The sequence below is a fragment of the Onychomys torridus genome, chromosome 14 (genome assembly GCF_903995425.1).
Source record: "Onychomys torridus chromosome 14, mOncTor1.1, whole genome shotgun sequence".
Taxonomy (NCBI): Eukaryota; Metazoa; Chordata; class Mammalia; order Rodentia; family Cricetidae; genus Onychomys; species Onychomys torridus.
This window is the reverse complement of record NC_050456.1, coordinates 24,437,870-24,509,958: the sequence shown is the minus strand read 5'-3', so window position 1 is coordinate 24,509,958 and position 72,089 is coordinate 24,437,870. Positions and strand designations below refer to the sequence as shown.

The 72,089-nt window shown below is 45.7% G+C and overlaps 1 non-coding gene across 1 annotated transcript; it reads left to right on the top strand.

Moving 5' to 3' along the window:
- Positions 1-36,680: 36,680 nt before the first annotated feature.
- Positions 36,681-36,755, top strand: Trnaa-ugc. The gene has a single exon. It is a non-coding gene; the product is annotated as a tRNA-Ala (tRNA).
- Positions 36,756-72,089: the final 35,334 nt, after the last annotated feature.

Here is a 72,089-nt window from a genome sequence, read left to right as displayed (position 1 = left end):
GCCCAGGCTGTCCCGGAAATTATCATGTATCCCAGAGCAGCCTTAGAAGTTCCTGCTTGGGTCTTTGCTGGGGCTGCAGGCATGAGCCACCACCACGCATGGCTCACCTGCGGTCTTTGCAGCTCCTAGACATCAAGTCTCAGCGGGCTCTGGGAGCCAAGGAAACATGGGGCCAGGAAAGGGATCCAGCCATGCCTATTCCCATGTCTTGGTGGATGGCGCTGTTTCCACGGCGACCTGCCACAGCTTAAAAGAGGCTTGCTCTGCCTTGATGTTCCCTCTTTAATGCTAGAGATCAAACTCAGGGTCTCCAGCATGCTAAGCAAGTGCCCTCTTACGCCCTACACCCCTCAGCCCTAAACTGGGGTTAAATTCAATTAGTTCATCTCTCCCTCTCTCTGCTCCCAGTCTTACCAGTCAGTGTCTTTAAGTTTTATTCTGGTTTTGTTTCCAAAACATTATATGGAGCTAAAAATAGTTCCACGTTAACTATGGCATTGGAGAGAGATTATCTTTAAAGCGCTCACATAAACAGTCAGCCTCACATTGAAATTAGAACAAGTCACAGTAAAACAGAAATGATGGTTATTGATTGGGTTTTATTCTTAGCACCGGTTAAGGAACTATGTGCAAAGTGTAAAATCTTCACTTGTTGATTTCTAAGATTAAAATCAATACAACTGTCCATAATCCATAGCACTCAGCCTCTGCCTCCCCAGAGCAGATCAGACAAGAGTAATTAGATTTCTGCCTGACTAGCAGGAAGAGAAAATGGTTTCATTTGGGATCAAAACCGTCCTCTTAGACTGAATTACACTTTCCTTTGCTGACAGCACTTAGCGATTGCTTCTGCGTTATATTTGGTCCTGACTATCAAAATGTTCTCCCATGATCCTCAGTAGAAAGGGTGCCCAAGTTTGAAATTTGATTCTGATTCTAAATTTTGAGGATGGCATTTCCTGCTTCACTTCCTTCCCAGAGTTCTCTTCCAAGCAGAATTTTAAAGATGGTTCTGCCCCTCCCTGCATCCCTACAAGCGAAAGCTCAGCCTGTATGCAAGAGTCTTAGTTCACTGCATTTACAATTCTTGACTTGGAACAGGGAATTAACTCCTAACAGTTTGACGTCATCTGCATGCAGATGAGAGGGACATCATTGGAAACACTCTTCTGTGACCACAGAGTGTCACCAAATATTTGGGGAGTTCGTGTGGCTGGGTGGTAATTTGTTCGTTTGAGGTTTTTTTTGTTTGGGGGGTTTTGGTGGTAGTTGTTTAGTTTTGGCTTTTTGGAGTTTGGGGTTTTTCGAGACAAGAGTGTCACACTGTAGCCTTAGCTGACCTGAAACTCACTAGGTAGCCCCAGCTGGCCTTGAGCTCCTGGCAATCCTCCTGCTTCAGCCTCCTAAATGCTGGGATTATAGCCACAATACCCTGCCTGCTTACTTTGGTTTAAGGTCTTTTTTTTTAAGAGTTTCACTGTGTAGTGTAGCTTGGTTGGTCTTAAACATGTAAGCTTCTGCTTTGACCTTCCTAGTGCTTGGATTAGAGGTGTGTATACTGAACTTGGTTTACCAAACTTATTTCTGAAACAAGATTACAAATTTTGGAGTCTGAATGAGAAATGTCCACCATAGGCTCAGGTATCTGAATGTTTGTTACCCAGGCTTAGGACGGGTGGCCTTGTTGGAGGAGGTGTACCACTGGGGGTGAGCTTTGGGGTTTCAAAAGCCCACACCAGAGCCAGTCTTACTCACTCTCTCTGCCTCCTACCTGTGGATCAGGATGTAAAGCTCTCAGCTATTGCTCCAGCACCATGCCTGCCTGCCTGTCCCCACACTCCTTTCCATGATGGTCATGAACTAACCCCCTAAGGCCCAATTAAATGCTTTCTTTTCTAAGCTGCCTTGGTCATGGCATCTCTTCACAGCAATAGAACACTGACTGAGACACTCTCTCTGCTCCAAGCTTGAGGTTGAAGATGTGAGCACCCTGTCTCTAGTGCCCGCTGCCATGCCTCCCTGCTGCCATCGTGGGTTCTTATCCCTCTGGAAACTCTTTCTTCTATAAGTTGCTTTTGGTCTTGGTATTATATCACCGCAACAGAAAACTAACTAATCCACAGTTCTTCCCAGCCTTACTTATTTTCATGTCAAACTGTAATCTCAACCTCCCTGCCATGAAGATAACTGTGACTCTTTGCGAATGGACTACTTGGATGTTTGGCACCAAGGCCCCCTGCTTACTCCACAATGGACACAGGGAAGACAGGCAGCTGCAGCCCAGTTACATTCAGGTCAGTTGACCTACTCAGGATCTGTGATTTCCCCCAAATGAACATACAAAGTTAGACCACTAAAAAGCTGCTGTGGGGTGCCTTTTTGTATGCTGGCTAATAAATAAAGCTGTTTTGGCCTATGGCAAGGCAGCTTAGAGGCAGGTGCGGAATCCAATCACAGATACAGAAAGAAGAAAGGAGAGATCCAGCCGCTGCCCAAGGAGCAGCAAGATGTCAGCAGACTGGTAATGCCACAGCCACGTGGCAACTTATAGATTAATAAAAATAGGTTAAGTTATAAGGGCTAGCTAGCAAGAAGCTTGGGCCATAGGCCATTCAGTTCATAATGAATATAAGCCTCTGTGTGTTTACTTGGGTCTGAGCGGCTGCAGAACCGGGCGGGACACAGGAAAACTCCAACTACAAAAAGTAAATCTCCTGTGGCCCTCCAGAAGCCAGGGTCGGTTGATGTCCGTGGCTTCAGTAACCACTGAAGGCCATGTGGATACTTGGGGTCTGATCAGCTACCCGAGGCCATGTCATCTGAGGGTGTACTGCAGCTGGAGCCAGATAGATCTCAGTGGTCTGTGCTGCCACCCAAGGCTGTGGTGACATCTAGACCCCTCAGGCTCTGTCAAGGGCCATGTCTGGGTCCATGGCCCCACTGCAGCCAGTCTGTGGCTCCTGTTACCAGCAAAGGTCATGCCAATGCCAAGGATCTGGGCCACCACCTGGGGCCATGTTGGTGTCCAAGGGCCACCATGCCACTGGGGCCATGGTATCATCTGGGCCTGGGCAGCTGCCAAGGGCCATGTCTGGGTTCATGGCCCTACAGCACCCAGGGTCTGAGTTTATGTCCATGGCTCCTATTACCACTGAGGGTCATGAGAATGCCCAGGATCTGGTCAGTCACATGAGATGGTGTTGGTGTCTGAGGGACATGCAGCCACTGGGGCCATAATGATCTGGCTAACTTGTGCCATCACCAGGGCCATGGTGACCTCCAGGCCTGAATAGATGTCGAGGACCATGTCTGGATCCATGGTCCTGCTGCAGCTGGGGTCTGTGTCGATGACCATAGCCCATAGGGGGCCATAAGAACCATGTGTGAGGAAATCCATGGGCCTTGCTGAGTGGCTCTGCTCTTCCCTGGCCCTGGGAGAGCTGGTCATGCCCCTCACTGGACGCTGCAGCAGGAGACTTGACTCCAGAGTGGTCACAGTGCCTGAACTGACCAGCTCAGCAATCACCCATACCCACATCCTGGGCCTTGGGTTGGCCCACCCTAACATCTACCCCATCTGTGACCTGCTGGAGTGCATGAAGGGGCCAGTCCTGCGGAACAATAGCTGCAGGATCTCTATGACTGCACAACAGCAGGATATCCAGTAGGAGTTTCGGTGAGGGTCCAGTGATGATGGTGTGCCAGAGGCCAGAGGCCTTGAACCTGACCAATGACTCACTGCAATGAACATTTGTGTGTGGGGCTGTGTGACATACTACAGCTCTCAACGCCACTAGGATGAATTAAGAAGTGTTGGAAAGACAGAGGAGCAAGGTGGGTTTTTTTGTTTGCTTTGTTTTTAATTAATTTGGGGGGTTCTTTTGGGAGGATGCTGCAGAGTAAAGGATGGATAGGAAGGGACTGGGAGGTGAGCAGGATTGGTGTGCATGATATGAAATTCCCAGAGAATCAATAAAAAATTATGTTATTTAAAAATTTTTTGAAAAAGCACTGCCAGGCATTGATGGCGTATGTCTTTAATGCCAGCACTCAGGAGGCAGAAGGAGGTGGATCTCTGTGAGTTCAAGGCTAGCCTTGTCTCCAGAGCAAGATCCAGGACAGGCTCCAAAGCTACAAAGAGAAACCCTGTCTTGCAAAGCCAAAATAATAATAGTAATAATAATAATAGCAAAAGCAGTCCCCTTCCCCACCCCGATTCTAAAGATAAAACATCCTCTTCTATTCTGGTAGTACAGAAAACTCAAGGGATGAAATGAATCTAGAAAGGCCAGCATGTGGAGTAACTGCTCTCTTCAGACTCTCTCAAAGCACAGGCACAAGCTCACATCATGAAGGCTCCCTTCCTCCTCTGTGGGATTTTCCTGCCCCTCGAACAAATCATGCTGAAATGTTAGACGTCAGCAGAGAGCCTCCAGCTCAATACAGGTACTTGTGTGATGCTGGGACCATCACTTCCTGTGCAAATTACAGTTACCAGGCTGTCCTGTGCTTCCTGCTGGCCAGTTACAAACCGGTTCCCACAATCCCTTCTTCAGATCCAACCAATTTTCCAGAACATCTCAAAGAGTCCAGGAAATGGGTGCTTATGTCTGCTGGTTAATGGTGAAGACTAGTACAAAAAGAATAAATAGGCCTGGAGAGATGGCTCACTGGTTAAGAACACCGACTGCTCTTCCAAAGGTCCTGAGTTCAATTCCCAGCACCCACATGGTGGCTCACAACCATCTATGAGATCAGGCGCCCTCTTCTGTATACATAGTAAGTAAATAAATCTTAAAAAAAAAAAAAAAAAAAAGGAACAAATGAACCCAGACGAGGAAATGGTTTGGAGAAGTCACAGGGGAGGGTGGCATGAAGCTTCCATGTCCTCTCTGGTGAGCTACCCTCCAGGAGCCATGAAGAACTCCAGCTATCCCATAGTTTTAAGAACACTGTTCCTTTTGGCATTTTGTGGGTAACTCATTATCTAAGCATAACTGGTTGATCAGTTGATTCAACCATGGCCGCTGGTGACTGACTTAATTTTCAACTGTTCTCCCATCCCCAGAGGTCGGGGAGAGGATACTAAAAATCCCAACCTGGAAGCCTGACTTGATCAGTCCAGTCAGACCCCATCCTGAAGCTACCTTGGGAATGCTAGCCCTTCATCACCTCATTAGCATACCTGAAGATATTTCTTTAGAGATTCCAAGGGTATTACAATGCCAGGAAGCAGGGTGTCCTTTGATGAATACCAAATATATAAACCAATAAACAAATATAAAATATTATAATATCCCTGATCCGTAAGCACAGCTTTTGGGCTCAGTATTTGCACTGAAGATTCTTGAAGTCACACTGAAGACACATTAAGGGAAAGCTCTTGCCTCCTGGCCAAAGAGTGCAATCTCGCTTAGGTGGAGACGCATTATTGTTTCTCTCTTAAGAGTTCATGTAAGGGGCTGGGGAGGTGGCTCAGTGGTTACGAGCAAGGACTGTTCTTCCGAAGGACTGGAGTTCAATTCCCAGAACCCACATCAGGTGGCTTCAACCACCTGTCACTCAAGCTTCGGGGCATCCAAACCTCTGGCCTCTGTGGGCACCCACACTCACCACACACACACACACACACACACACACACACACACACACACACACACTTAAAAATAAATCTTTTTTTAAAAGAAGAGTTAATGTAGGAGACTGGAAAGATGGCTCAGTCGGTGTCTGTTCCCACACCCACATCTGCTAGTTCACAACTGCCTGAACTCCAGTTCCAGGGGATCCCACACCCTCTTCTGACCTCCATGTGTGTATCTGTTCATGTGAAACACACACAGACAACTAGGTCATACAATATATATTAACGGAAATAAAAGTGGGGGGCGGGGAATGTCAATCCAGATGAGCTGGCCAATCACCTGGGCAAGGCCCCACTCCTCAGGAACATAGGTTTGCTTTAGGTCATGCCAAGTATGTAGGAAGGAATAATTAACCCTTTAGTAAGACCATATAATGGAAATGTGCATTTCCATCCCAGAATTCCCAGCCCTGAATTACTCAGGAAAACATAACTTCTCCTTCTCTTCCGTCCCTTTCCTAAGCATGCTGCCTCTAACACATCAGGCCTCTCTCCTTCCCTAAGCTCCCTCCTGCCGTACAGCTGCCCTCCTCCGTGCGGGCTTAACTCAAAGGGCAGGATGTTTTCTCTCTCTTTCTGCTCCATCCTCCTCCTGGCAGCTGCCAAGATTACAGCTTGCCTGCCATGGCTTTGCCTTTCCTATTTAAAAAAAAAAAAAATCTTGAGGACAATTTTATTAATCTGTCCTTAAGTTCTTTTATTAATGAGGTTAAGAACCCTAAGAGGGGACCCCAATTTCCCTGGTCAATCCCACCAGGATTCCCCAAATCTACTGCACTAGTGGGCAGGAATTATGGCAAGGAAAAGTACCTTTATCTCTTTATACAAGATTTCATTTCATTCCACATGGGGGGTACACAGGCCTTTTCTCTACTATTTTTCACAAGTTCCTGAGAACCCATAAAATTTCCAAGTAAAAAGGAGAAAAGGAAAAAAAAGGAAGCAATTCATTTGAGAATATTTTCTGTAGAATGATGAGGATAAAATCCAGACAGCAGGAAGGAAATAGACAGGCCTGTTCTTCAACTAATTCACACTATAGTCCCTACCAACCAAAGCGGAACAGGTGGGGTGAGGGGTGGGGCTGGGTGGTAGAGCACTTATCTCACGTGCACATGGCCTCCTTGGCTTTGGTTCTTCAGAATAGCAAAATACAGAGTGCATAAAGGAAAGATTCTTTTTTCAAGCTGGCCAACAAAAGCAAAGCTGAAGAAGTCTTTGGAAATGCTCTACCTTAGTATCTGATATGTTGAATCCTAACGTGAGAGCAGCATGAGATGCTTTTCCCTACCTCTCTGTCCTTTCCAGTTCATCTCTGTCTGAACCAAGAATCAACATCTCAAAGGGCCAAGACTGCAGGCTATCAAGGACCTACTACCATGCCAGTTATTATCACTGAGCAGAGCTGAATAACTTTCCTCTATTATTTTTAGCAGAATAACTTAAGTGATAAGTCACTAGGGGGGATATTTGCAGCTCAGCATGTGGGACCAAAGAAATTTGACTCATCACTCGGCCTGAAAATAATCATCCCCAGTGCAGACTCCTGTTCAGAAATTTAATATACAAGGCAAAATGCTTTACAGATTATACCAGACGTTCCTTTTAAGTAACCTGTTTTGGCAGACATTACCAAAAGTCTGATGGGGCCTCTCCCTAGCTCGCTCCTCACATGCTCCTTGAAGAAGGAATACGTACCTTCTGCAAATCTGTGTATGATCTGCTCAATGATGGTTTCCAGACACCATCTCATGAATGAATACATCAATGTTATGAGTAACCTGGGGACAAATCTCAGAAAATCTTGTTCATCTATTTTGGTTTCTTATAAATGGAGGTGTTTTCAGTGAACACACAAAACAGACTAAGGGCCAGGGATGCGGTATTTACCCAGTGTGCATGAAGTTGTGAGGTCAGTCCCCAGCACCACAGAAGCCAGGCCTGGTGGCACATGCCTGTCACCTCAGCAAGTGGGAGATGCAAACAGGAAGAACAAGACTTCAAGGCTATCCTCAGCTACACGGCAAACCAGGTTAGCCTGAATACAGGAGACTTCATCTGAAAAATAAAAATGTGAAAAACACTGACAATTTTAGTACTGCAAGGACATTTAAAAGTTTTCTCGACTGGAGAGGAGGCTTTAGCAGTTAATTGCTCTTGCAGAGGGTTGAGTTCCCAGCATCCACGTGGTGACTCACAATCATCCATAAGTCCAGCTCCCACACATTCGGTGCCCTCTTCTGAACTGAGGCACCAGGCACACACAGTGAACAGACATACATACAACCAAAACACTCCTATACAAAAATAAAAATTAAATTTAAAAATCATTTAAAAACACTTTTAATACTCTAACCTGAGGAGGCAGTGGCAGGAAAATTGTAAGTTCAAGTCCAGCCCGGGCTACTTACAAAGATGCTTTCTCAAAAAAAAAAAAAAAAAAGAAAAAAAAAAAGAGCCAAGTGTGATAAGCACATGCCTTTAATCCCAGCACTCAAGAGGCAGAGGCAGGTGGATCTCTGTGAGTTCAAGGCCAGCCTGGTCTGTAGAGTGAGTTCCAAGGCAGCCAGGGCTACAGAGAGCCCTGCTGCAAGAAAAAGGAAAAAAAAAAAAAGTAACTCCTCATTTCATCTTTATAACAGATAAAGAAACTGAGGCCCAAACCACTAAAATATCTTTAAATTACATAAGCAACAGAATAAGATGGACTTGAAGTCTAAGGATTTCAGGCTGTTCTTAGAACCTACTCTGTCTTTTTTTTTTTTTTAAGATGTATTTATTTATTATGTATATAGTGTTCTGCCTACATGTATGCCTGCAGGCCAGAAGAGGGCACCAGATCTCATTACAGATGGTTGTGAGCCATCATGTGGTTGCTGGGAATTGAACTCAGGACCTTTGGAAGAGCAGCCAGTGCTCTTAACCGCTGAGCCATCTCTCCAGTCCCTCTATTCAGTCTTTTTGCAAAAAAATAAAAATGAAATAAACAAAAACTAGCATGCTACTGTCACCTTCACATCTGCAATGGGGGGGGGGGGAGTGTCAGTTAGCCACAGGGGTGGAGGGATGGCTCAGGAGCAAAGGTGATTGACACCAGACTTTGAGCCCTGGAACCCACAGGGGGGAAGGAGAGACTAGATTCCTATAGGTTGTCCTCTGAACTTCACTTGCATGCTGTGGAGACATGTACACACGTATACACACACACACACACACACACACACACACACACACACACACACAAAAGCTTAAAAATCAAAGATAAAAAGATACGGAGCTAGAGAGATGGTTCAGCGGTTAAGAGCACTGGCTGCTCTTGCAGAGGGCCTGGGTCCGGGTCCCAGCACCCACATGGTGGCTCCCAACCATCTGTAACTCCAGTTCCGGGGGATCTGTAACTTCTGATCTCAGCAGACTCCTGCACACATGCAGGTTACATGCATGTACTCAGGCACACAAACATACATAGATAAATATAAAAAATGATGATGATGATGATGATAATAATAAGTATATACAAATCAGTTATAGTTTTTAACCCACTTGGTTAAAAAAGACTCTGGCCACACATCCAAAAGAATGAGTGTGCCAGTCCGTGCCTATCTGTGTCTACATAAGTACTATGTAGCCACATCATACCCTCTATCAAACTGTAAGAGCTGTATTGCCACAGTATGAATACCTGACAACTAAAAGCCACGTATTATTTTTAACCATGTACATTTATTTTTGCCTTTTAAAATGACTAACTGTTTCAGGCTGAGTGTGGGAGCTCACACCTTTAATCCTGGCACACAGGAGACACAGGCAGGCAATAGCTGACACCTTGGATCCCTGTGAGAGAAACTGAGGCCAGCCTGGTCTCCACAGAGAGACCACATCTTAAAAATAAATTACCAACTATTTGTAAGATTTTGAAAAATAGGAGAGATAGCAAATGTGAATCACTAAGCATTATCCAATCTTCAGTTTTGTTATATGTTTTCTGTTTCCCCCCCAGACACCTTTTCCATCCATTGGCCTGTGTCTCCAAACGAGTCTTGTCCGTCCGTCCGCCCGTCCGTCAGCAGCCTCAAGTTTAGTTCCAATGATCCTCCCACCCCAGCCTCCCAAGAACTGTAATTCAGGAAGTCCGATGCTATCACTGGTGTTTTAATACTAGAAATGCTGGTGAAACCTGCCTGCTCTCCCAGATGGCTACTAACTGGGATTTGATGCTATGTGGTTCCCCTCCACATTTTCACAGACTTGCCCCACGTGGATCAATAAGTACATTTTATTGTTCTGCATATGTTTTAGTGATAGCATGCCCAAATCACCTTCTCAAGTTTGCTTTATCTTCCCTCGACTCTAATGATTTTAAACCTTATGAATGTTGAAAATATTCTGGCAGGAGCACAGAGGAAAGGAGCCGTTGGGCTACAGGGCATGAGGCCCTGATTTGGAGCCAATCACCACAGGAGAAATGTTTCCTTAGTCAGACATGGTAGTACACTCCTGTAATCCCAGCATTTGGGAAGTCGGGGCCAGTCTGAGCTATTGCTTAAACAAACGAACAAGCAAACCAAACAGGAGACCAGAGATGGCTCAGAGGTTAAAAGCACTGGTTAGGTTCCCAGCAGCAACATGGCTCACAATTGTCTGCAACTCCAGTTCCAAGAGATCCAACACCCCCCTTCTCCACAGGCATCAGGCACGTAAGTGGGACATGGATGTACACCCAAGCCAAACAACCATACACATGTAATAAAAATTAAAACTTAAAGATTAAATTTAAGAAACAAAAGGAAGAGGAGGCAGGAAAGAAGGTGGAGGAACACGGGTTGTTTATCAGCCTCATAGGATGAAGGAGTAAACCCTGAGACTCTGCTGATGGGATGCACAATTTAAAAAATCCTAAAATCAGAACTACCCTGTGTTCCTGCTTTGCCTTCTTGCGTGTATAACCCAAAGCAATAAGGTCAACATAGAATAGAGAACTTGCACACTCGCGTTTATCATGGCACTATCGATAGCAGATGAGTTATGGGATCAGTCTAGGTAGACGAATCTGTGGATGAATCGATACAGACAATGTGGTTAAATACCCAATGGAGTTTTCCTCAGCCATAAAGAATGAAATGGATAGGACTAGAGAGGACTTCAGTGGAGAAAATAAACCAGATGTGGAAAGACAAACGTTTTCTTTCCTATGCAAATCCAGGGTATTATTTATTTATTTTGGCGTTTTGAGAGTCCTCTGTAGCTCAGGCTAGCCTCAAACTCACTATGCTGTAGCTGAGGATGACCTTGAACTTCTGACCTTCCTGTGTCCACCCTGGTCCTGAGTTACGAGCGTGTGTCACTGTGCCTGCTTCACAAGGTGCTGGGGTGGCACCCAGGGCTGTCATCCTGGCACCCTGTCCCTAGTCCATGGAGAGTCCCTCTTTTTATTCTTTCCCCCTCTCTTCCTGGGGCTGATCAGGGGGAGGCTGTTATTTACATGCTCCCTGAGAACTAATTATTGCTGGCTTCCCAGCCAGACTGTGTCCTCTTCATTTCCAGAAAAGAGAAGAGTAGCTGAGATCACATACATGGGGGACACACAGGAAGCATGGCACTGGACATCGTTCTGTCCGCTCAAAACAGCTGATGCGTCCAGTTATTAACATTTTTATCCTTAGAACATTCTGTGATGTTGGAAGTCACGATGATGGTGGTGGCTTGTAGTGTGTGTGTGTGTGTGTGTGTGTGTGTGTGTGTGTGTGTGATTGTGTATGTGAGTGATTGTGTATGTGAGTGTATATTTGGGTGGGGGAAGAGTACATCTGGGCAACTATCTTTTAACCAAAAATAGTTTGTTCCTCCAGCCCCTTTCTAACAAGTCATTACCACTGACAAAGCCTCATAACTAGGCTAATAGCTGTCACCTTGTGATCTCTAAGGATTGTTTTATCGCTGGGTTTGCTTTCTCTCCACCCCCATCTCTTTTGCTCTTGAAGGCACAGTGGCATAAAGGACACATGTATCCCACATTTGCTTCCTCGGGCATAGGAATTACACGGGGCTATTTCCAAACAGACAGTATTCTAGTCCTTCTCTTCAGATGCCAATTAGAAGATTAGCGTCTTTTCTCTCTCCCTCTTTGCTATTAAATAGTCACACAAAAGCTGAGCTGACAAATTACTCCTCCACGGTGCTCCACAAAGACAGACAATAGACCATCATCATTTACTATACTCAAATCCTATTAATCACAGATTAATGAGAACATGTCTAGTGGGGAGGAAATTACCAGAATGTGGGCCTCCTGGCTTGTTACCCACGTAACATCTGCCGGCTTTACCTTCAATGTCCTGTCATCTTTTATCACATTGAGATAATGTTTGCTCCAGAAACATAATTAAGATAATGGAGCGGATTCAGAGCCTCCCTTTAATAATTAAAGAGCCCGGGTTATGCTTCTTAGTCTAGTGGCTTTAAAAAAAAAAAAAAAAAAAACTAATTTCCCTCTGTTTTTGATTATTTCCTTTTTCTTTTGCTCATAATGAACTATCGAACGCTGAGGTTTGGGCTTTTTTAGTTTTTTTTTTTTTCCTCTCTGTGAACTAAGATTAATCTTCATGCCCAAAACTAGGACAGAGTCAGACCTGCAGCTCATTTTTCTGCTGGAATAAAATCCATAGGACATATGATATACCATTAGATCCGCATTCGTATATATGATCGGCCTCTTTTGCGATCTGAAATATCCTAAATTAACACAAACTCCATCTGAACTTACAAGAAACACTAAATGCCAGATTGGCTTTCTCTGATTCTCAACTACAATGCGCTGGTTTGTTTATTTTTTTAATAAACTCAAACCCTTCCCTTTCTTAAAGCTGGAATTTTGCCAGTGACTTTAGTCTTTAGTCCTCAGCTGGGTTTCTGTTGCTCCAAAACACAGCAATTGAAACGAGGGCCCAAATACTTGTATTCTCGGCGGGCTCCCGTCTTCCTCTTGCCCCAGCAAAGGGTAGAAATGAAATGATGCAAAAGTTTAAAAAAAAAAAAAGGCAGTGGCATCTGTAATCGGCTGATAAAGGGGGGGGGGGGATCATAATTCATGATCAGAAAATTGAGGAAAGGAATCGCCAGAGTTCTTAAAACACGGACTGTGCGTCCGCCCCTCTTGGAAGGGAGTGGCGATTAGCCGGGGCTGGCTGAGCTGCGGATCTGTGGCTTCTGATTAAGCCGTGATTCGGTACCTCGGGAATAAAAGCAGCTCCTTCACCAGGAGCAGGCCAGCGCCAGCCTGGGGAGGAGGGGGTGGATTGTGAAGAGCTTCTTAATTAAATTTTAATTATTGCTAATTAGAACTACTTTTTTTTTTTTTTTATATCCCCAACAAGCAAGACAAGAGTTGGTCTTGCCTTTTTATTATTCCGCTAATTAGTTTCCCGAGGAGAGATTTGAAAGGGCACGCACACTGCTTTTACAGTATTCAAGTTGTGAGCCCAGCTCAACCTGCAGGCACGTCCCACCCTTCTGAAGGCTGGGCAGCTCTCTTCTGAGACATGGAATGACATCTCCCCACCGTCTATTGGAAAAGGGGGTTGGGGGAGTCTGTGAATCTGTCCATGTTCCTGTTGCGTATCCTGTTCAACCTACCTCCACACAAATCTCAAAGGCGTTGCTCAACTCTCAAAATAGATAACAAGCCCTCCACACACGTTAGTGTGCTCTTCAAAACTGTGCTTTGGGGGATGGCTAACTGTCAGAGGTGATCTCCACTGGGTTAAAATAACCAGCCGCGCTCATGAAAAGTGACTGCCCATTTTCTCCAGCCGTGAAAGTCAGTGCTTTGTAATAGGTAAGAACATAGGGTCCCTGAGCTGAAATGGCTCCCACATTCTAGTATATACCACATAAGCTAACATGCTCCATCCAGGTAGCCATGCTTGTGAGGGTGGTGCAGAAATTCTAAGTGGAAGTATGAAGACATAACCCCAGAAGATTCCTAGGACCTATTAGCATTATAAGCCCTCAGCAGGATATGAATCCTATCCAGTAAGTACACGAATTTCAAACTCCTCCCAAGACACCATGCTAAGAGTTCTGAGTTGATGCAACTCCCTGTGTTAATTACAATAAAATCCATCAAATGAAATTACATTTTTGGAATCAACAGCATTTGGCTATACAAGCCCACATGCCTTGACAGCATCCCTTTGCAGTGGGAGTCAAATTAACACATGTGTGTTTCCTCACCCGAGAGCCCTGTGATATGTTAATTCACACCAAATTCCAATCCTTTTCCTGTCTTTATCTTCCCAACTCAATCACATGAGGTATCAACACCTTTCATGCTAGGGAGTAAAAAAAAAATGCTTAGGCAAGATTTTTACTCACTTTAATTAAAATCACAAAACTAGAAACCAAAGAGTAAATAAATTAAATCTGTCTTTCTGTCATTCACCATCTGCCCTATCAGCATCGACTCTGATCTGAATTAGTCTGGAGTCAACTGGGTCTTTCTTGGTCTGATTAGTCAATTAGCCGGAGCGCACACTGGTTGAAATGTGTTTTTTCAGGTCAGTAAGTTGCCCTCACGATGTGTGGTTGACATACCAATAAAGGCAGGCTTCCGCCGGTCCCCATCAGTACCCTAAGACTCCCGTGGCTTCTGTAGCTTATGCAATATTTGAAAGCTGTCCAGGCTCACAGAACATCTCTTCTCAGCCACTGCGTCAGTTTCCTTCTTTGTATAGTATCTGTTGGACACAGGGAAGGCTGTCTGCTTCATTTCATGGAGAAAGAGTCTTCTCGATGACTTAGCCTAGACGTGCTCCTTTTGGAACTTGTTAGGTGCTTGTCTCTGTGAAAACTGGACATTTTGTTTGTATGGGAGGTTTGGTTGGTTTAGGTTTTCTAAATACTGGAGATAAAACCTAGGACCTCACTTATACTAAACAAACACTCTACCACTGAGCTGTACCCCCAGCCCAGGAGTGTAGTGTGTGTGGCGGGGGTGTATGTGTGTGTGTACACATGCACATCTATGTGCACACCTGTGGAGGCCAGAGAAGGACATCAGGGTCTTCCTCTATCGTTCTCTGTAATCCTGTAATCAGATTAGTGACTCCCCTAATTGTCATCAAAGAACCTACATCCAGAAACTGATGGAAGCAGATGCAGTGATCCACAGCCAAACACTGGGCTGAGCTCCTGGAGATAATTGAAAAGAGGGAGGGGGTGATGTATGAGCAAGGGGTGTCAAGATCATGATAGAGAAATCCACAGAGCTAGTAGGAGCTCATGGACTCTGGGCTGACAGCTAGGGAGCCTGTATGGGACTGAACTAGGCCCTCTGAATGTGGGTGACAGTTGTATGGCTAGATCTGTTTGTGGGGCCCCTGGCAGTGGGACCAGGACTTATCCCAGGTGCATGAACTGGCCCTTTTGAGCCCATTCCCTATGGTGGGATATCTTGCTAAGCCTTGAGGCAGGGGGAAGAGGCTATGCCTTGCCTCAACTTGGTATGCTAGACTTTGTTGACTCTTCAAGGGAGGCCTTACCCCCTCTGAGGAGTGGATGGGGGGTGGGATGGGGGAATGGGGGCGGGAGAATGGGAGAGGGGGAACTGGATTGGTATATAAAGTGAAAAAACTTTTAATAAAAATAAATAAATATAAAATAAAATGTCTCCTAAAAGCCACAGAATAAAGATTTGGTGGCCAGCCTGTTGGATCTTTAAGAGGTACAGCTTTGTAGCAGTTTGGTCGTTGGGGACATACTGTTGAAGAGCATATTGAATACCTGCTGTGGAACGTTGTTCTGTATGCTGTGAATTTATTGCTCTGATTGGTTGATAAATAAAACACTAATTGGCCAGTAGCCAGGCAGGCAGTATAGGCGGAATAAGCAGACAAGATGAATTCTGGGAAGGAAAAACAGAACTGAGGAGGAGACGCCAGCCCATGGTCCAGGGAGCAGCATGTAATGGCACACAGGTAAAGCCACGGAACACATGGCAACATATAGATTAACAGAAATGGGCTGAGTTTAAGTGTAAGAGCTAGGCAATAGTTAGTCTGAGCTAATGGATGAGCAGTTTTAATTAATATTAAGACTGTGTGTTCATTTGTGTCTCAGTGGCTGCAGGACGGTGGGTCCAAGGGAAACTTCAGCTACAAATACCCTCTCTCTTTTCTTCCAAACCGCCATGAAGAGCCTGCCATGTGCTCCCTGCTGTGATGCTCTGCCTTGTGTCAGACCCCAAATCAGCAGAGCATTCTGACCACCACCCAATGTCCCAGGAGCCAGGAGGCCAAACCAACCTCTTTGTTGAGTTGATCCTCTTGAGTGTTTTACCACACTGATGGGCAGCTGATCAAGGGAGGAGAATGTAACAATAAAACAGGGAAGATTCTTGGACAGTGGTGTGTGCCCAGAACTGAACAATCCGGTCCAATCCTTTCCCCTACCAACCTAGCTGTCTTTTCTCCCCCAGCAAAACCCTGTGGCCCAGCAGCATTTCCCAACCATTGGCCCATGAGGATCTACATGGCTGGAACTATGTTTGACTCTCTTAAATATTGACATTCTTTCAGGACTGAGTTTAGACAACTTTGGTGAGTCTCGGCAAATCATAAGCAGTGTGAATGCTCATGGCACTCCCCAAATTCCATGTTGAGATACATTTTTTGTTGTTGTTTGTTTGTTTATTTTTCGAGACAGGATTTCTCTGTGTAGCTGTGGAGCCTGTCCTGAAACTCACTCTGTAGACCAGGCTGGCCTTGAACTCAGTGATTTGCCTGCCTCTGCCTCTCGAGTGCTGGGATTAAAGGCCTGTGCCACCACCGCCCGGCTCAGAATTCTTCTTTACCTCATTTGAGAACAAGGAGAGAAGATCCGCCTATGAACCAGAAAGCAGGTCCCACCAAGCCTGCCCATGCCTTGATTTTGGGGTTTCCCAGCCTCCAGAGCTATGAGAAACAAACATGTTGTTGATAGGCCATCTAGATAGAAAGAGATACATAGATAGATAGATAGATAGATAGATAGATAGATAGATAGATAGATAGGTAGATATAGATAGAGATATAGATAAGATATATGCAGCCTAAATGGAAGAAGACACCTTGTAGATTTGATCATATAGAAGGAAATATCACTTTACATAAACAATTAACTTCTGACTCATCCACTATGTGTCTGGGACAGCAGAAATGTTTAGGTTAATGTCTGTGTGTTTGCTTGTTTGTTTTGAGACCGGGTCTTGCTTATGTAGCCCACACTGTGTCAACTTGAACTTCTGATCTTCCTGCCTGTGATTTCCAAATGTCTGGTGGATTGCAGACATGAGCTACCATGGCTGCCTTACACGCATTGTGTTGCGTTTTAAGCACATCACCCGCCTCTTCTGAGTGGAGACTGTTGCCTCTCACATTTGGAGGAGGGCAAGTTGAATAGGCCTGCTCCCGCAATCGTCACCTCTGTACAGGTCCCCATGGAGTCTTCTGAAGATCACCTGACTGCCGCTCCAGTGACACCTCTTCTCTTCTACTGGCTGTTTGAAATGGACTGAACTTTATACGTTCAGAAGCAATGGCTCCTTCTCCTCCCTGGATGCTGCCAAAAAGCCAGGGCTGGACAATGATACTGCCGCAGAGTATTATTTTAAGGTGTTACTTTTGTTTATGGTGCATTTGTTTAGCTCTGTGAAGCTGTGTTGCTGTGCCTGTCTAAAACACCTGATGGTCTAATAAAGAGCTGAACGGCCAATAGCAAGGTGGGAGAAAGGACAGGTGGAGCTGGCAGGCAGAAAGAATTTATAAAAAGAGAAATCTGTGAGGGAAAAAGAAGTATCCAGAGAAGGAGGACTCCAGGGGCCAGCCCCTCAAAAGAGTTAAAACAAACAACAGCACAATGCTCTAGAATGTAAACACGTTTCTTCTCCTACTATCCAGGAAGTTATTGTGTAGAGTGTGTGTGTGTGTGTGTGTGTGTGTGTGTGTGTGTGTGTGTGTGTGTGTGTGTTTATGTCTGTCTGTCTGTTTGTTGGACAGGAGTGCAGAGAAAGCCCTATATTCATCTTCATCTCTGTAGGGCATATATCTTAGGGTTTCTATTGCTGTGATGAAACACCAAGACCAAAAGCAAGTTGGGGAAGAGAGGGTTTACCTGGCTTATTCCTTCACACTGTGGTCCATCATTGAAAGAAGTCAGGACAGGAACTCAAGCAGGGCAGGAACCTGGAGGCAGGAGCGGATGCAGAGGCCATGGAGGGGTGCCCAGGACCGTCACTATAGAAGAGGTAACCCCACACACAATAGGCTGGGCCCTCCCACAGCAATCACTAATTTAAAAAAATTTAAAAAATAAAATGCTTTACAACCAGATCTCATGGAGACATTTTCTCAATTGAGGTTTCCTCCTTTTAGATGACTCCAGCTTGTGTCAAGTGGACAAAAAACTAGCCAAGACAATTGACCAACTTGTCAACTTGATACATAAACAACATAAACATATGGCCTTTCCTTCCCTGTTTATCCCCAAGACCACACATTAACATCAACATCACAAGATAAAATATTTTACGCCGGACGGTGGTGGCGCACGCCTTTAATCCCAGCACTCGGGAGGCAGAGGCAGGCGGATCTCTGTGAATTCGAGGCCAGCCTGGTCTACAAAGTGAGTTCCAGGAAAGAAGGCTACACAGAGAAACCCTGTCTCGAAAAACAGAAACAAAAAAATTTTACAAACTTTAAAAGTCCCACCGTCTTTACAAATTTAAACACATTAAAATTCAGTCTCTTTAAAAACTCAAAAGTCTCTTTTTTAAAAAGCCTAAAATCTTTTTTAAAAAAACTAAAAATCTCTTTTAAAAATTCAGTCTCTCAATTGTGGGCTCCTGTAAAAATTTAAAAAAAAAAAAAAAGTTAAGTATGTCCTTACTTCAAGAAGGAAGAACCAGGGCACAGTCATAACCAAAGTCCAAAGTCCATAACCAAAGTCCAAAGTCCATAACTCAATGTCCAATGTCTGGGACTCACTCACAATCTTCTGGACTCCTCCAAGGGGTGTGGGTGACTTCTCTTGCTCTGCCCTCTGCAGAAGACAGAGCTTGTCTTCTAAGCCTGGGTAGGCTTCACTCCACTGCTGCTGCTGTTCTTGGTGGTCATTCCATGGTTGTAGCATCTCCAAAACTCTGGGGTTCTCTGCTGCAACTGGGCGGCACTTTTACCTATAGTCTTTCCTGGGCGTTCCTCATGGTGCCAAGCCTCAACTTCTCTGAATGACCCCTTCAGTCCTGGAACTTCAACTGCCACTGAGGCTGCACTTTCACCAATGGCCTCTCCTGGCCTCTCACGGTGCCAAGCCTCAGCTGTTTCTCATGACCCCTTCATGCCTTCAAAACCAGTACCACCTGGGTGACTCTTACACTACCAAATTTGGCTGCCAGTGTGGAGGACAACCTTGACTGCCTCTGGAACACAGCTGTGTGCTGACTCTCAGGAAATACTTTCCAGATTTCAACTCAATGATGCTGGTTTCCTCTTAATCACTGCAAATTTCCCCACTCTAGCTGGCTAGCATCAAGTATGCTAGCAAAGCAAGGGTTTCACTTTAATAGTTCTGGTATCTGGTTAATCACAGCTGATTCTTCAGCCCCAGCTAACCAGAACCACAGACTCTTAATTCAAAATAACAAATGTCCCTGATAGTCTCTCTAAACTTCCCTCTGAAATTTCCCAAGCCAGTCTTAGTTTGAGTTACAATTGATGTGATGAAGCACCGTGACCAAGAGCAAGTTGGGGAGGAAAGGGTTTACCTGGCTTAACACTTCCACATCCTAGTCCATCATGAAGGAAGTCAGGACAGGAACTCAAGCAGGGCAGGAACCTGGAGGCAGGAGCTGATGCAGAGGCCATGGAGGGGAGGTGCTTACTGGCTTGTTTCTATGGCTTGCTCAGCCCGATTTCTTATAGGACCCAGGGCCACCAGCCCAGGGGTGGCCCTACCCACAATGGGCTGGGCCCTTCAACATCAATCACTAATTAAGAAAATGCTTACGCCTGGATCTCATGGGGGCATTTTCTCAATTGAGGTCCCCTTGCATCGAGTTGACATAAAACTAGCCAGGACAACATACTACCTCCATCTTAGAACCTCTCTTTCTCTTTCCCACAAACTCTGAATTTTCCAAAGATTTTTAAGTTTTGAGATCTGAAACTTCATTCTTAATCAGGCTCGTTATTTAAGTGGATGAATTTTAATTTAAATACATGGTTATAAAAAAAACTATTTTAAGATGGATTCCATTTATCACACCACATATTAGTGTGCCAAGCAAGTGGAGGGAAGCGAGGAAGGAGGAAGAAAAGAGGAGACGAGATGAGCCTCTGAAGGAAGGATTGATGGACAGGGCACACAATAAGGACAGGGCACACAGTAAGGGCAGGGCACACAGTAGGGACAGGGCACACAGTAGGGACAGGACACACAGTAGGGACAGGGCACACACTAGGGACAGGGCACACACTAGGGACAGAGCACACAGTAGAGACAGAGCACGCACTAGGGACAGGGCACACAGTAGGGACATGGCACACAGTAGGAACAGGACACACTAGGGACAGGACACACAGTAGGGACAGGGCACACAGTAGGAACAGGGCACACAGTAGGGACAGGGCACACAGTAGGGACATGGCACACAGTAGGAACAGGACACACACTAGGGACAGGACACAGTAGGGACAGGACACACAGTAGGGGACAGGTCACACTAGGGACAGGACACACAGTAGGGACAGGACACACAGTAGGGACAGGGCACACAGTAGGGGACAGGTCACACTAGGGACAGGACACACAGTAGGGACAGGACACACAGTAGGGACAGGGCACACACTAGGGACAGGGCACACACTAGGGACAGGGCACACACTAGGGACAGAGCACACAGTAGAGACAGAGCACGCACTAGGGACAGGGCACACAGTAGGGACAGGGCACACACTAGGGACAGGGCACACAGTAGGGACAGGACACACACTAGGGACAGGACACACAGTAGGGACAGGGCACACACTAGGAACAGGGCACACAGCAGGGACAGGGCACACACTAGGAACAGGACACACAGTAGGGGCAGGGCACACACTAGGGACAGGACACACACTAGGGACAGGACACACAGTAGGGACAGGGCACACAGTAGGAACAGGACACACACTAGGGACAGGGCACACAGTAGGAACAGGACACACACTAGGGACAGGACACAGTAGGGACAGGACACACAGTAGGGGACAGGTCACACTAGGGACAGGACACACAGTAGGGACAGGAAACACAGTAGGGACAGGGCACACAGTAGGGACAGGGCACACACTAGGGACAGGGCACACAGTAGGGGACAGGGCACACACTAGGGACAGGGCACACAGTAGGGACAGGGCACACACTAGGGACATGGCACACACTAGGGACAGAGCACACAGTAGAGACAGAGCACGCACTAGGGACAGGGCACACAGTAGGGACAGGGCACACACTAGGGACAGGGCACACAGTAGGGACAGGGCACACACTAGGGACAGGACACACACTAGGGACAGGACACACAGTAGGGACAGGGCACACAGTAGGGACAGGACACACACTAGGGACAGGGCACACAGTAGGGACAGGACACACACTAGGGACAGGACACACAGTAGGGACAGGACACACAGTAGGGACAGGACACACAGTAGAGACAGAGCACGCACTAGGGACAGGGCACACACTAGGGACAGGGCACACACTATAGGGACAGGGCACACAGTAGGGACAGGGCACACAGTAGGGACAGGGCACACAGTAGGGACAGGGCACACACTAGGGACAGGACACACAGTAGGGACAGGGCACACACTAGGGACAGGGCACACAGTAGGGACAGGGCACACAGTAGGGACAGGGCACACACTAGGGACAGGGCACACACTAGGGACAGGACACACAGTAGGGACAGGGCACACACTAGGGACAGGGCACACAGTAGGGACAGGACACACTAGGGACAGGGCACACAGTAGGGACAGGGCACACAGTAGGGACATGGCACACAGTAGGAACAGGACACACACTAGGGACAGGACACACAGTAGGGACAGGGCACACACTAGGGACAGGGCACACAGTAGGGGCAGGGCACACAGTAGGGACAGGGCACACAGTAGGAACAGGACACACAGTAGGGACAGGACACACAGTAGGGGCAGGGCACACACTAGGGACAGGACACACAGTAGGGACAGGGCACACACTAGGGACAGGGCACACACTAGGGACAGGGCACACAGTAGGGACAGGGCACACAGTAGGGACAGGGCACACACTAGGGACAGGGCACACAGTAGGGACAGGGCACACACTAGGGACAGGGCACACAGAAGGGACAGGGCACACACTAGGGACAGGGCACACACTAGGGACAGGGCACACACTAGGGACAGGACACACACTAGGGACAGGGCACACACTAGGGACAGGGCACACAGCAGGGACAGGGCACACACTAGGGACAGGGCACACAGTAGGGACAGGGCACACAGCAGGGACAGGGCACACAGCAGGGACAGGGCACACAGCAGGGACAGGGCACACACTAGGGACAGGGCACACACTAGGGACAGGGCACACAGCAGGGACAGGGCACACACTAGGGACAGGGCACACACTAGGGACAGGGCACACACTAGGGACAGGGCACACAGCAGGGACAGGGCACACACTAGGGACAGGGCACACAGCAGGGACAGGGCACACACTAGGGACAGGGCACACAGCAGGGACAGGGCACACACTAGGGACAGGACACACAGTAGGGGCAGGGCACACACTAGGGACAGGACACACAGTAGGGACAGGGCACACACTAGGGACAGGGCACACAGTAGGGACAGGGCACACACTAGGGACAGGGCACACACTAGGGACAGGGCACACAGTAGGGACAGGGCACACACTAGGGACAGGGCACACACTAGGGACAGGGCACACAGCAGGGACAGGGCACACACTAGGGACAGGGCACACAGTAGGGACAGGGCACACAGTAGGGACAGGGCACACACTAGGGACAGGGCACAGACTAATCCCAGCACTAGGGAGCCAGAGTCAGGGATTCAAGGTCATTCTCTCTTGCACCGTGAATTTGAGGCCAGCCTGCACCGCTTGAGAGAGACTCCCCTGGGAGCTGTCTGAACTACCCGAGCCCTGCTCACTCTGACTTGAAAGCCATAGTCATTCAAGAAAACACTGATGAATTCAACTACATAAAAACATTTTTTCAAATTCTACACGCCAAATAAAACGCTATATGAGCTATCAAGAGGCAGTTAGGAGTTGGATGTGGTAGTGTACGTCCCAGGACTTGAGAGGCTGGGGAAGGAGGGTAATGGATTTGAGGTGAGATTCTGTCTCAAGAAGACAGAAGGTCCTCAAGCCCCGGGCTGCCTGAAGCATCCACAGGCTCCCTGATGCCATGGTGCTCAGGCGGGCAAAAGACACCCACGGGGCAGCCTGGGTCCTCATGGTCCAGCCTGCCTGAAGCATCCACATGTGCGCCCAGTGCCTGTGGCACTGAGTGGTTGGGTGTCAATATGATGGGCAAGTACATGGTGGTGAAATCGGAAAGAGAAGCGGAATGGTTCGTGTGCTGCGGTAAGAGGCAGTTCTGAAGCGAGGGCTGATATTGGCAGCCTGCTTGCCACCCGGGACCAGGGCGACGTCAGGGCCTGGGCTACTGCCTGCAGCCATATCTGGGTCTGTGACAGCGGAGTCTATGTTGACGTCCATGACCCATGTTGCCACCAAGGCCACGGGGATGTCCAGGGTGTGGGCCGCCACCTGTTTTGGTGTACAAGTGCAGTGCCGCCCCTGGAACCATGCTGATCAGAGTGGCCTGTGCTGCCACGGGGGGGGGGGGGGGGGGGGACACGGGGACGACACACACATGATGACATCCGGGCCTGGACTGCCATGTCTGGGTCCGGGGCCCTACCGCAGCAGTGTCTGAGTGGATGTCTACGGCTCCTGACACCATCGAAGGCCATGCTGATACTAGGGATCTAGGCTGATACCTGTGGCCATGTTGATGTATAAGGGTCTGGGTACCATGGGGGGCCATGCCAATCCGAGTGGCCTGCATAGCCACATGGGCATGTCAGGGTCTATGGCCCAACAGCAGCCAGGGGCTGGGCTGATGTCCTTAGCTTGTGTTACCACAAGGGGTTGTAGGGACCAAGCGTGTTAAAATCTGAGGGCCGTGCTGAGCCAGCCCCATCTCTCACTGGCTGTCCCTGCCACTCATTGGATACTGCAGCAGGAGAGCTGGGACTGTGTCGCCCCCATGGAGGAGCTGACCCCAGCACTTAGGAGAAATGGCCTCACCCCTCACCACAGGCATGGGGGAGCTGGTTCTGTCCCTCCCCTGAGGGAGTGGTCCCAATGGCCTAGACCCATCAGCTCAGCTACTACCCAGCCCTACATCCTAACAGCTGCCCCATCTGTGACGTGCTAGAGTGCATGAAGGGGCCGGTCCTGCAGAATAACTGCAGGATCTCCGTGACTCCAGGCAACAGCAGGATATTCTAGAAGACTTTTGATGAGGGCCCAATGTGATGATGGTGTACCAGAAACCAGAGGCCTTGAACCAGACTGTACTGGGTGGTTTTGTGTGTCAACTTGACACAAGCTGGAGTCATCAGAGAGGAAGGAGCCTCAGCTGAGGAGATGCCTCCATGAGATCCAGCTGTAAGGCATTTTCTCATTTAGTGATCAACAGGGAAGGGCCCAGCCCATGGTGAGTGGTGCCATGCCTGGGTTGCTGGTCCTGGGTTCTATAAGAAGGTGTACTGAGCAAGCCATGGGAAGCAAGACAGTAAGCAGCACCCCTCCACGGCCTCTGCAGCAGCTCTGCCTCCAGGTTCCTGCCCTGTTTGAGTTCCTGTCCTGACTTCCATCAGTGATGAAGTGTAAGCCAAATAAACCCTTTCCTCCTCAACTTGCTTTCTGGTCATGAGATTTCATCACAGCAACAGAAACCCAAAGACACAGACCAATGACTCTGCAATGAGCATTTTGTGAGTGGAGCTGAGTGGACAAAAGGGTGTACTGTGTGACCCACTGCAGCTCCCAATGCCACTAGGATGAATGAAGAGGTGTTGGAAAGACGGAGGAGTGAGGTGGAGGTTGTTTGGTTTTTTTGTTTTGTTTTTAATTAATTTGGGGGTATACTGCAAGGGTGGGGACAGATATGGAGGGACTGAGAGGTGATCAGGATTGGGGTGCATGATGTAAAATTTCCAAAGAATCAATAAAGAATTATGCCTTTTAAAAAAAAAGAAAAAGACAGAAGGAGGAGGTGGAGGAGAAAGAAGTGGAGTGGGGGGATCCGTGTCATCTCAGCACTAAGGAGGCTGAGTTAGGAGGATTACATGTTTAAGGCCAGCCTGGGCTACGAAGAGATACACTGAAACCTCCCATATCCAGGAGAATGTAAATAGGAATAGGAAGAAACTATCAATAATGAAATGACCTCAAGATGGGAACAGCTCTCAAGAGAGAACACGAGAACGCTTCATAGACATAGGAAAGACATTTAACCTCACTTATAATAAGAGAAATGGAAACCGAAACTGTACTGAAGTGCCGTTTCTCTGCTAGTAAAAAGCCAAACCCCCAGATGTTGGAAACACATAGTGTTGGAAAGGCTGTGCAAGCCAGGCAGTCTCATGTAGTGTGTGGTGAAAATATCAACACGTACGCCTGTGGAGGGCAATTTGTAATATTCAATCAACTAAATGACCAGTCTATGTCCTGGGGCTGGCCCAGCTCCATAGACAACTCTTCCCAAAGGCTCATGCTCCCGCCATGAGTCTGAGAAAGTGTGCGCCCTATGCTCAGTAAATACTTCTAGGAGTTTACCCGGCAGATTTACCTGCACAGACTATTCACTGAAATACTCTATCAGTAAAGGGCTGGAAAAAAAACTGGTCCTGAGGATGTGCTTCAAATGTGGGAGACTGAGGTAGGAGGCCTGGGTATTTGAAGCCAGCCTGGAATGCATAGCAAGACTCTGCCTTAAAAAAAATAAACAAGAGGTTGGGGACTTAGCTCAGTGGTAGAGCGCTTGCCTAGCAAGCGCAAGGCCCTGGGTTCGATCCTCAGCTCCACAAAAATAAAAATAAAAAAATAAATAAATAAATGAACAAAACAACAAATAACTAGAAAGGAATCTAAATGTCTGTTAGTAACCAGTTCCATATATATATATGAAAATGCCATGATGAGACAAAGTACATTGCATGCTAACTTACAAGATTAAAGTAGGGCATAGTGGCTCATGCCTGTAATCCTAGCACTTGAAAGGTGGGGTAGAGAATCAGTTCAGGGTCATCCTTGTCTACATGGCAACTTGATGCCAGCCTGGGCTATATGAGACTCTGTCTCTCCTGAAAGAGAGAAAGTACAGGCAAGTTTTTTTTCTTTGGGGGAGGGGGTGCTGGTTAATAAGGTCATCTTTATCTAGGATCAAGCGTTACCTAGGAGACAAGCCCCCGGGAGAGGAAGCTGAGAACTAGCATTCATCACATCACTGTGGCTTTCTGACTGCAGACACAACGTGATGGTAAATGCCACCGTAAATGCCCCACTGTGACGGACAATACTTTTCAACTATGAACCAGAACAAACCCCCTCTCCCTGAAGTTACTTTTGTTGAAGTATTTTATTGTAGCAACAGGAAAAGTGACTAAGATAAATATGATGAGAAATCCCAAGCATACTGCACTATAAGAAATTCTAGCAGGGCATGGTGGTACACACACACCTTTAATCTCAGTACTCCAGGAGGCAAAGGCAGGAGGATCTCTGTGAGTCTGAGGACAGCCTGGTCTACAGAGCGAGTTCTGGGACAGTCAGGTCTACACAGAGAGGCCCTGTCTCAAAACACAAACACAAAAGGAAGGAAGGAAGGGAGGGAGGGAGGGAAGGAAGAAGGGAGGGAAGAAGGAAGGAAGGAGAGAATGAAGGAGGGAAGGAGAGAGAGAGGAAAGAAATTCTAGCAGGGCTGAGAATTTATCTCTAAGTAAAGACTGAGTTCAATTCACAGAGCCCTGGTTTAAAAAAAAAAAAAGGCCAAACATTGGTGAACCTTGTAATCACAGCTCTGGGATGGCAGAGACTTATAGATCCATGAGGCTCAGAGGTCAGGCAGTCCAGACCAATCAGCAATCCTCAGACCAGTGTGAGACCACACACACACACACACACACACACACACACACACACACCCCCCAGCCTCCTGTGTCTCCAACTTTCAGAAAAGACGTAAGCTCTCAACTACTGCTCCAGTGCCATGATGGCTTGCCTGTCACCGTGCTCCCTGCTGTGATGGTCATGGACTCACCCTCTGACTGTAAGCAAGTGCCAATTAAACGCTTTCTTTTATCAGTCGTCTTGGTCATGCTGCCTCTTCACAGCAACAGAAAAAGTAATTAAGACACATGCACGCAAGAAAGAGGAAGATAACTAAGGACTACTAAGATCTGGAGAAATACTCTTCCCCAGAGAAGAGCATACCAACTGGTTCTCCAACCCCAGAGGGCCAGCCCTGCAACGCACGCCTACAAGTGACATTGTACAGACGGAGCAGGTTACAGTTCTACAGTTAAAAATATATATACACACACAAGTATGTGTATATATGTAACAACGATAAAGAAACAGAGGCCATGAATTTGAATGAGATCTGAGGGGGAGGGTGGTACACGGGAAGGGTTGGAGGGGAGAAAGGGAAGGGAGAAATGATGTGATTATATTGAAACCTAAAAGTTTTAAAATATATATATATATAGATAGATAGATAGCAATGTTGCTTATAGTAGCAGGAAATTACAAATAATAAGAATAATAATTCATTAAAATATAAAAGGGAGAAAGGGGAAGAAAGGGAGGGAGGGAGGGAGGGAGGGAGGGAGGGAGGGAGGGAGTCAGTCCAAGAGGTGGGCATGGTGATGCATGGCTATGATCCAAACACCAGGCTGCAGAGGCTCTCGTTCAAGGCCAGCTTGGTCTATCTAACTTTTTTTTTTTTTTTTTGAGGTCCAGCTTATCGGTGAGACTCTGTCTCGGCAAAATAAATAAATAAATAAATAAATACAATTCCAGAAGCTTTCAATCATACTTTCTGTACAAGGAACTGAGCACTACTTGAAACAGATGAGCCAATAACTAAGCTCAAAATAATTGTCCAAAACTTTTTTTTTTAATTTTAAAGTTTTTGATACTCCTCAATCTGATCCAAATAATTAGTGCCATCAGAATGTGGCTTTTCCCTGATCCTGGACAATACAACCTATGAAGAGGTCATTTAGAGCCTGGGTTCTGTGGCCAGATGACTGGGGTCATGTCCTGACTCCACCACTTACTACTCCTGTGGGCCTGGCTTGTTCTTTCTTCATAAAGTGGGGACGATAGCAGTCACACATAGAACAGCTCTGAATATTAAATAGCTTGGTTTTAGCTCTGCATGGTGGCATATACATACACCTGTGATCACAGCTGCTGGGAGGTGAAGGTGGGAGTCAGAAGTTCAAGGCCAGCCTAGACTATATAAGACCCTGTCTCAAAGCCTAAGGGTGGTGGCATACGCCTTTAATTCCAACACTCAGAAGGCAGAGGCAGGTGGATATCTGAGTTCAAGGCCAGCCTGGTCTTCAGAGTGAGTTCCATGATAGCCAGGACTACACACACACACACACACACACACACACACACACACACACACACACACAAAACTGTCTCGAAACAAACAAACAAGCAAAGAAACAAATAAAAATAGGAGAAAAAAAGACAAAAATGGGGGTAAAAAAAAGTTATTTTCCGGGGTTGGGTCTTTAGCTCAGTGGTAGAGCGCTTGCCTAGCAAGTGCAAGGTCTTGGGTTTGATCCTCAGCTCCAAAAAAAAAGCTATTTTTACACAAAGAAATTATTCAAAAGCATTCTTAAGTATTACCATTATACACATACACAGAGAGAGAAAGACTACATAGAATTCAAGGGAAAATGTAAACAGAAATTTATGGGCCAGACATGGTGGCATACAATATATAATTCCACCAATATGGTGTATAAGGCAGGAGAATGGTTGTCTAAGGCCAGCTTGGGCTATACAGAGTCACAGGGAAAAACCAAGAAAGGAAGAAAAGAAAGAAAAAGAGAAACTTCTGATAAGCCATATGCATACAGACACACTCAAAAGCCAAAGAAAAGGGTTCTTCAAGACAATGTGTTCCTCTGAGAAGCATCTCCGATGATATTATAATCATCTTAGAGGATGCAGAGCTGTAAAGATGTCATCTCTAAAGCACTTAATCATCAGAGTAGTTTTTACCTGGAGAAAAACTACCCTTGTTCACTTAATGCAAAGACAGAAAAGCCCGGGGACTCTTTCTGGCTGGCTCACAGGAGAGAGAGTGCTCCTCACAGGAGAGAGAGTGCTCCTCAGCCGAAGGAATCCCTGTAAAGAGTCCTCTCAGGCTGATGGGCTTCAGGACTGGTAGACTAGGAGCTCTTTTTGTACTAGACAACAGAGTAGGGAAACACTGTTTTAAACACAGCCAAGCTAGCCAGGCATGGTGGCCACCCACGCTTTTTTTTTTTTAATTCAATTTAATTTTACATATCAACCATGGGTTCCCCTGTCCTCCCCCCTCCCGCCCCCAACCCCACCTTCCCCCTAGCCCCCCCTTCCCATCTCCTCCAGGGCAAAGACTTCCCTAGGGATTCAGCTCAACCTGGTAGATTCAATCCAGGCAGGTCCAGTCCCCTCCTTCCAGGCTGAGCAAAGTGTCCCTGCATAGGCCTGAGGTTCCAAACAGCCAGCTTATGCACTAAGGACAGGTCCCGGTCTCACTGCTTGGGGGCCTCCCAAACAGTTCAAGCTATTCAATTGTCTCATTTATCCAGAGGGCCTGATCCAGTTGGGGGCTCCACAGCTTTTGGTTCATAGTTCATGTGTTTCCATTAGTTTGGTTATTTGTCCCTGTGCTTTTTCCAATCTTGGTCTCAACAATTCACACTCTTACAATCCCTCCTCTTTCTCGACAATTGGACTCTTGGAGCTCCACCTGGGGCCTGGCCGAGGATCTCTGCATCCACTTCCATCAGTTATTGGATGAGAGATCCAGCACGACTGTTAGGGTGTTTGGCCATCTGATCACCAGACTAGGTCAGATCAGGCTTTCTCTCGACCATTGCCAGTAGTCTACCTACAGTAGAGGTATCATTGTGGATTTCTGGGGACCTCTCTAGCACTTTGCTTCTTCCTATTCTCATGTGGTCTTCATTTATCATGGTCTGTTATTTCTTGTTCTCCCTTTCTGTTCTTGATCCAGCTGGGATCTCCTGCTCCCCTAAGCTCTCTTTCCCTCGAACCTTGCCCTTCATTACCCCCACTCTCATCCAGGTTGTTCATGTAGATCTCATCCATTTCTCTGTCATTGGGCGATCCCTATGTCTTTCTTAGGGTCCTGTTTTCTAGGTAGCCTCCCTGGAGTTGTGAGTAGCAGTCTAGTCATCTTTGTTTTACATGTAGTATCCTCCTATGAGTGAGTACATACCATGTTTGTCTTTCTGGGTCTGGGTTACCTCACTCAGGATGATATTTTCTAGATCCATCCATTTTCCTGCAAACCTCATAATATCATTGTTTTTCTCTGCTGAGTAGTACTCCATTGTGTATATGTGCCACATTTTCTTTATCCATTCTTCAGTTGAAGGGCATCTAGGTTGTTTCCAGGTTCTGGCTATTACAAACAATGCTGATATGAACATAGCTGAGCAAATGCCCTTGTGGTATGATTGAGCATTTGTCAACAAGACAAAGCGACAGCCTGCAGAATGGGAAAAGGTCTTCACCAACCCCACATCTGACAGAGGGCTGATATCCAGAATATATAAAGAACTCCAGAAATTAGACATCAAAATGCCCAACAGTCCAATTAAGAAATGGGCTTGGGGCTGGAGAGATGGCTCAGAGTTAAGAGCACTGACTGCTCTTCCAGAGGTCCTGAGTTCAATTCCCAGCAACCACATGGTGGCTCACAACCATCTGTAATGAGATCTGGCACCCTCTTCTGGCCTTCAGGCATACATGCTGTATACATAACAAATAAATAAATCTTAAAGAAAGAAAGAAAGAGAGAGAGAGAGAGAGAGAGAAAGGAAGGAAGGAAGGAAGGAAGGAAGGAAGGAAGGAAGGAAGGAAGGAAGGAAGGAAGGAAGAAAGGGAAAAAAGAAATGGGCTATAGAACTAAACAGAGAATTCTCAACAGAGGAAGCTCAAAGGGCTGAAAGACATTTAAGGAATTGCTCAACATCCCTAATTATCCAGGAAATGCAAATCAAAACGACTCTGAGATACCACCTTACACCTGTCAGAATGGCTAAGATCAAAAACACTGAAGACAGCTTATGCTGGAGACGATATGGAGCAAGGGGAACTCTCCTCCACTGCTGGTGAGAATGCAAGCTTGTACAGCCACTTTGGAAATCAATATGGCGCTTCCTTAGAAATCCATCTCCCCCAAGACCCAGCTATACCATTTATGGGCACACTTTTAATCCCAGCACTAGGGACTGGAGAGAAGACTCAGTGGTTAGGAGCATTGGTGCTCTTTTGGAAGACCTGAGTTCAATCCTCAGCAACCAGGTGGTGGCTCACCTGGGGATCCTGAGCCCTCTTCTGGCCTCTGTGGGTACTAGGCACCCACACGGTGCATACACATACAGTGAGGCAAACTCCCATACACATTTTTAAAAATTAAAAATAAAGCAAGCCAAGTTGCTACGGAAGATTACCTATCCAAACAGAAAGTTCCAGTTTAAAAAGAAAATCACCATCAGCCCATGGTCTCCCTGGCCCCACCCTACCTGCATGCATATGGGTGTTTTTTTTTTTTAATGTTTTGTGGGTGGGAAATTATAATTAATCAAGATGGCAGGTGTGTATCTTTCTTTTCAGGCTTCCCACTCTAATAATGAAATTACATTACAAAGAAAATGATGTGATTCCTGTGGGGATGGTGGGCTCTGACTTGAACTACTTGGATATGGTGGCAGCGGGGCATGCACGCTCCCTAGAAGAAGGGTGGCATGTTTCTTTGTGCCTGATTTCAGTCGTATAACATCCATTAGGATTTGTTTCCGTGCTGATGAGGAGAAAATAATAAGGAAAAATCATAATCATAAAGATAAATTGCCAAACAGCTTCAGAAGGCGGTGTGAGTCACCAAACAGTGACCGGGAACCTTCTTCCTCCTTCCGGCCACCTCCTCCCCCACCAGCAACACTGATCAATTCTCATTATTAGTTCTCAGAAAAATACACAGGCTCTGGGCCCAACCTGGCATCAGATCAGAGAGTCAATATTCTACTGTAACAATCTGCCCCCCCCCACTAAAAAAAAACGGCAATTCAAGCGCGTTCCAAGTGTGTCTCCCTGGAGGACAGCAAGAAACTGGGGCCACTAGAGCAGCCTCGCTGCGGAGGCCTCTGACATTTCTCTGCGCCAGCAAACAGATGCAGAGCGACAGCGACCCAGCACAAAGGCCTCACCGACAGAGAGGGGCTGAGTTCCCGGGGATGAGCAGGCAGCAGCCCCTGTGGTGGAAACGATTTATGAGGAGGGGCGGGGCACACAGGGCACAGGGCACCAGCACAGCATTAAGTCTTCCCCTGCGCGTGTGTAAAACTGACCTTTTTTTTTTCACCAAGTGGCAATTTTATGTCACTCAACTATGCGTACTTACATTTGACAAATAAAACACATACATCATCAAAACCAAAGTGGGACGGAAGTGACCCTGGAGAAATCAATTGCCGAGAAGCCAGAGGTGTATAGGGAACAAGTGACTTTTTCATACACTGCTAAATCGCTCAATATCCCTTTTTGATTAGCACAATTAGGTGTACTTAGTTCTTAATTCAAGTGATGGGATATACATGGCTATAAAAATGCCATTTTAAAGACTACTTAAGGGGGTATGGATATAGCTCAGTGGTAGAATGCTTGTTCTGCACTCATAAGGCCCAGGGTCTGATCCCTAGCACTCTCAAAATAGGAAGAAGAGGAGAGTGGGAGAGAGTGGGTTTGGTGGTGCCTGGCAAGATGATTCTGTGGTTAAGAGCATTTGCTGCAGCAGGGCATGGTGGCACACACCTTTAATCACAGCACTCAGAGGCAGAGGCAGTTGGATCTCTGAGTTCGAAACCAGTCTGGTCTACAGATCGAGTTCCAGGACAGCCAACAGCCAAAGCTACACAGAGAAACCCTGTATAAAAAAAATTGTCAGGGAGCTGGAGGAGGGAAGAGAGGGGATCTGTGTTTGGTATATAAAATGAATAAAAAATTTCTTAGTAAAAAATTGTCGTTAAAATATTTGAAAAAGAGAAGGCCCAGGGAAAGTGAGGGCACTTTGCACAAGATTGAGTGAAGAATATGTTGTTCTGAAGAAGGAGGAGGAGGAGGAGGAGGAGGAGGAGGAGGAGGAGGAGGAGAGGAAGAAGGGAGAGGAGGAGGAGAAGAAGAAGAAGCAGGAGGAGGAGGAGAAAGAGGAAAGGTCTATCAACTAGAAAATGGAATATAAATGACTTTCTGACATTATTAAATATTGATTTCACACGCATATTTTTAGACATATAGGAAAGGAAGGGAAAAGGTTGAATTTTTCCTTCCATGACTCACCAAGTGAAGAGAGATCCTAATTAGTCTTAATAAAAACCCAGAGTCACATATGGAGGGTGAAAGCTGAAAGATCAGAGAAGCAGAGCAGCAGCCACTAGAAATATCTTACCTCAATGAATTCTCAGCCTGAATGGGAGGTGGGGGGAATCCTGTCTCTAAGAATCCTCAGACTGAATGGGGCAGAGACCCTGTCTCCACAGGCCTTAAATTCCTATCTCCACCTCCCCATTGTACTGGGATTAAAGGCGTGAGCCTCCCATGTGCTGGAATCAAAGCAGAAGATCCCAAGTGCTGGGATCAAAGGTCTAAACTACCACCTCCAGCTCAGCTTCTTTTAGGCTGGTTCAATCTTGTGTAGCCCAGGGTGGCCTTGAACTCCTGATCTTCCTGCTTCCTCCTCCCACGTCCTGGGATTAAAGGCATGTGCCACCATAGCCTCTATGGTTAACTAGTGGCTAGCTCCACCCTCTGATCTTCAGGCAAGCTTTATTTGTCAAAACACAAACAAAATATCAACAGTCAAGCTATCTGAATCACGTACAGAGAGCATACACTCATTTTAGTATCATACCTTCTCACACACAAAAGTGGTCTAATAAGTTAAGAGCAGGAGAAGGGCCATTCCGAACACAGGAATGTGGTGAGCAACCCATGAAGGAGATGGTGGGCTAGCCATGGTCTGTGTGCCGGTACTGAGCTGTGTGCCTGTGTGGGGTGCATGATGCCAAGGTGATTCCTGAAAGAAGAAACTGAGAGGCGCACTTTAGGGTCCGTGCACATTTTTAAATGCTGGCTTAACTTTCTAAGACCTGGCTTTCTAGGACTGGAAATAGAAGGGTAAGTCAAGAATCTGAGGTTGCTCCAGCTAATTCTGAGAACGAATCCTAGGAGGAGTCCCAGGCCCAGGCAGAATGGAATCCTGAAATGGCCCGTGGATGCCACAGTGGATGAGGGAAGAGTAGGGAGGGGACTCAGTGAGCCCAGATCCAGGCTATGGAGGCATTGGGGAAGAATCACAAGGCAGGAGAATTAGCCAGAGTCAGCCAGGCAAGGCTGGCACTAGAGCCCGGGAGGGAGGACCCTCCAGCGGAGGCCATAGTGTCCTCTAAAAGCGCCCTTAACCAGGACATGAGAGTCTCTTATGGCCCCCACACAGTTTCTGTGTGCTTCCCAACTCATGACACATGCATCTGCAGGACCCAACCTTAATCTCTCCGTTAACATCATCCAGGTATTCCTTCTGGGAATACATACTGGAAAAGTAGTCACAGTCCCTGGTTGAGACCAAATTCTTAGTACTAACCCAAGCTCTGAACAATCCTAGAGCCTGTCTCTCACCCTGGCCCCCACCTCCTCTACCATAGTGGAATATTTTAAGGTGTGTCACTTTTCTTTATGTTGCATTTGTTTAACTCTGTGAGGCTGTGCGACTGTGCCTGTGTAAAACACCTGATGGTCTAATAAAGAGCTAAATGGCCAATAGCAAGGCAGGAGAAAGGATGGGCAGAGCTGGCAGGCAGAGAGAATATATAGTAGGAGAAATCTGGGAGGAGAGAGCTAAGATCTAGGAGCCAGAGAAGGAGGAGGACTCCAGGGTCCAGCCACCCAGCTACACAGCAAGTCAGAGAGTCAGAGTAAGACTTACAGAAGTTAGAGAATGGGAAAAGCCCAGAGGCAAAGGTAGACGGGATAATTTAAAGTTAAGGAAAGCTGACTAGGAACTAAGCCAAGCTAAATCCAGCATTCATAACTAATAATAAGCCTCTGTGTGTGATTTATTTGGGAGCTGGGTGGCAAGCCCCCCAAAGAAGAATTAAAAAACAAACAACAACACACCACATCAAACAGAAGATTAAAGCCTGGAAGTAGATAATAGAATAGAGTGTCAGGGACCCCCTACTTCGGTAGAAGATGTCACAGGAATATCCGCCCCATCCTAGCTTGCTTATCACATTTCCCATCACTCCTTGTCCAACCTAGCATAAGACCTCAGGCTCTTCCATTTCCTTGTGTCTTTACTTCCTTATGGAGACTCCTGAGTCACAGAAAACATGTGTGCTTTTTTGTCTTGCTAATCCATCCTTGTCAGCTGAGTCTTCAGGCCCAGCATGGACCCGAAAACAGTTAAGGGATATTTCCCTCTCCTTCAGGACTCATCCTGCGTCCTTTCTTCAGCCACGTTTCTGGGACCCAGGATACCAAGGACACTAAATAGTAGGAATGTATCAGCCATTAAAGTCCAGGCTGGGAACTACAGGATACAACAGTCCACTAGTAACCCTGCAATCCTCCACCACAGGCAACCCACTGGAGTCCATTGCAACACGCATAGGAGCCGTCAGCCCTGAGCCTAGGAGATCTGCAGCCTGTTTACTCCTATCCCTCTGGTAAATTTCCTTGAAAGAACTGGGAAAAACCCAGGCTATCATGGGAATTCACAGTGAAGACTAGGAGACCAGAGCAGGAAGCAAGGCAGCTTACAAGAACACGCTGCCATCAGCACAATGTTCTTTAGGAACAGCCCTGTCATCCCAGATGGCTCTTCTTGGCCTTCCTCAAGCTTGACCAGCAGAGAGCCCATGTGCTTTCGAACCACCTGACCAAACTAGCCTTTGCCATTGGCCAGGCCTTCAACCTCCAAGGTTATAACCATCTCCTTCCTGGCTCAGTACATCTGGGCTGACCACAGAGAAGCAACTAATCCTATTCCCACTTCTTTTTTTTGTTTTTTGAGACACGGTTTCTCTGTGTAGCCCTGGTTGTCCTGGAACTCGATCTGTAGACCAGGCTGGCCTTGAACTCACAGAGATCCATCTGCCTCTGCCTCCCAAGTGCTGAGATTAAAGGTGTGTGCCACCACCGCCCCTATTTCCACATCTTGATCCTGGAATGATTCCATGGACAAACCAACTGCTCAGAGTCAATACACCTGGATCCCCAAGTGTGGCCCCAAAGGTTCTCATGTCTAGTAAGAAAACCTAGGGGCTGGAGAGATGGCTCAGAGGTCAAGAGCACTAACTGCTCTTCCAGAGGTCCTGAGTTCAATTCCCAGCAACAACATGGTGGCTCACAACCATCTGTAATGAGATCTGGTGCCCTCTTCTGGCCTGCAGTCATACATGCCCTATACATAATAAATAAATAAATCTTTAAAAAAAAGAAAGGAAGGAAGGAAGGAAGGAAAGAAGGAAGGAAGGAAGGAAGAAAAACTAAAGAAAATCTTGGAAGATTTTGAGCAAGAGTATGATGCAACAAAAAACCAGAGCTTGGGGTTGGGGATTTAGCTCAGTGGTAGAGCGCTTGCCTTGCAAGCACAAGGCCCTGGGTTCAATCCTCAGCTCTGGCAAAAAAAAAAAAAAAAAAAAAACAGAGCTTTCTGCAGATGATTCTGGCATCTGTAAGGTGGACTTATGGGTAGAAGTTACTGGATTTGGGAATCAGTTATAGCAATCAAATGCAACATTCTACAAGCCCAATTTTGCAATAATCATAGCAAGGAAAGATGCATATAACTAAGGAAAGACAAGTCAACCAAACTTAGTGAAAAGTTTTACCTAGAAACTAAAAGCCCTGAGAGAGACAGAGGGTGGGTCTGACATGACTTTAAAACAGAGGCATGGCCTAGGGAGTGTGCAAGCTGGAGAAAGCTGGTATTCCTGAGGGGTGAGCAATTTTAGGGATTATTTAGACAAAGCAAACCACAAGCCCTACAGAAAGCACTAAGCTCCATGCACCAACAGAGAAATCAACATTTGATTTCCTTTGTGTCTTTGTGAATGGGCTCACTGTTGTCCACATTCAAGAACGGCTTAGTAAAGAAAGGAGCCAGACAAATGGACAAATCACAGAGGAAGAAATCCAAATAGCCACTAAGCGTTTAAAAAGATGTTCAACAGTAGGCTTAGAACTGGTCAGGACTGGCTTCTAAAAATAGAATGCAGTGCCCAAGTCAAGAGTAGTATAGCCAGTTGTCCTTGAGACCTCCTCAATCCACTGTAAAATACAGTGTGTTTGTGTGTATCTGTGTATCTGTGTGTGTATGTATGTGTGCTGTATATGTACACACACACACACACACTCACACACATATGTAGGCAGAAGTTTCTGTCTCACAAGCCACTCCCAAGTAGCCATACAGAGGCTCAATATTAATCATAAGTGACCAGCCAATAGCTCAGGCTTGTTACTAGCTAACTTTTACATTTAAATTAACCCATTTTTTTATTTGTTTGTTTTTGTTTTTAGAGCTGAGGATCAAACCCAGGGCCTTGCGCTTGCTAGGCAAGCACTCTACCACTGAGCTAAATCCCCAACCCCAACCTATTTTTTTTTTAATCTATGCTTTGCTACATGGCTTGGTACCTTTTCTCAGTTCAGCATGTCCATCTTGCTTCTCTCTGCATCTGCTTGCTACTTTTCTGAGTCTGCCCTTCTTCCTCCCAGCATTCTCTGTTTGGCTCTCCCACCTACCCTTATCCTGTTCAGCTACTGGCCAGTCAGCTTCTTTATTAAACCAATCACAGAGACATATATTCACAGTGTAAAGGAATAGTATACACACACACACATACACACACACACACACACACACACACATATAATGAGTACATAGACTCCTACAGGTATGTTAAAATATATAGCAGCTTATATCGGGGCTTCCCCAGATCATGCTCATTTTCATTCACTAGATGGACTCAGATCAAACCCTTAGACTAAAGGCTACAGTTTATTACAGCAACAATTAGACAGTCAGGTCAGCAGTGGGGTAAGAACTGTACAGAACAGAGCCAAAGAATAAGCAAGCCCAAGTTTTGAATTATCCCTCCCATTTTAACCAGAAGGTGATGGACTAAACTCAGCTGTGTGTAAAGTACACCAGGGCTGCCACCTGAGGCTGGACAGCCCAGATCTTTACTGGAGAAGGTCAGTCCACAGACACCGACTTATGAGCCTAGCTGATCTCCACACGTGTGTAGCTGACACAGCTTGGCCCAGGATAGCAGGTAAACAAGAACGGTGTTCACCGCTCATTACACTTGAGCGTCTGCGTGGTGAGGGAGGAGCACAGATTGAAGGCCAATCTGGGCGGCAGAGGGAGTTTCAGACCAGCCTAGGCTCCATAGCCAGATGCAGTCTTAAAAACAAAGCAAACAAACACATGAGAGAAAGAAGGAAGAAGAAGAGAGAAGAGGAGGAAAGAAGAAAATTAAGAATTAAATTTTAAGAAATAATTAAATACCCAGATCTAGAGGAGCAGTCTGTAGTCCCGGTGCTCGGGAGCCTAAGACAAGAGGCTCACGAGCTCAAACCAGCCTGGGAAACTCGCTCAGAACCTGTCTCAAAATTTTAACATTAAACAAATCATGGTACATTCATATATTGAGTTACTCTATATAGCTATTAAAATTCATATGTTGGGCCGGGAGAGGGGCACATGCCTTTAATTCCAGTATTTAGAAGGCAGAGGCAGGCAGAGCCTTAGGAGTCTGAGGCCAGCCTGGTCTCCATAGCGAGTTCCAGGCCCGCCAGAATCGCACGGTGACTGTCCGGCTCTCGGGACTTGGACATCCCTAGTTAAAGTTAAAAAGACCGTGGTCTGCCTTCTTCAGCTGCAGCCCCCTGCAGAAGATCATCCCAGCTGGGCTTACTGATGGTTTGTACCCTGTCACAGAGGGGTGAAGGGTCCTGAGACTCTCACCTGAGTAGAGGGTGAGAGAGCAGGATACCCACTGGCTTCCATACGTATGCACACAACCCACCACCATATACATGTCAACACACACACATGCACACACAAATAAAGTGCCTATGTTGGTAAATTTAAAAAAAATTATTAAAATATAGTTGATCCACATTATTTACAGGTTCTATATTTGTGAATTTACCTGTTTATTAAAACTTCTTTGTGGAGTTGTTAAATATAAGTATTTGTAGCCCATTTCTTTGCAAGCTAATAAAAAATAAATGCCAGGCAGTGGTGGCGCACGCCTTTCATCCCAGCACTGGGGAGGCAGAGGCAGGTGGATCTCTGTGAGTTCGAGGCCAGCCTGGTCTACAGAGCTAGTCCAGGACAGGCTCCAAAGCTATAGAGAAACCCTGTCTCGGGGGGAAAAAAAAAAGCATCACTTTTGACTGTTAGGACTTGACCGTTCCCAGCAGAAGTTGAAAAGACACAGCTTGCCTTCTCGATCCCACAATGAACAAGTGTCTGTTCATGGTTCATATACTACCATGCAGTTCATACTTCCCTGCTCTTCTTGCTGATGTCAATATTGAAATTCACCCCAACATAATGCTAACATGCTATCTAGAGTTCCTATGCACAAAAGGCCTGAGAAGTGTATTGTGTATGTATATACAATACAGAAGGATATACATCATATGAGCAGTGGCCATCTTTGATCAGAATGAGGCTGCTTTTAATCCTTTTATACTTTTTCAGATTTTCTTTCCATAGCAAGAGTAACAGGTGCAATTTAAAAACCGGTTTTAGGTAAGGTCCTGAGAACAGAGCATGCCACTCTGAGGCCTTAGCATCATGAACGACAGTGAGCAAACCAGAGCTGAAGTCTTTAACGGCCCAGTGGTATGACTTGCCAGAAGCAAGACCCCAGCACGTGAGGACTCGAAATTTGGAAGAATTCATGGGGGGCCAGTATAGCAATGTGCTCACTCCTAGAAAGGAAACTGCCAAGACATGGCGGCTCAGAACTGGGCCTGGGAGGATGAGGCAGGAGGGTTGCCCTAACTTTGAGGCCAGCCTGGGCTACAAAAGATCCAGGGACATCCAATACATTTTTCTGACCTCCAAGGGCATCAGGCATGAACATAGTACACATACATACATGCAGGCAAACCATTCATAAACATAAAATAAACCTAAAAGAAAAAATAAAAACAAAACAATAACAACAAAATCTCACCTTCTTCATTGTCAAAGGCACAGGCAAGGCAATTCTTTTTCTTTTCTTTTCTTTTTTTTTTTTTTTTTTTTTTTTTTTTGGTTTTTCAAGACAGGGTTTCTCTGTGTAGCTTTGCGCATTTCCTGGAACTCACTCGGTAACCCAGGCTGCCCTCGAACTCACAGAGATCCACCTGGCTCTGCCTCCCGAGTGCTGGGATTACAAGTGTGTGCCACCACCGCCCCCGGCTTGCAAGGCAATTCTTGTTAGCTGGGCCCCTGTTCAAGCATTAACAACCATTGTCTTAATTATTACATGATCTTAATCTGAGAGCCATGATTTCCCACAGGAGACTCTCAGCAAGATCAGGCCTATTGATGTTCCCTCCCTCTAGGAGGGACTGGGAGGGTCATCTAAGATTCCCCACCTGCCTGTCCCCACATCCGTATGTATGTAATTCTGCCCCGGCTGCTCATGGACTCAGAAGATGCTAAAATATGTAGAGACAGGGTTAACCGAAGGGTTCCCCACCTATGCACTAGGGGGAGGTCACCATCCATCACCCATACTCTTCAGCGATGTAACTGTTTGGGAGTCACCCATGTACCTGTAAACCATAAACTCTTTGGTCCGACAAGTTAGGCGCGGGTGGAGTCATTGCTTTCTCTGCCACAGTGCCCTGTCTGGGACACGCACGCACAGGAACGTTATCACAACCCAGCTCATAGCCAAATGAAGCTTGTGGACCATGGGGGAGCTGCATTGGGCTGCACCATCACCCCAGCCCTCGCCGCAAAGCAGTCGGCTTTGAGTGTGTTGTTTGAAAATCAATGCGAAGACCGGTTGTTGTTGTTGTTGTTGTTTTTTAGGGGGGCGGGGTGTGCCTGCAGCCCGGTGACAGTCTCGCTCCAAGCTCCCTTTGGGGATCTACGCTGTCAACACTCCACCTCGCATTCCTCACAGGCCACAGCAGCTGTGGCAGCATTTTTTCATCCTTGGTTGGTTTTCTCCTCCCCCGAGAGCTCCCATTTATGCCAACTCTTCTTTTGTGAAGGATCCCTCCGGGCTTCATTAATGCTTCAATCCAGCCCCCGGGGTCACAGCAGTTGCTTCTGGGGCAGAGCGCCGTCCTACAGCAGAGACCCAGGAAGGCCATTGGAATGTGGCGCGGAAGAGGGCGCCCACTGCCGGCAGCTCGGGAAAACTGCACATGGCCCGCAAAGCCGCGAGCAGGCAGGTCTCCCGAGCCTGGCAGGGAATTGATGGCTGTCGTTGGCTTTTACCGGAGGTCCTTATCTCGAGTGTCAAAAACACTCAGCACCAGTGGACTCCAGAGCATGAAGGCTAATCCAATGGAAACCCTTTGGTTAAAAAAAAAAAAAATTAGAAAAGTCTTGAAGTAGGATGCAACGGAGTTACCTTATAGAGTGATTCCAAAAACCCAAGGAATTAATTTTCTGAGAGAATGCAGCTGGGTTTTAGTAAGAACGAGCTACAGGAAAAATCTAAGGTCAAATGCATCACTCGGGAAAACACAAAGCAATTAAGGCAAGAGAAAAAGAGGATGGCGGCTCCGGAGGAAATGGAAGGAGGGTGCTATTACGCTCTGGATGCTCGCAGGCCAGGCTGGCCCTCTTCAGAGGAAACGGTTTCATTAACTAAATGGCTTGGAAGCTCTTAACGCGGGATGAATCAGGGAAAACGTGTTTCTGGGGCAGAGAAGGAAAGAGCTTGATTTTTAAAATGGGAACCAAAAATAATTCTTCCAAGACAAAATTTTCTAATTATCTAAAAATGAGTAAGAAAATTAAAGTAACTCAATAGACCCATGGGCAAAGAACACACACACACACACACACACACACACACACACACACACACACACACACGCCAAATTGCTAAGATACTCAACTTCCCTTATAATTAAGCAGATAAAAATTAAGACAATAGTATGATCTTGTCATACTAGTGAAGACTTACACACTAAGTCTGTTCAGGGTTGGCCAAAGGGCTGGGCATGTGGCTCAGCAATGGCCAGAGTTCAATTCCAGCCCCTGACTGAAAAAGGGGGGATGGGCTGGATAAGGGTAAGAGAACACAAATGTAAAAAACCAAATAGGACAGGCGTTGGCATGAACACACCTTTAATCCCAGCACTGGGAGGTAGAGTCAGGCAGATCTCTGTGAGTTCAAGGTCAGCCTGATCTACAGATTGCGTTCCAGGACAGCCAGGGCTACACAGAGAAATCCCGTCTCAAAAATAAATTAATAACAAGACCTTTTGTTTAGATTATTAATCAGGACAACTTTCATTTGAGGGAAATGTATCAATTTTTATTGCATTTTTGTTCCTCTCCTTTAATTCAACATTTCTGTTTCTGATGTGTATAATAAGTGTATATATATGCAAACATGTATTCATGTATGTGAATTCAGGTACATGCATGCCAAGGTGCACTTGTGGAGGTCAGAACAACCTGGAATTGTTCAACCTGGAGACAGGTTCTCCACTGTGTACTCCAGGCTCCCTGGCCAGTGAGTGTCCAGGGACTCTCATGTGTCCACTTCTTATCTTCCCATAAGAATCCTGGGATTTTATATGGATTTGGGGGATGTCATTTCAGGTCCTCACACTTGCATAGATCTTAGTTATTTTTCTATTGCTGTGAAAAGACACCATGACCAAGGCAACTTATAAAAGAAAGCATTTAATAGGGGCTTGCTTATAGTTACAGAAAGTTAGTCTGCAACCATCATGGTGGGAGCGTGGCGGAAGGCAGGCAGGCTTAGTGCTGGAGAAGGAGCTGAGAGCTTACACCTTTTCCACAAGCACACAGCAGAAAGAGAGACTGGGTCTGGTTTGGGCTTTTGAAACCTCAAAGACACAGCTCCTCCAACAAGGCCACACCTCCTGAGCCTTCCTTAACAGCCCAAGAGCTGGGAACCAAACATTCAAATATAGGAGCCAAGAGGAGTCGTTCTCATTCAGACTACACACAGCAAGGGGCTTGTGCAGTAACCCATCTCCAGCCCTGTTCCTAATCATTTATCTCATGAAAGTATGCGAGTGTGTGATATTGCACTATCCATAGTACTGAAAAAAATAACTCAGCTGGTGAAGTCACCTGCTGCCAAGCCCAAGGACCTGAGTTCAGTCCCACCTGGTGGAGGACAAGAATCAACTCCCACAAGTTGTCCTCTTATGCACACTGTGGCAGGCACAACCACATACAGGTGAGCACACGTGTGGGGGAGGGGAGAGAGCAAATAAGCAAATCGGATGGAAAGATGGTTCAGTGGTTAAGAACACTTGCTGCTTATGGTAGTTTGAATGTAATTGGCCCCATAAGCTCATAGGGAGTGGCACTATTAGGAGGTGGGGCTTTGTTGGAGTAGGCGTGGCCTTGTTGGAAGAAGTGTATCACTGAGGGGGAGGGCTTTGGGGTTTTCTTTGCTCAAGATACTTCCCAGTGTCTGAGTCCACTTCCTGTTGCCTTCTGATCAAGATGTAGCCAGCACCCTGTCTACCTGCATGCTGCCATGCTCCCCACCATGATGATAATGGACTGAACCTCTGTACTGTAAGCTGCCACCGTGGGCGTGGTATCTCTTCACAGCAATAGAAACCCTAACTAGAGCACTGCTCTTCCAGAAGACCCTAATTTGACTGCCAGCCCTCACGTGGTAGCTCACAATCATCTGTAACTCCAGTTCCTGGGATCTGATGGCCTCTTCTGGCCTCTACAAGGTCCAGGCACACGAGTAGTACACAGATACACGTGTAGACAAAAGACTCATACATATAAAGTAATAAATAGTGCTGGAGAGATAGCTCAGCAGTTAAGATCACTGGCTGTTCTTCCAGAGGTCCTGAGTTCAATTCCCAGTACCCACATGGCGGCCCACAACCATTGTAATGAGATCTGGCGCCCTCTTCTGGCCTGCACGGCATACATGCAGGCAGAACACTGTATACATAATAAATAAATAAACAAATCTTAAAAAAAAAAAAAGAAAAAAGAAATAAAGTAATAAATAAAATAAAATAAAATGCTACATGGGGGCTATAGAGATCTAGTTGCAGAGCCCTTATCCAGTGCGTGTGAGGCCCTGACTCAGTCTTCACTATACCACCCACACAAAAGCTACCACAGGCTGAAGCGGACAAGCAGGCGTTTTACCCAGTGTGAGGATCTGTAACTAAGTATACAATATACAAAGTATCACGAATAGAATCAGTATAGTGTCTATGGTGGAAACAGAGATAATTAATATTGTTTGTTGCACCACACAGATAATGTACTAAAATGAATAGTCTGAAACAATAAGTTCAGCCAGGCACTGGACATGATAGTGCATGCCTTTAATTCCAAAACTCAGGGGGTAGAGGCAAGTAGACGTCTGTGAGTTCAAGACCAGCCTGAGTTCAAGGGTAGCCAAGGCTAAACAGTGAGACTCTGTCTAAAAACAAACTCAGACAATTCTTGCTATGTTTAAAAAGAAAGATACCACTGGCAAAGTCTTTTTCTAGAAAAAAAAGTCTCATTATTTGAGAATAATTGAACTAGAAAAGAACTTACAAAACTACCTCAAAATTTTTTTCTTCTTCCTTTCTTTTTTTGGGGGGGGGGGTGGGGTGGGGTGGTAATTTGTTTGTTTGCTTTCTGGTTTGGATTTTTTTTTTTTTTTTTTTTGGTTTTGTTTGGTTTGGTTTGGTTGTGGGTGGGTTTTTTTTGTTTTTGTTTTTTGTTTTCTGTTTTTTGTTTTTGTTTTTGTTTTTGAGACAGGGTTTCTCCATGTAGCCCCAGCTATCCTAGAACTCACTCTGTAGACCAGGCTGGCCTCAAACTCACAGAGATCCGCCTGACTCTGCCCCCTGATGCTGGGATTAAAGGTGTGCGCCACTATCACCCACCCAAAATATCTATTTCGATATGAATTGTATTGTTACATAATTGTGAGGTTCTAAAAGTTGTTTTTATTTACACTGCCTCATTCAGTGAAGACAAAAGGGGAAACTGGGTGTCTTAGCCCTCCTCCAACAAGACCACACCTCCCAACAACGCCACTCCCTGTGGGGGCCATTTTCTCTCAGACCACCACACTGGGCATCATGGTTGATGACTGTAATCTCAGTACCTGGGAAGCTGGGGTAGGAATGAATTGTCATGAGTTTGAGGTCAGCATATAACTGTGTCTCAGAAAAAAACAGAAAGAGGGCTGGCAAGATGGTTCAGTGGGTAAAGGCCCTCGCTGCTAAGACCTGCTAGCAACCTGAGTTTGATCCTCAGGACCCACATGATATACATGGAGAGAATCCACTCGTAAAAGTTGCTCTCTGGCCTCCACACATGTGCAATGCCACGTGCAGGCACACAGGCACACACACACACACACACACACACACACACTCACTCACTCACTCACTCACACACATACAATAAATAAATAAATTCTTTTAAAATGGAAGAGTAAAGTAAGAGTGGATGAGGCCATGCAAATCTTCAGTGTAACTAGGTGCTAAACCCCTCACCTTTGAGACTGAAAACGAGAGCACTCGCTTGTCTAAGGCAGACTTGGTTGTGACCCATGCACACTCATTCTATGGCTGTGGTTTAAAAGAAAGAAGGAAAAATATATTTTGAGACTGGGCACAGGATGTCTACTTACATCACACTCTGAAACCCTGGATGTGAACTAACTATGAAAACGTGAAACATAGAGCCATGCTGGGACTCATAGCTCCCTCCATCCCTTCCTTCCAGAATGTTGATCTGAGGTACCGACAGCCTCAACCAGTTCTCTGCAAGACCTACACATAAATCTTGGTCAATAAAAACAATTAGCAGAAGAGAGAACATTCACCAGTTGTAATTACCTAAATGTCCTGCCATTAACCATTTGAATGACTCAATCTTCTCCATTGATTGTTTCAGTGAATGATAATTAAAACCAAATAACCTGTAGCATCATTTGATTTCTTCTGTGACAAAACTAACCCTCCAGGCATTTTGTCACCAGGCTTTGATCCAGCCAGGCCAAACAACAGAGGACCAGGAGAACTGTACACCAGTGACAGGGTGAGTGCAGGCTGGCGGGGGAAGAATGGCCCAGGAATACCACGTACTTACAGCCCAGACATAGGACTGAGGATTTCGTGTTCATTTTATCTAATATAAGAATTTTGCAGCCTGGTGGTGGTAGTGGTGGTGTACACTTTTAATCCCAGCACTAGGGAGGCAGAGCCAGGTGGATCTCTATGAGTTTGAGGCCAGCCTGGTCTACAGAGCAAGATCCAGGAAAGGTGCAAAGCTACACAGAGAAACCCTGTCTCAAAAAACAAAACAACAACAACAAAAAAAAAAAAAATTTCCAGCAACCCCACCCCCAGAGACTAAAAGGAGATAGGCATCATTTGCTCTGCTTCTAAGTCAAGAAAAAACTGACAGGAGGGAGCCAAGGCAGGGATTGTGTCATTTTAATTATTGTATAAGCATGTGGCTGCTGGATGTAGACTTCGGATGTGTTCCTCAGTCCCTCTTCATTTTATTTCTGGAGACAGGGTCTCTCACTGAATCTGGAGTCCACCAATTCAGCTTACTGGCTAGCAAGCCCCAGAGTTCCTCTGTCTCCACCCCACCAGTGCTGGAATCACAGGCAACTTTGCCGTCAACATTTGATATGGGTGCTGGGGATTAAACTCAGATCTCCATGTTTGCACAGAAGGCCCTTTGTCTGCAGAGGCTTGTCCCATCTCCACAGTTTTTGTTGGTGGCTGTGGTTTTTTGTTCGTTTGCTTTTTGAGACAGGATCTCACTTTGCAGCCCTGGCTGGCCTGGGACTCATGGTGTAGTGTAGTCTTTAGTTTCCTAGAGACCCCCCTGCCTCTGCTGGGATTTAAAGCATGCACCACCACACCTGGCTCCCATGGTGTTTTTAGAAGTGGATTTAACTCAAAGTAAATTAAATGAAAACCTAGGCCTAAGGACCTGGGGCACTTGAAAGGTGGAGGCGGGAGAATCCATCATTCTAGGCCAGCTTGGGTTACAAGTGACATTGTAGGACCTGCCTTGGCGAGGGAGGGAAGGAGGAAGGGGAGGGGGAGAAAGGGTGGAGAGAAGGGGGAAGAAAGATCTATGACTAACATTAATGTGCAAATTATGTGATGAGAAATACTTCAGAAACACCCCATCTGTAGAGTTTGTCTCAACTTGTAACAAGAAGTTTAGGTTAGGGTTCAAACCTGGGACAAACGGCTGAGGAGCCTATCTAACATATCAAAGTCAACCTGGTTCTCCCAGCATCCCTCAGTCCCTACCTGCTAAGGGTATGGCTGGCATACCCCGTCCCCTACCCTAAACTTTTCCAGCCCAGGGGCTGCTTTCCTGCCAGCTGCCCCTCCCTGTGTAACCCAGCCATTTTGGTTAGGGGCCCCTTCATCTAAACTTTGGGCCTCTGGCTGATGCACCTGGTCCCCCTCTTTCCCCTCCCCCTCTCCTCACGTGGCTCAGGGTCACATCCACTCTGGACTCTCCCAGACATCCCTGTCTCTGCCTACACTCTCTCTTTTACCTACAATAAGCCTCCTCCAGCAAACCCAGGAACAGCCATGTTCTTGCTGTGGATATCGCTCTGTGTAAATAAAGTTCTGATTGGCCAGTGGCCAGGCAGGAAGTATAGGCGGGACAAGAGAGAAGAGAATTCTGGGAAGTAGAAGGCTGGGGGAGACACCGCCAGCCGCCGCCATGAAAAGCAACATGTAAAGACACTGGTAAGCCACAAGCCATGTGGCAAAACATAGACTAACAGAAATGGGTTAATTTAAGATAGAAGAAGCAGATAGCAAGAAGCCTGCCACGGCCATACAGTTTGTAAACAATGTAAGTTTCTGTATGCTTTCTTGGTTGGGTCTGAGAGACTGTGGGACTGGCGGGTAAGAGAGATTTGTCCTGACTGGGCCAGGCAGGAAAACTCTAACTACAAAGGCGCCCAACGTGTTGGCAAGAATTTCCACCTAAAACCTGAGAAAAAAGATTCTAAAACAGAGCTAAAAACAGCTTCCTAGTTGTCTCTCTCAAGTTAGCGGCAGCCTGCTGGTTTGAGCTACTATGGCGGGTTCCTGGTGTGTGCATCTGACCTGCAGTGTGGCGGGAATGAGGAGTCTACAAGAGACACTTTACTCTGCTGCGTGGTGGATTTAGCCTTTGCTAGTTAAAAAAAAAAAAAAAAAAAAGGTTTCTGGGCTATGCACTGCTTTGATAAAACTGCTTCTGATAGTTGATGGTACACATGGCTCCAGACACAGAGCTGGTGGTAAACTGAACCACCGCCATGTTGGGAAGCTGAGGTGGGCGGAGCCAGCAGCCACAGAGGCGTTTCAATCTTACAAAGATGGATATTACACAGAGAATCTGGTTTGTCTTGTCTTTGGGACTTTTAACTGCAGAAAAAGATTTGATCGTAAAAGCTGTTGAGTTAAATAAATATGTAAATTTTAAAGGTACCTTGACTTCAAAATTTGGATATAAAGATATGTTGATTTGGAAAAGAGTCTCTGCTTTTGTTTCCACAGAAAGCCAGAGGCTGTGGATTTGTTCCAGATTAAGATACATCAGGTTTGATCAGCCAAGAACACCTGAAAGGTCTCCAATGACACCATAGCCCAGATGATCCAACATCCAGAATGGTTTCAAGGCAACTGGCTCAGAGGTTTACCTCACAGACTAGTCCATAATCCTAAAATTTTCTTTATGTACCCCATAAGATACAGCGCCCCTCTCCAGCAGGAAGTAGTAAGAAAAACTACGCCCACATTCCCAAAATTATCAAGCTGGCTTTGGAGATGGAATTGGCTCACTCCTTCTCTAAACCCAGACATATTGCTAAAAGAAAAGGTTAAGAGATTCTTGTGTCCCAAATCAGAAGAGCCCTCTGGTGTGGGACAGAGAAAAACCAATATTTTTCTTTAAAGCAGGTTGATTATAAATGCGATCTCTTTCTAAAGAAGAAAAGGGGATATGATATAGATATAATAGGATGAAAGGGTAGATTAAGGAACCTACTTCTAAAGAGCAACAACTTATTTAAAATGTTTTACATTGGTATAGATTTTAGTCTATTGATACAAACTTAAAGTTAATTTTGTTATACTGTATGTATATTTCTAATCATGTTTAAAGTATTATGTTTGTATAGCTCATTTTAAATTGAAATGGATAACTAAAAATAGATTAATAATTAGTCATCTATGATAATCTTACTCGTAGCCATGTTAGTTAAGTCTTCTAGATATACATAGACATATTTCAGATAGATAGGTACTCTTCAAATACTTCAAAGACCTACAGAATATGGTATTTAAAATACTTTTAAAATTTAGACTTTCTGGACAGTGAGACATGTCTGCTCCTGGCAGCACCGATTTACTTCAGAGAGGAGGATGGGCATTGAAGACACTTCATATGGAGTTTATCTTCACCTTACAAAAATAGCCATTTGGGCAAGAAACTGTTCTTGCCTGGACTACTCGATCAACTGGACATGCAGGACCCATAAAAAGGTGACTATTAAACTTTGCTTGACAAAATGGTCCTTCAGGTCCCTGCTTCACAGAGGAAACTGCCAGACATTCTACAGGACACTGAGAGAAGTGACCGAGAGACTCTAGCCCTGTGGGCTGAAGACAAATGCCCCAACTTTACAAAGGAACATTAGGTGACTGTCCAGACTGCCAGCTGTCTCTGTCTACCCTGCAAGACTCCCGAAAGTTGCTTGCATCCTTCTCCCGTTTCTCAGGTAATATTATATCCTTCTGAGGTCTTTGATGTGGTTGAAGACTAGATAGTTATAATTATCTCAGTTATGATAAAAGGTAAGTTAGATATAAAACCTTAGACTCACAAATATAAGATAGATAGGATATCTTCTTTAATATTGTAACTGTAATTCTTGCTTGATAATTGTTTTGTTATATGTAATTGTACTATGTAAAAGTTAAAACCTTCCTTAAAAAAAAAAGAAAAGGGGAAGTGCTGTGGATATCGCTCTGTGTAAATAAAGTTCTGATTGGGCAGTGGCCAGGCAGGAAGTATAGGCGGGACAAGAGAGAAGAGAATTCTGGGAAGTAGAAGGCTGGGGGAGACACCACCAGCTGCCGCCATGAGAAGCAACATGTAAAGACACTGGTAAGCCACAAGCCATGTGGCAAAGTATAGACTAACAGAAATGGGTTAATTTAAGATAGAAGAAGCAGATAGCAAGAAGCCTGCCACGGCCATACAGCTTCTAAACAATGTAAGTTTCTGTGTGCTTTCTTGGTTGGGTCTGAGAGACTGTGGGACTGGCGGGTAAGAGAGATTTGTCCTGACTGGGCCAGGCAGGAAAACTCTAACTACATGTTCTCTTCCTTTTTATTGCTGTTTTTCATTTGGTATATAGACTAGGCTGGCAAGAAATTTTCTATGTAGCCCAGGCTGGCCTCAAGCTCCCGATCACCCTGCCTCAGCCTAAGCACTGAGTTTGGTGGGGAATATGTATGTGCAAGTCAAGAGCACAGCCTGCTGGGTCTGGTTCTCTCCCTCCACCACGGAGATCCTGGAATGAACTGGGGTGGTCAGGCTGAGCAGTCAGTGCCTTTACCAACTGAGCCATCTTGCCAGCCGAACTTTTTAATATGTAAACTAGCAGCAGGGCAGACTTGACAAGCTGCTCCTTCTGTTCTATGTGGATATTGGGGTCTCAGCTTTTCCCGGGTGTACACTCTTCAGGAGAAGTCATAGTTCACCCTGTTCCAAAGTCAGTCAGTGACTGTCACGGACTAAACACTCAGCATGTGCGAGGATATACATTACCCAAAATGCCAATAATGCCCAGAGTCAACCAGACAGAAGAAGTGGGACGTTCTTTCCTGGTGAAGTACAGGTTACACTCCCACACCTGCTTTCTTATCATCAGTACTGTAACTCCCATATCTCCAAGTAATACGTTTTAAAATGGTACAGTTGGGGTTGGGGATTTAGCTCAGTGGTAGAGCGCTTGCCTAGCAAGCACAAGGCCCTGGGTTTGAGCCTCAGCTCAAAAAAAAAAAAAGGTACAGTTACATAGCCAGCTATTAAAAAGGACTCGTGTACAACAGTCTCTATCACACACCAAAATAATAACCTTGTAAAATCCACAGCACTTCAAAGGAATCATTACCTGTGCTTCCCTGTCAATCTCTAACTGTGTGTGTGTGTGTGTGTGTGTGTGTGTGTGTGTGTGTGTGTGTGTGTGCATGTGCATGCTCATACATGTGTATGTGTGTGGAGACCTAAGGACAACTTTGGGTGTTATTCCTTGGGTTCCATCCAAGGGCCTGGAACTCAAAAAGTAGGCTGGCTGACCAGTGAGCCCCAGAGGTCACCTGTCCATGCCTCTCCATCACTGGGATTATAAGAATCCATCACCATACATGGCTTTCTTTTTTTTCAAATGGGTTCTGGGACTCAGACACCAACTGAGCCATCTCCCCAGCCCACATGTAAAACCAAAACTCTCTAGAGGCTGGAGAGATGGCTCAGCAGTTAAGAACTTGCTGGCCGGCAGTGGTGGCACACGCCTTTAATCCCAGCACTCAGGAGGCAGAGGCAGGCGGATCTCTGTGAGTTCGAGGCCAGCCTGGTCTACAGGGCGAGATCCAGGAAAGGCACCAAAGCTACACAGAGATACCCTGTCTCAGAAAAGCAAAAGAGAACACTTGCTGTTCTTGCATAGGCTTGGTTCTCAGCACCTATAAATCACACAGTTCGCAGCCATCTGTAACTCTGGTTCCATGAGATCTAATGCCTTCTTCTGGCCTCCACAGGCACCTGCACATGTGTAGTGCACATACATACACATAAAATAAAATAATAAAACAAAAATTTTGAGAGAAAAAAACCACCTATAGCTGTTAGAATCTTTGATCTGTGCATGTATCTTATGCATTTCCACTTTCCCAAAACCCTCATCTGCTACAGTGAGTCTGCATTTACATTTTAGAAACTGTCCATACCCAGCTGTGTCCCATAAGAACATTTGTCAGGAGGTGGCATGAAAATCCAGTCAATACATTTAGGAAGCAAGAAAGGGTGTGTTCACATTTTCCATAACAGCTGACAAGATCGGGGTATGGCAGTGTACAGATTTAATCTGAGCACTGAGGAGACACATCTGGGTGAATCTCTGTGAGACAAAGGTCAGCCTAGTCTACATAATGAGTTCCAGGACAGACCATGTCTAAATAAATAAATCTGATATGAGTACTACCTGTTTGGCAATGGTAGGTCAGAAAAAAATCACTACCATATTTAAATCTTACATATTGTATAATCTCAGCACCTGGGAGCATAAGGCAAAAGAATTGTGAATTTGAGGCCAGTTATTCTACAAAGTGAGTGCAAAACTAGCCTGGCTACACAGTCAGATCCTTGAGACTCTCATAAACACACACACACACACACACACACACACACACACACACACACACACACACACACAGAGAGAGAATATAGTTCAGTGGCATCCTTCTTGCCCTGGGCTTTATCCTTGGCACTAGAAATTCCCTTTCTTGCTCTCAATATTTAAAAATTATGAAAAGATTAAGAGATTCTCTATGACATTTGTATACCAATAAGACAAAAGACAATGCAAAAACACAAAAACATAAAACAAACAAACAAACAAAAAACTCAAGTACAGAGCTAAGAAGAGGGCTCAGAGGGAGGAGGTGCTTGCTGCCAAGGTTGATGAGCTGAGTTCAATCCCTGAGACCCACACAGCATAAAGAAAGAACCCACGCTGGACATTTGTCTGCTCACCTCCACTCACGCGCGCACACAAACACAATCAATGTGGTTGCTTGGTTGGTTGGTTGGTTTTTCAAGACAGTTTCTCTTTGTTGCTCTGGCTGTCCTGGAACTTGCTCTGTAGACCAGGCTGGCTTCAAACTCACCGAGATCCACCTGCCTCTGCCCCCCAAGTGCTGGGATTAAAGGCATGAGCCACAACCACACAGTATAATGTGATTTTTTTTTTTTAATGATTTTAAAACAAACTCAGAGGTGGAGAGGTGGCTCAGAGGTTAAGAGCACTGGTTGCTCTTCCAGAGGTCCTGAGTTCAGTTCCCAGAAACCACATGGTGGCTCACTACCATATAGAATGAGATCTGGCACCCTCTTCTGGTGTGCAGTCAGAACACTGTATACATAATAAATTTTAAAAAGTCTTAAAACAAAAAAACTCAAGTACATTAAAATGTAGGTTTCTATGAGAGCAATGTTTAAAATTTTAAGAAAACTGAGGATTAAAGAAATGTCTGCTCTTCCAGAGGGCCTGTGTTCAATTCGTAGCACCACATATCAATTAACAACCACTTTTAACTCCAGTTCCATGGCATCTGCCCACCTCTTCTGCCTCCTCAGGCATTGCATGCATGCACATTGTGCACAGACACACACGCAGGCAAAACCCACATGCATAAAATAAAAATTTTATTTTTAATTAAGAAGGTGTGGTTGTTTAAATAGAATGGCCCCCTTAGGCTCATATGTTTGAATTTGAATGTTTAGTCACCAGGGAGTGGAACTGTTTGAAAGGATTAGGAGGTGTGGCTTGGGTAGAGGAAGTGTGTCACTGGGGGTGGGCTTTGAGGTTTCACTAACCATGCCAGGCCCAGGCCTCTCTCTCTCTCTCTCTCTCTCTCTCTCTCTCTCTCTCTCTCTTCCCTATGGATCAGAATGTAGCTCTTAACCATTTCACAAGCAATATGCCTGCCATGCTTCCCATCATGATGATAGTGCATTAAACCTCAGATACTGTAAGCAAGCCCCACTTAAACACTTCCTTTCATCAGAGCCGCCTTGGTCACGGTGTCTCTTCACAGCAACAGAACACTGGCTAAGACAGAAGATTCCACAGGAGGCAACATGTCCCACTCATGCCCAGGCCACATCTCTAGTGATCCCTGAGAAGTCCCAGCACTTTCTGTGGGTACTCAACACCAAGATCAGCGGGCAGCCAAAGATAAGAGTGTGGAGAGCAGATCTGCTCGTGTGGTGCTGAGCAGAGCAGACATTGCCCTCACCAAGGGGGATGGAGAGCCCACCCAGGATGAGACAGAGCTCATGGCCACCACTCTACAGAATCCACAGAGCTGCAAGGTCCCAGCTGGTTCCTGAGCAGATGGAAGGATGCAAAGAATGGAGATGAGGATCTTGAGGGAGGGGGAAATAGAAACAGTAGCAGAATACATATGATATGCAAGCAGAGAGAAGGGGATTACCTGAGGGGGAGGGAGATGTGGGGGGGGGGGGGGGGGGAAGGTCTGGTCAAGGGGAGGAGGTATGGAGCGTGGGAAAGAGTTGGAGGGAATGAATGACAGCAAAGTGTAATGACATATGACATAATGAAAGCCATTGTACACTAGCCCAAAATGTTTAATAAAAAATGTCTTAAAAAAAAAAAAAAAAAAAAAAAAAAAAAAACCAGGAACCAGGCGGTGGGGATACAGGCACTCAGGAGGCAGAGGCAGGTGAATCTTTGTGAGTTCCAGGACTGCCTGGGCTACACAAAGAAACCCTGTCTCAAAAGAACAAAAACAAAAAGACAGGAAATACAGCTAGGTTCTGAGCAATGGTCTGGACAAGTTTGGGTTTGGGTTTGGGTTTGGGTTTGGGTTTGGATTGGTTTGTTTAGTTTTGGTTTTCAAGACCAGCCCTGGCTGTCCTGGAACTCGCTCTGTAGCCCAGGCTGGCCTTGAACTCATAGAGTGCTGGGTTTAAAGTTGTGCGCCGCCACGCCCAGCTGGACAAGCTTGTTAAGACCCAAAGTGGCTAATATTAGAACCCAAGGTCTGCGACACTCTGGGTCCCTCGTATCATGTGTCAGATCAACAGCATGTTGGAAAGGAGACATTCAATATGTCATCCCTGTAAACCTTCAACAATGACAGTACCTGTTGCTTGTGGACACACAGGAACACAGACACATGAACACTCACACTCACATACCCATACACACACGCACAGTTTATTTTGTTTCCTGAAATACTCCTGATTACAGATGTACGCCTATCGAAAGCCCTTCAGGTGCCTGCCCTGAGGAGATTTCTTCCAGTGTCCTGGGGAAGATGCTACGAGTGGTGTGGTTACTATTCTGAGGGATACAGACCAAATGAATCTACTTATGAAACTCTCAGTCCACTCACTTTGTTCCTCTGAGACAAAAGTCTATCTACACAGCTTCAGTTCCGTTCTCATCCTTAGCTCCTCTCTGCCCTCTCCTCCTGTCCTCTCCATCTTGTTCTCATCTTCATCTTCGTTCCCATCCCCATCCTCATCCCTTCTTCTCCTCTCCCCGGGACCCGTCTCCATACACCTACAATCAGCAGTTCTCTGGCCCTGTCACTTTCTGGTCCTGCGGGGTAAGTCTGCTCAGGAGCCAGGAAACCTGCCTCATAGCTTGAATGCACCTGGTATGTGAAAGCTCTTTTGTTCTGAGTTAAAATGCAAAGAGCAGGTCTAGAGGTATCACTTGGGCTATGGAAGAAAGGGTGAAGCTTAATTTGCACAAGCAGCAAAGGTTTGTGCCTTCATCCTGGCCTAGGCAGTGTCTCCACATGGATACTTACCTTAATTCAGGAGACCAACAGGTGGTCTGGAATGCTTATTCTGTCTGCCCTTTGTCTTTGGGTGTTTGAGAGGTAACTCAGATAAAATACATGGTTAGAAGTTCTTAGAAGAAGAATTAACTGGGAAAGCTACCATAGGACACAAGAAAATCATTGCAGAACTGGCTAATATATATTTAAAAGCTAATATCACCAAGACTCCTTGAGGCTTGGCTTTTCCTCTGGAAGAGCCCTGCTTCTTCCAGGTATTGGCCTTTGCTGTAGTCAGCTGAATTCCTGCTTCATATTTCTGTGGCCTGCAGCACCCTCTACCCCTCCTTTTCTTTTTCTTCTTCTTTTGGGGTGTGTGTGTGTGTGTGTTTTGTATACAAGGCTGGCCCTGAACTCACTACATATTGGAAGATGACCTTGAACTATTGATCCTTGCTTCTACCTCCCAAGAGCTGGGATTACAGGCATGTGCCTAGTCTATGTGATACTGGTGATCAAACCCAGGGCTTCATGAATCCTAGGCAAGCACTCTACCGACCGACCTACATCTCCAACCTCCCCACCCCATCTAGCATCATTTCTTTACAATTGCCCTAAAGCTCACTCCTTTCCAACACCCTACCTCCTTACTCCAGAAAAGAGAGGAGTCCGTGAAAAGGTGAACTTATGGGGTGCCCATTCCTCTCTGTGTAGTAAGTGAAGCCAGAAGGAGGCGATCTAGCTTATTGGTTTTTCCTTTCCTGACCATCTAAGCCAACTCAGCTCCCTAGCACTGCAACAAAATACCAGACAAAAGCAACTTAAGGAGGTGTAGTTAAGGGCACCGCCCACTGCAGGAAGGAAGTCATGGCTGCAGGAGTCCATGCCCAGCTTCCTTTCTTCCTTTGCCTGAAGTCTGGGACTGCTGCCCATTTAGAGTGGGTCTTCCGACCTCAGTTAACCTAATCTAGAAAACCCCTCACAGACATGCCCAGAGGTTTCTTTCCTTGGCGATTCCAAATCTTGTCAAGTTGACAATGAAGATTAACCACTACAATGTAGTAGTAGTGATGATGATAATAGTGATGATGATGATAATGATGATGATAATGATGATGATGATGATGATGATAGTGATGATGATGATAGTGATGATGATGATAGTGATGATGATGATAATGATGATAGTGATGATGATGATAGTGATGATGATAGTGATGATGATGATAATGATGATAGTGATGATGATGATAGTGATGATGATAGTGATGATGATGATAGTGATGATGATAGTGATGATGATGATAATGATGATGATAGTGATGATGATGATAGTGATGATAGTGATGATGATGATAGTGATGATGATGATAGTGATGATGATGATGATAGTGATGATGATGATGATAGTGATGATGATGATAGTGATGATGATGATGATGGTGATAGCACTTGATGAAAGGGTAATGCTTAGAGAATGAATGAATTTTATCATCCTCATATCTGAGTGGCACAATGGGAGCCACAAACCATCAGCAATTCCACCAACTCACTTCACACAGCACCTTTCTTTTCTGCAAGCTGCTTCTGTGCAAGAGCTCAGGACACCGTCACAACAGAAACTATCTTGGTGCCCATGGGTTTTAAAAAGGCTTCCTCCTTCTTAAGAATGTAAATGGTATCTCCAGCAGCTTCCTCTCAACCAAATCCTGGCTCAATACTTACCTTTCTTTGGTCTCAGTACCCCCCAGACCTTCTAAATCCTCCCTCTTAGAGAGGCCTCGCTGACTGTTCATTCTAAAACAACTGCTTGAAGCCCTGTCCAATCTCTTTGCCTGTTTCTGTCGGTTCCTGGCACACTTTATCTACTGACTTTCACTCTGTCTAGATTGGGATCTTCGAGATGCAGGGACTCTGTTCCCAGCTCCTACAACACAGGACACAAAATAAGGCCCCTGATAAATATTTGTTGGCTGAATGAATCTGCCCTTCTTTCTGCCTTTGTCCAGCACCATGCCTGCCTCTGTGCTCCCAGGCTCCCTGTCATAATAACAGTCTAAGACTCTGAAAGTATAAGCCAGCCCCGATGAAATGTTTTTCTTTATAAGAGTTGCCTTGCTGGGCGGTGGTGGCATCCACACCTTTAATCTCAGCACTTGGGAGGCAGAGCCCAGAGGATCTCTGTGAGATCAAGGTCAGCCTGGTCTACAAAGTGAGTTCCAGGACAGGCTCCAAAGCTACACAAGAAACCCTGTCTCAAAAAAAACCAAAAAAAAAAAGAAAAAGAAAACAAAAAGTTGCCTTGGCCATGTCTCTTCACAGCAATAGAAAACACTAAGACAAACAGGGATGTGAAGGTGTAAGCCAAATAAACCCTTTCCTCCCCAAATTGTTTTTGGTCATGGTGTTCCTCACAGCAACAGTGACCCTGACTAAAACATTATCCATTAATAAAAAGGAAGTAGTAACAAAACCATGGGTGGATTTCAAGTATATTTTGCTCCATGGGAAGAAAGCCAGTCTTGAAAGTTTACATACTGTTTAAAGCCATTCACAGAATAGCCTCAAAATGACAAAATTACAATGGTAGAAGACAAAGCAATCCTTGCCAGGGGTTAGGGACAGGGAGGTATGAATTCAAGTCAGGACAAGTGTGAGGGCATGGTGTCATTTGTTTTTAGCTCGTTTTTTGCACCCAGCACCCCAGTTAGTTACACACAGAGGCTTTTTCTTGATTATAAATGCCTGGTCTTAGCTTGGCTTGTTTCTTGCCAGCTTTCCTTAGCTTAAAGTATCCCAGCTACCTTTTGCGTTTGGACTTTTCCCGTTCTCTTACTTCTGTCAATCTTACTCTGCGGTTGGTTGTGTAGCTGGGTGGCTGGCCCCTGAGTCCTCCTCCTTCTCTGGCTACTTCTTTTACTTCTCCTCCCAGATTTCTCCTTCTATCAATCCTCTCTGCCTGCCAGCCCCGCCTATCCTTTCTCCTGCCTTGCTATTGGCCAGTTCTTTATTAGACCATCAGGTGTTTTAGACAGGCACAGTTACACAGCTTCACAGAGTTAAACAAATGCAACATAAACAAAAGTAACACACCTTAAAATAATATTCCCCAACAAGGGTACAATTCTGTACCATAGTCATGGTACACAAATCTACATGTTTGGGAAAATTCCACAGGACTGTGTCACAAAAACCAAGAGCAATGTGTAAGAACTGTGGATTCTGACAGGCCCTGTAGTTATTGCTCAAATGGTGTATAAGGTTGGCCTTGAACTCCTGATCTTTCCGCCTCTGCCTCCCAAGTGTTGTAATGACAGACTTGTACCACCACTCCAGGCTCTGAACTTTCAATTGGAAAAAATAGCTATGGTAGTTCTTACACAGTTGGGTCCCATAAGCTCATAGAGAGCAGCGATATTAGGAGGCGTGGCTTTGTTGGAGTGGGTGTGGCCTTGTTGGAGGAAGTGTGTCACTGTGGGGGCGGGCTTTGAGGTCTCATATATTCTCAAGCCACATCCAGTGACTCAGTTTACTTCCTGTTGCCTCCAGAACAGGATGTAGAATTCTCTGCTCCTTCTCCAGCACCATGTCTGCCTGCACGCCATCATGTCCTGCCATGGTGATAATGGACTGAACCTCTGAACTGTAAGCCACACCAATCAAATGTTTTCCTATGCTATGGTTAGTCGGGCAGTGGTGGCACACGCCTTTAATCCCAGCACTCGGGAGGCAGAGCCAGGCGGATCTCTGTGAGTTCGAGGCCAGACTGGGCTACCGAGTGAGTTCTAGGAAAGGCGCAAAGCTACACAGAGAAACCCTGTCTCAGAAAAAAAAAAAAAAAAAGAGTTGCTGTGGTCATGGTGTCTCTTCACAGCAATAGAAACCCTAACTTAGATAATAACTCAAAGGATTCCAACAGAGAAAACCCCAATTGCAAACAGGAGAGCCATAACTCATATTCTGGGGGGGGGGGGGTCTAGATATAAATTATACTGAAAATTTAATAAAGGAATAATTGGCAAATGATAATCATGACAAATAAGCAGACTTAACCCTACCAACCTACTGCTGCTGATCAAGACATCAAGGACCACCCCACTACCTGGTCTGTTTCCACTCTCTGAGGGGTGAGGCCGGTCCCCTGTGAGGCAGGAACCCCTTTCCCTGAACTGTGACTAGAGGAGGTGGATTCCACTAAATATCCCCTCCAAGCCCTGTGGTATGCAGAATTCTGACATAATCCTCATCTGCATGGCTTCACGGATGCATGTTGGCTGCCTATGTACATGCTGTAAACAAACACCGAGTCAAGTCCGTGCCAACAACACACAACATGCCCTGGGCTCACCAAAGGCACTGGGCAAAGAAGTCATAGAGATTTCTTCCAGTTTCCTCCGTGTGGAGCTTTCTACCGATGTGCAGTCCCACGCTGTCTCCTGTTCCCTCTCCCCCTGCCACTTCCCAGTTGCTGCCAGAGCAAAACACCATATGTTAGATGTCCAAAAATGAGTTTCACTGAGCTGAAGGCACCGTGTCAGCAAAGCCGCGCTCCCTAAGGTTGGGGGGCCTCATCCAGTTGACCCTGTCTTGGCATATGGCTTTTCCTCCCCTCTTTGAAGAAGCAACATCACACCTACCCTACTGATCTCTCCTGACCACCCTTCGTCTATAAGGACCCTAGTGATCACATTAGGCCAGCCTGAATCATTCAGAATACTGAATGATCCCACCGCACGTCACCAGATTAGAAATCTGAATTCCGTCTTCAGCCTTCATTCCCCTTTGCCTGTGACCTAACACAGTCACGAGATCTTCGTATTAGGACTCAGACACTGGGATGGGTGGAGGTGTGGAGGGAGGGTGCTGTTCTGCCCAGTACAAGCTGGAATCCTTCCGTTAAAATTATCACTTCACTCGCCTAGCAGGTGCAAGGCCCTTGGTTCGATCCTCAGCTCAAAAAAAAAAAAAAAAAAAAGAAAAAAAAAAAGAAATTTTCACTTCAGACGTGCTTGCTGCGTATTTCTCATGATCTTTGCTGTTCCCATCAGCCCTGTTGAAATGGTTTTATTTTATTCCTGCTGTGTTCAGTCATAATTCAGTGTAGATTAAGAACACACAGTATGAGCCAAACACAGTGGTGCACACCTGTAATCCCAACCCTTCAGAAAGTTTAAGGATGGAATGTTCTGGGCCAGCCTGAGCTACACTGTGAGTGCCAGACCACATAATAAGATGCTGGTTTGGGAGGGTTTTTGTTTTTTGGATTTTTTTTTTTTTTTCTGAAAGGAAGGAAGGAAGGAAAGAAGGAGGGGGGAGAGAGGGAGGGAGGGAGGGAGGGAGGGAGGAAGGGAGGGAGGGAGGGAGGGAGGAAGGAAAGAAGGAAGATGGCCTGGAGAGATGGCTCACTGATTAAGAGCCCTGGCTGCTCTTGCAGAAGCTGGGATTGATTACCGGCACTCACATGGTGACCAGACTATGGTCTTCTGGAAGAACAGCAAATGCTCTTAACCAGCCGAACCTTCTCTCCAGCCCCAAGAAATTCCCTTCTGTGTTAGAAAAACAACCGGGCAGGTAGGTGGTTGTGGGCAAGCGAGAAAGATTGTCTCTGCAGTCCCAAGAAGCGCCAGTAGGTGACGACAGCACAATACCAACGAGATCCTGGATGCTCTCTTTATTGAAAGCATCCATCTTTTTTCCTCTATTGAAGCTACAATATTTATTTTTAGTGTGGCTTGATGGGTCCCATCTGTATGTAATTTAACTATATTGAAATCAAATTCTGATACCTACTCACATGGATGTAAGCCCTATTAGATTTCAATTAGCATTCACTCTGATCTGATTACCAGGCTTTAGCCAATCCAATGGCTAATAGGGAGACATTTAGATAATTGCAGCTGTCTGCAATTATTACGCGTGCTATCATTTTCACAGAGTGATTCGTGTAAAGACTGGGCCGTGAAATCCGTTGTGTTGGTGGAGACAAGGAGCGATGGCTGACGGGGCCAGCGCAGCACTAAGGAGTTTGTTATTGTGGTCTGACGTGGAAGATGGAGTGCAGGGCGTTGACCCTTTTAGCCCTGCTCCAGAGACTCCTGAGTCTTCGCCCTCCGCGTTGTTTCATTTGACCACAGACCAGGCCTCCTTTTCTTCTCTTTTAAACTGAACTTGACCACACCCAAACTTACCTTCTCTACAAAGGCCTTGCTCAGCAAACAGAATTAGGGCCACTGGGTGTGAAGGGAACCCGCAGGGGTGTTGTTAGACTGCACACCTGGCAGGGATGCTGCAGACACACTTCAGGCATGAAAGGAGGAGCAGAAGAAATCATCTTTCTGACCTCCATCTCCTGGCCTAAGGCTCTAGGCGCAACAACAGAAAAATATCCCTGCCCCATGGAGATCCAGACTCTAGGAGGTCACCTGCAGGTGATGTCTTCTGAAGGCTGGGACAGAGATGTGATGCCTGCTGTAGAGAGATGGGGTACAGAAAGTCACCCTCTGAGTTGGCCACCCAGTGTTTTGTTTTTTTTAATCCAGGTAGTTTAATATTTTGCCTGACCACAGCCACACTGTAGCTCTCTCAGTGGCCTTCTGTGATCCCCCCCCCTCACCCCCACCCCCCACCCCCGTGGTGCAGTCTCAACACCTCCCTTTGGTCTCAGGAATGTGCATCATATCCTTCTTGTCTAATACTGTCACACACCTCCTCCATCTGCTCAGTCCTGGGGAAGCACTCACTGGTCCACACCTGTGTGTTCCACCAGAGGCCTGCTGGAACTCTACACACACACACACACACACACACACACACACACACACACACACACACACACGATGTGGAATATTTGTACACTGTGTGAAGATGTATTGCTGTGACTGGTGTAATAAAAAGCTGAACTGCCATTAGCTCGGCAGGAGGTATAGGTGGGACTTCTGGGTAGACAGAAACTGGGAGAAGGAATCCTGGCAAGAGAGAGAGACAGACACGGAGACATGGAGGAAGCAGGATGGGCAGTGTGTGACAGAATGTAGATTAATAGAAATGGGTTAATTTAAGTTATAGGGGCTAGCTGGAAACAAGGCTAAGCGAAGGCCAAGCTTTCATAATTAAAAGTTTCTGTGTCATTATTTGTGGGCTGGAGGTCCTGACTAGAAAGTGCTGTTACATACGGCACCCCAATATGGGTCTCAAAAGCGTACATAGGGCCTAGAAAGAGGTCCTCAGGTAGGCTCTGTCTACAGAGGCTCAGCTCTTTCAAGAGGTCCTGCTGTGCAGCTAAGCACCTGAGCAGCTGGCACTGGATACAAACGCCTGCCACATCTCAGACTTAGCAAATCCCCAGAGCTGGGGTGATAAATGCCTCTCCAGGCTAGGGAGTGTGGGCATGAAGCTCAGCTCCCACCAACCAGAGGCAAGGAGCAGAGCCAGCGCCAGAGCTGCGTAGGTGGTAACCTAGTCAGTTAAGGTCATGTTGATCTCATGTGGTCAGAGAAGGCTGCAGACAAGTAAAAAGCCAGACCCAGACTGAAAAAAACCTCTGAACAAGTCAAATGTGCTTTTAAATGTGATTAGATGCTAGAGAAAGAATAGAAATTGGGTATAGACAGCCACAGAAAAAATAATTTTAAAATAATCAAGTCTTTAAAAAGAAAGTAAGCCAGTCGGTGGTGGTTCACGCCTGTAATCCCAGCACTCGGGAGGCAGAGGCAGATGAATCTCTGTGAGTTCAAGGCCAGCCTGGGCTACAAAGCGAGTTCCAGGACAGCCTCCAAAGCTACAGAGAAACCCTGTCTCGAAAAACCAAAAAAAAAAAAGAAAAGAAAAGAAAAAGAAAAAAAATAAAAAGAAAGTAAATTATACACGCACACATATATATGTATATATCTGTATATGTATAAAGCCATGTAAGGATGGGAAATGTTATAACACAGAGAGTTTGAACCTTGTATGGTGCTTGTTAATTTTGAATTTTTTAATGCTATTGAACAGAAAACAACAGTTACTGAAAAACCTTGGATTGTGGAAGGGACCACTGAATTAAACCAGCCTGTATACTTTAGGGATAACTTGGCATCAGAATGGAAACTAGACAATGTGTTGTGTTAGGGGAGAGGTTGCGCTGTTGTTTCCACAGGAAATGAAAAGCTATGGATTCCTTCAAAGTTATTCAAGATCAGAATTAATCAGAGGAGATCTCTTGAGGATCTTGGCTACAGACATTTTTTTTTTTTTTTAAAGTAGGTGACGTATATGCTGGTCCCTCTACTATGGGAACAGCTCTGAGACTGGATGAGACATGATAAATCTTGTTGGCTGCAGAGTCCTCATGACTTATTATATACCATCCTTTCATATGACATGGATAGAGATTTATATTACAGTTCGTTTATACGGTTCAAATGAACTTAGAAAATTAACAGATGCATTTTACCTGTTCAAATATAGAACAAACATCATCATCAACTGACTTGTACACACCACACATTCCATACTTGTGTTAAGGCAGATATGCATGCTACCTTCAAAAGTTTGTGTTTTCAGAATAAAAGGACCAGACACCAATGAAAACAAGAAGTCCAGATGATCCAGCCTCTCAAAATGTCTCTGTTACAGTTTCCTCAAAATTCTTCATCCAGAACAACTTCAAAGCTGCTACCTGAGATGTTCCAGGCTCACAGACTACTCTAGCCAAGACTTCAGATAAGCTCTATGCTTTCCCATCGCACAGAGACTAAACAAAAAAATAATGCAGCTAGCTCTCCCAGGACTTTACCATTATCTTAATTTTCTCAGTGTTCCCTAAAGATGCTATCGCCCCAGACAACAGAAAGTAATTTTAAGAACATGATGTCCACATTCCCAAGAGATGGGAGAGGTGGGTTTTGGTCATTCAATAGGTTATGGATGTTTGTCATGTTTGGGGGCAGTTGGTTACAAGTTGTTGTTGGACATAGGGAAGAAACTAAGCAAAGGGATTAAATTTAGGGATCTTGTTCTGAAAAGAAAAGGGGGAGTATAGAAATGATAGGATAAAAGGATAGATTATTGAATCTACTTTTAGACTAAAATGCAGCTACTGTTCTAAAATATTTTACAGTGGTATGGATTTTTGTATATTGATATAAATTCAAGGTGTTTTTTTAGAACATACTCTATATGTCTTTACTCTTGTTTAAGTTATTTTTGTATATTGACACAAATTTAAGGTTGTTTTTGTTATTATATATATTTATTTATTTATTTCTACTCTTGTTTAAGGTATTGTACCTATGTAGCTCATTTAAAAATGCAATGTATAATTAAGAAATACAGGTTAGTAGTTACTCATTTATAATAATCAAACTTGTAGTCAGGTATATTTTCAAGGTTAAACAGAGACATATTTTAGATAGATAGGTGGTCTTCAAACACTTCATAGATCTACAGATTATGGCATTTAAGATGGTTTAATAACACAAGGCTTTTCATGATCTGAGACACATCTGCTCCTGGCAACACCAATCTACTTCAGAAAAGAATGGGTATTAAAGAACTTCCATATGGAATTTACTTTCATTGTGGCAAAGCTAGCCATTTGGGAAAGAAACTGCCCTTACCTTCACTGCTGACAGTATGCTGTCCAAATTGGACAAGCAGGACACAAAGGAAGGTGACTGCTAAATTTTGCCCAGACAAGGTGAGACAGTTCTTCAAAATTCCTGCTTTACAGAAAAGTCTGTCAGATATTCTAGGCCTGTAGGCTGAAGATGAATACCCCAATGTTACAGAAGAATCTTGGATAACTGTCCAGACAGCCAGCTGTTTCTGTCATCTCTTAGTTTTGGAAGTTGTTTGCTCTGCAATTCCTGTTTACTCAGGTAATACTGTATCCTTCTCAGGTCTTTGATGGGGTTGAAGACAAGATAGTTATAGTTACAATTTTCCTTGTTAACCAAATTAAAAAAAAACTCACAAAAGAGATGTAAAGTGCATAAAGTTAAGAAACATAAAAGCTTACATTGTTTATTTTACATAGTTTTATTTATTGGAGTTAAAGCCTTTCCTTTTTTCTTTCTTTCTTTTTTTTGTGTTTGTTTTGTTTTGTTTTGTCTTTTTTGTTTTTTGAGACGAAGTTTCTCCATTTCTCTGTGTTGTTTTGGTACCTGTCCTGGAACTCACTCTGTAGACCAAACTGGCCTTGAACTCACAGAGATCTACCTGCCTCTGCCTCCCGAGTGCTGGGATTAAAGGCGTGCACCACCGCACCTGGTACCTTTCCTTTTTATTTAGACAAAAAAGGGGAAATATTGTGGGGTGTTTATATACTGTGTAAAGATGTATTGCTGGGATTGGTGTAATAAAAAGCTGAATGGCCAATAGCTAGGCAGGAGGTATAGATGAGACTTCTGGGTAGAGAGAGAAAAAGTAGAAGGAGAAATCTGGGTGCTTGAGAGAGGAGAGGGGACACAGAGGAAGTAGGGTGGGCGGATGTGACAGGAGGTACATTAATAGAGATGGATTAAGTTACAAGAGCTAGTTGGAAACAAGCCTAAGCTAAGGCCAAGCTCGCTCGCGCGCTCTCTCTCTCTCTCTCTCTCTCTCTCTCTCTCTCTCTCTCTCTCTTACACACACACACACACACACACACACACACACTCCACACACACCTGAAGGCTGTGCTGAAGAGTAACCCAGGACTTTATGAGCACATTCCCTTTCTTCTCATCATCCCTTGGCAAATTCAGCTCCGGACAGTTAGGGACAGACATGCTACTTGAACTAAGAAAAAGAATTCGCCCAGTGGAACAGCCTGCAGTGGGGGGTGGGGCGGGTGTGTGTGTGAAAGCATCAAATTCATTGTCACCTTGACCTTTTTCCTGCGGGGCAGAGGTGATCGAGTTGGGGCCTTTTGCCCTCTTACAGAGAGATCTCTGTACTAAGCACACTTCTGTGGCGCCTGTGGCCAAGAAGGACCGCACCAGGAATCCCCACCTATTTTTAGCACCAAATGCAACACCTTTGTGACAGCAACCTTCATGTAAACTATCCATATGCTAATTTTCACTTTTGCTGATATGAGTCACCCAGGGCAGCCCCCACAAACCGAAGCTGAGGACGTAGGACAAAGGGAGAGGATTGAGGCTCACAACAGTGGAATGCTACACACTAACACCCACGGCATCTGTAGCCACGTTAGCGCTTTCATAAAGCTTTGGTAGGGGTTGGAGGGAGTGCTGGCTGGAAATGCTATTGGAATGCTCGTGACCAGAGAACAGAGCCTACACTGGAGAGCCTGAGTCTTTCTCTAGGATTTCCTCCGCCAGGAAATCTATGTAGGAAACAAATTGTGGTAGATAATGTCTACTCAGAAGCCCAAAACCATCCTTCATATATCAACAGGCTTCTCACTTGGAATTCTAATTGCATGCATCTCTGTGTACTTTTAAATCAGGCCAAAGTGCTGAGGCCTGGTAGTTTGTGTTAGAAATGTCCCTGCTTCTAAAAGCATCAACAAGTCCCTGGAAGGCTACCTGGTGAGCCTCACTGGTGGATGTACATGGCCTGTGACAGGAGCTGTGACTGTGCAGAGACCTGCCAGATGCCTTCTTGGCCAACCAACCTAATCTGAGTTCTGGCCCCTCCTTCCTAGCATGCTATGTCCCAAAGCATTTCTACCACAGAGGCCACACTCAAGTAGACCCTCTGCCAGCTGGATACAGTGGTGCATGCCTGTAACCCCAGCATGAGGGAGGTTGAAAGGAAAAAAAAAAAAAATCTTGAGCTTGGGGCCATCCTGGGCTACATAACAAGAATCTGTCTAAAATGTAAAAATTCACCAAAGATAATTGTAAAATAAATAGAGCTTCTTCCTGCAAACTGAAGTTCACTGAATCAGCTGCACCTGTGTTCAAGATCCTGCTGGCTCCATGACCTTGGCTGAATCATTGTTCGTCAGTCCAGAGCCAACAGCATCCTGAGTTATCTTTAGGTCCATTAGAACAACCATCCACCATCAACCTCTGCGTCTGGCATAACATCTTCCTGGCCTTTTCCTTTTCCTTTCAGTATTAGAAATCAAATCCAGGGCCCTGAGAGGGCTAGGCAGGTGCTCTGAACTATAGCTCCTGCCCCTTTTGCCTTTTACTAAAACCCTTTGGAAAGGAAGGCTAAACCTGACAGTCCCCAGCTCCACCCACTCTAAAGCAAAGAGCATTTGAAGGGCAACATTTAAGGCCTCTGGGCCTGCCTGCCTTGCTGTAACTGCTACCTGAAGACCTGTAGACCTTGCTGTACCTCCTACCTGAAGACCGCGTGCTTTCGAATCACTCATTCACAACTTTTTTCTGCAACGAAAAAAGTGCATGCAACCATTTCCAAGGTGACGGTGTTATCTGGCTATGTCCCTTAGCCACAGTCACTCTTATTTTAATAAGAATTTTGTGTTTGTTTGGCAGTTCTAGGGGGTGAGCCCAAAGCCTCATGCATGGTAGACAAATGGTCTATCCCTGAGCTACACCTTGCTTAACCAAAAATAAACCATTTTCTTGTTTCTTTAAAGCAGAGTTTAACTTTATTTATTTATTTTATATGTATGAGTGTTTTCCCTGTGTGTATGTATGTGCACCGCTTGTGTGCTTGGTGTCTATGAAGGCCAGAAGACAACAGATCCCCTGGAACTAGGGGGTAACTCACTCTAGCACAGGTATTTATCATAGGATCCTGGAAAATGGAGCTATGTCCCATGTTGATCTTCTTCCAAGATCTGCCTGGTAAGTCCCAGCATCCAAACCATGAGGGATCAAAGAGAGAGAGCCGCCTACATGCACCCCAGGTCTTAAGGGTCTCAAACGGCCACACCCCAGGGGCATGTACTTCAAGGTCATAGGCAGGTGTAGTAGTAACCAAGTGCCTCACTAGGGGCAGTTGTGAGCTGCCATGTGGGTGCGGGGAACTGAACCTAGGTCCTCTGCAAAAGCAAAAGTGCTCTTAACCATGGATAAATGGAGCCAGCTCTCCAGGTCCCTATTTCTCTCTCTCTCTCTCTCTCTCTCTCTCTCTCTCTCTCTCTCTCTCTCTCTTTGCTTTTGTTTTTGTTTTTGTTTTTGTTTTTCAAGACAGGGTTTCTCTGTGTAGCTTTACACCTTTTCCTGGAGCTCACTTGGTAGCCCAGGCTGGTCTCGAACTCACAGAGATCCGCCTGCCTCTGCCTCCCGAGTGCTGGGATTAAAGGCGTGCGCCACCAATGCCTGGCCCTATTTGTCTCTTAACCTGGAAAGTGGCAAGAAGGGACACCACCTTAAGGCCCCACGGAGTCTCCCTGACCCTGGGCTCCTCTTGGAAGGTGACTCACTTGCCACAGAAGAGGAAAAGGGGAGGGTGCTAGCAGGGCTCACCTCTAGAGCAGGGGTTCTCAACCTTCCTAACGCTGCCACCCTTCATACAGATCCTCATGTTGTGGTGGGCCCCAGCCATACAATTATTTTTGTTGCTACTTCTTAACTGTAATTTTGCTACTGTTATGAACTGTAGTGAAATATCTGATAGGCAGGCTATCTGCTATGTGACCCCTGTGAAAGAGTCATTTGATCCCTGTAGATGTAACTGTCTTGTTAAATAAGAAACACAGAGCCAATTGCAGAGTTAAAAGCGAAGGGGTCAGAGCAATAGCTGAGAGCTGAAAACCTTACCCTTCACTGCTGCTCTGTCTTTCCTCTCCACAAGAGAGCTACTACCTGTATCCTGTCTTTTATATAGACTTTCTGTTCTGCCTTCTCATTGGTTGGAAACCCAGCCACATGACCTCCTCATCACTGCCTGTCTGTACAGACCTCCAGGTCTTCTATGGTTGGTATTGAGATAAAAGGCGTGTGTCTGCCATGCTGGCTGTATCCTTGAACACACAGAGATCTGCCGAGCTCTGCCTCCCAAGTGCTGGGATTAAAGGCGTGCACCACCACCACCGCCCAGCTTCTGCTATGGCTTGCTCTGACCCCAAGGCAACTTTATTAATATACAAATAAAATCACATTTCAGTATAAATAAAATATCACCACAGATCCCCAAAGGGCTCTCAGTTTACAGGTTGGGAATCACTGCTCTAGTATCTTTTACTGATGCTCCAATCCCGGGATGCTCACAATAGGATGGGCTGGGTTCTAGGGGCAGTGGTTAGCACCCATCCTCCCAAATGCCTCCACTCCTGCTTCCAGGGAAGATGTCCTGGTGCCAATTCACTCACTTGAAGGCAGAAGCAGACCAGATAAGCCTTGCAGATAATTTCTGGGTGGAGATGAGGAATTGATTGGAGTGACAGGTGAGGAATAGTCATGACAGGTACAAAGAAAGGAGAGAGATCCAGGCCTTCAGAACATTCTCCCCACTCCACATCCTGAAGTACCTATTGCGGGGTCAAAACCGTTCACAAGCAGTAACTAAGCTGCTCAGGGCAATGTGGGCCTGACGTGCAAGACCGACTTCAGGAACGAGAGGACCTGAAGAGGGCTGTACACTCCAGGAGACGAAGCAGGGCAGGAGTCTTGGAGAGGTCCCAGAAGGAAGATGAGGTGGCTCTTGAACTCTTAGTCCTGTGTGAGGTCAGAGCTGGGCCCCAGGGTTGATGCTGGGAAGCAATGGGCAGCTGGCTAAGGAGGTCACACTGTTCCTAAAGGCTGCAGCTCACCCCATGTTGGGGCCCAGGAAAAGATAACAAGAAAATGTGCATTAGAAACAGTAGCAAATGTGTTTCTATTTTCTTAGGGTACTAGGAATTGAACCCAGGGCCTTGCATGCTAAACAAGTAACCTACCACTAAGTACACTGCCAGCCCCCCAAATTCCATTGTATAATTGCAACTTTTTTTGTACCATAATTAATGCATTACATTTAAGACATCCCAAGTCTGGCCTTCAATTCACTATGTAGATGACGATGGCCTTGACCTTCTGATTATCCTGCCTCCGCCTCCCCTCTGCTGGGTTATACCTGTGCACCACCACATCTGATTTGATTCCATGCTGGGGACCAGCCTTAGGAGTCTGTGCATTCAAGGTGGTCATCCCATGTACCAGCTAGGCTACATCCCCAACCACAGCAGCTTAAGTCTTTAAACCACATACAGGTGTTATGTTTACATGAAAACTGATTTTTAAAATGATCAAAATATGTCTGGTGTAGCACACCTCTTTAATCTCAGCACTTAGAGGCAGAGGCAAGGGGATCTCCAAATTCAAGGCCAGCCTGGTCTACAGAGTGAGTTCTAAGATAGTCAGGACTACACAGAGAAACACTATCTCAAAAAAACAAAAAAAAAAAAAAAACCAAAAAAAAAAAAAACTTTGCTATTAAAAAAAGCATAAAGGATATTATAACTGGAGTACAGTGGCTGGATCTTTACATCTCAGCTCTCAGGGTGAAGGGAATAATGGCAGATGGATCTCTGTGAGTGTGATGTAAGCTTGATTGACATAGTGAGTTCCATCCAGCCAGTTATACAGTAAGACTCACAGAATAAACAAACTAACTAATTAATTAAACAGCAACAGCAGTAACAAAACCAGCCTGTGTAGGTTCTGAAGGGCAACCATAGGAAAGGCAATAGCAGGGATAGACTTGAACACTGGACCTGAGAGCTCTTAGCTATGAGTTCTCAACTTTCTGGACCTCAGTTTCCTTCAAAACCGAGAAAATGAGCAGGTTAAATACCTTAATCTAAGCACTTAGAAAACTGAGACAGGAAGATTGCTGTGAGTCTGAGGCCAGCCTGGGGTACAGAACCTGTGGCCAGTGGGTTCCAGGCCAACCTAGTCTACAGAATAGACCCTGATTCAATAAAATCGAAAACAAGCCAACAACAAATTTTAAAACACACACAGAGCTAGGCATGGTAACCTGTCACCCCAAATGCTGGTCCAAGGGCTGTAATTCCGGCACTTGGCAGGCGGTAGCAAGAGGATCACCAGTTCCAGGCCAGCCTGGGCTACATATCAACGACCCTGCTCAGAAAAGTGGAAATAGATAGGGATGGTGTTTGAGTGCCATTACAAAATAGTCAGTGGTCTGACAAGCTGCAGGGGAAGGTGTCCCGGGCAGAACGACGTCTTTTCTTGGGTTTGTGATAAATGCTGCACTCTCCTCCCAACTCAATATCCAGCCTCAGCGCACAGCCTCCCCCAAAAGGGCC